The sequence below is a fragment of the Microtus ochrogaster genome, chromosome 2 (genome assembly GCF_000317375.1).
Source record: "Microtus ochrogaster isolate Prairie Vole_2 chromosome 2, MicOch1.0, whole genome shotgun sequence".
In the NCBI taxonomy this organism is placed as follows: Eukaryota; Metazoa; Chordata; class Mammalia; order Rodentia; family Cricetidae; genus Microtus; species Microtus ochrogaster.
This window is the reverse complement of record NC_022010.1, coordinates 68376297-68432077: the sequence shown is the minus strand read 5'-3', so window position 1 is coordinate 68432077 and position 55781 is coordinate 68376297. Positions and strand designations below refer to the sequence as shown.

Here is a 55781-nt window from a genome sequence, read left to right as displayed (position 1 = left end):
TGATGATGATGATGATGGTGATAATGGTGGTGGTGATGGTGATGAAGAATAGAAGAGGAGGCCTGTTCTCTCTATCTTAGTCCTAATGTTTTTGGGGGTAGGGTATTTCTTTTAAGATTTTCCTAAGCTTTTCTTGGTTTCTCTTCACCATTTTGGCAGTTTCTGCCCCAAAGACACTAAAAGCTGAGAATGCATTGATCACTTTGGCAGGCTGAAGGGGCTTAAGGGGAGAGAGGTTGTATGAGGGACGTTAGTGGGGAAGGGGAGAAGAAAGAGAAAAAGGCGATGGGAGGGATGGAGAAAGGGAAGGAGAGAAGAAGGGAGACTATGGAGGAGGGCTGGGTCAGGGAGCTTATGGGAGGGGAGCTCTGGGGGAGAGGTGAGCCTGGAGTCTGTGAGGAGCAGAGGTGAGATGGCTGGGAGCTTGCTAGGTGGCCTGTTTGGACCTCTGCTGCCTGACTCTCTGTTGACACATGAGAGCCTGGCACACAGCAAAGGGGCTGCTGTTGGTTCCTTTCCTGTTCCCTGTGGAGCTGGAGACTCTGAGGAGGTCCTGGGAGTGGCATTTTCCTCTCACTGGCTGACCCTGACTTCTGGCACTCATTCCCCAAACACTTGGCATTGCAGAGCAAGCATGCAATGTAAGCCAGGGCTTTCTTATCCTCCTTTCCCCACAACTGGGGAACGAGAACCCAACCAGGGCAAACCTGCAATGTCCTTAGGGAAATTATGATTTGAGCAGAAGATCCAAATGACCAAGGTGACACTGTGAGTTCCTCATCTCTCTATAACCCTGAGTGCCACCATGACAGCGGGCCTGACATCCTGCACTGCGCTCCACCACTGAATATCTCGAAAGAGAACGTCAAGCTGTGACAGAGACGGGTGCCAATGCCTTGTCTCACTAGAAACAGTCCATGGTCCATTACAATTTTTATTTAATACCAGTATTAAGAGTGACATAAAATAATTTCCATGTTGTAATTCTCCACACACTCTCCTTGATCTTAAAGCAAGCTTCTGTCTTTTGAAATTGGCATTAGAACTCTTCCCCCAGGAGAGGCAGGACTTATCTGCCAGCTTCTGTCTGTGCTGACGGTGCTGTTACACATGTATAGCCATCTAAACTTCTGAAACATTTACAGGGGAGCCATGGAAGTGGACTTTATGGAGAGTTACGCATTTAACACATCGCTTTAAACTCACCCCAGAGTTTCAATCAACTGGACAAACATTTAACAATTCTCATTTATAACAACCATAAAAGCCTTATCAGGCAGATTAGTATATGATGTCAAACATGTCTTAAAAAGGGAAGGAACTGAACTCTCAGCACATGAGACCTGTGCTGACGCTGAGTGTGGAGAGAACACTTATTAAAACTTCTGAGCCTGGTCTTTCTGGTTCCATGGCCTTCCCTCGCCCTGTCAGGCTCCGAAGCCTCTACTCCAGAAGCCATAATGTCTCTGGCTTTCACCCTAAATGAGGAGGGCTACCAAACTCTGTATGGTGGCACCTGGCATCCCAGAAGGAAACTGATAAGGAAGATTGCTTTTGAGTTCAAAGCCAACCCGGGCAGTATCCCCAGTGAGTTCAAGTCCAACCTGGGATTCATAGGGATCCCAAACACATCACCGAAAGGTACTCAGCAGGTACTGGGGCACCAAAGACTTGGGGATCATCACTCCAAGGCTACCCTTTCTCCTGGTGCAGAATCAAGATTTGCTTAATGGTCTCCCAGTAAGTGTTTTATGTGTTTTGTTTTTTCTTACTTGGTTTCTGTATATTCCAAAGGTCTTTGATGGGGCCCTGGTGACTCACTGGTGACCCTGTCTGGACTTTCTCCCTGCAGATAACATCTGGGTGACTCATACCCATGACACCTGGGAGCCCGGTGGAGGTACTGTTTGTTCAGGCCATAGTCACTACACCCCTGCTCTTCCTGGAATGCTGTCCAAAAACTAGTGGCAGCCATTCCTAGCTCCTCTCTGAAGCTTCAGAAATGACAAGCTGGCCTATTCAGTTAGCTGGCACATGGCTAAGATTATCTAGTCAATTCTGGGAATGAGGATGGATAGGTGAACCCAGCCTGGAGGTCAAAGCAGGCCAGAGGCAGGCATTCAGAAGGCTGGGTTGGCCCCAGGATCTTGTGCCCCTCCTTCCGCCAGCCCTCACCTTTGCTCCAGTCTCAGAAGGGAATGTTCATCTTGGTTGCAATGCCTCCTCTCACCGGTCAGGGCTCCACCTCAAACACACGAGCCTTTCAGAGAGCACAAAGGGTTCCTGTGTGGGCCACTGGCCATGAGGCAGCCAGAGCAGAAACCACCAGTAATGTGAGACTGTTGGCTGCTCTGTGACCGTGAACTTGATCATTGTTTAATTCAGAAGTTACCACTTGTCTCTGAACCCAGTTCAATACCAGGATGTTCAAGTCGTTCTGAAATAAGCAGCAGTTAAAGCCACGGCAGGGACACAACCTGCCTGAGCAGTGGTGGAATGACTGGGCCATCCTCGGTCCCTTTGTGCCCATCTGCTCAGGAACCCCGGAACCCACTGGGTACCCAGATCTTCTCATCAACAAGGAAGCGGGAACCGTCTACATCGATGATGATGATGATGATGATGGTGATACCCACTGGGTACCCAGATCTTCTCATCAACAAGGAAGCGGGAACCGTCTACATCTGAAGATACCAGGGTTCCCTAGCCTCAAGAGGATTGACCTGTGACATCAGAACTACTCCAACCAGTTCCTTCGCCTTCCTCATCCTTAGGCCTCCGTGTGTGAACAGTTCCAGAAGCACAATTCTGCAAGGACAGAGCCCAGCGGCACGAAGGAGTGAGACCCAGCCCCTCTCGCATCTCAGGTTAGGAAGGCTTATGGAAATGTCAAACAACAGCTTCCTTTAGCTAACCCTTCTGCCGCTGTGCTGGAAAGGGCTACTTTCTGCTTTTTAAAGTGACACTCACAGGGACATGTGGTGGGACTGTTGTCACTTTGAAACCAGTGTTTTAAGTACTTGCCTGTGTTGGCTTCTGGTATGGTTAAAAAAAAATGGTAGCTAGAACCACATGGACAAGAGATCCCGTGGGTTTCAATTACTACTCAAAGGAGTAGGGTGGAGAGTTAACGAGGAAGGCGGAAGGCACACATCTACCCATCTACCCACCCATGCACACCCACACACTCACATACACACACACACCTACACACATATGCACACATACGTGAAGAAGACACATTCACACACACACCCCTACTGATCCACTCACACACACTTACACACACACACACTCACATACATGCACACACAAATACATACTTGTACATACATACCTACCAACCCACCCCACATACACACCTAATGATCCCCACACACACCTATACACACAGTCACATACATGCATGCACACACCTACACACACACACCTACCAACCCACTCACCCACACCTACACACATACACTCACATACACACACACAGTCACATACATGCACACACCTACACAAACACGCACATACACACACACGCACACACACACACAGTGACCCACTCACCCACACCTACACACACACACTTACATACACACACACCTACACACACACACACATACACACACAGTGACCCACTCACCCACACCTACACACATGCACTCGCATACATGAACACACACCTATACACATATGCCCTCCACCACCACCACCACCATGTTCATACACACACTAAGGAACACTACCCCAAAGGCCAAGGCCCCCAAACTGAGTGCATGGTCCCAGGAAGCCAGCTTTGGGGGATTAAGGAAGCCAAATGGCTGCCCCCAACTCCAGACAGCAAGTCTAAGGAAAACAACTCACTTCCTCCTTCTGATTCACTCTCCTCAGCGACAAAGACTTTAGTCTGAAGCACTGATCCAGGCTGTCCTGAATGCTGGTCTTTGTGCATTCTGTGCCCTGATCGCAGAGTTGCCGTAGCTTCAGTCACCACCGCTTGCACTAAAGAAAGTCTGCTCTAGCTGTCTGGGGTCATCTAAATTCTTAGCTTTTGTTTCAAACTTTATTCTTACTCATCCTTATACACATACGCACCACCACCACCAAACCACACACACACATGCACACACTATGCACACACCACACCACACACCACACACTATATGTGTGCAGATGTACACACACCACACTAGGCACACACTCACTGCACGCACACAAAATCCCGGTATGTGGCAGGTGTAAGCAGAAGGATTGAGAGTTGGCAGCCAGCCTGGGCTACAAAGTAAGACAGACCGCATCTCAAAAACACAAAACAGATACAAAGTTCCCAAAAAGTTACAACATTCACAAGACCTCTCCTCAAAGTTACAGACACAACTTCTGGAAGGAGTTGCCCATCCACCAAGCTGTCTGCAAATCTGGAAAGGGATGGTCCATCCACCAAGCTATCTGCCAGTCCCAAAGGGAGCTCCGGGGATGCAGTGTTGATAAATCACCCCCGGCTCTGGAGTGGACTTTTCAGTGCTGCACAGCCTCGGAGTCGCCCTGTCCCTCTCACCCATCACCCTCGCTCTGGTAAGTGGCCTCAGTAGAGGCACTGGCTCGCTGAGCTGGCCTTGGGTGGATTGTTCTTTAGTCTGTCATCAGTATCCTATCTGCGGTGAGCACAAATTTTTCATTTTTTTATATTTATTTTTTTTGTATTTCATTTGTTGTATTTTATGTGTGTGAGTAGTTTGCCTGCATGTATGTATGTGTACCGTGTGCATACAGTGCCCAGGAAATCCAGAAGAGGGTGTTAGGTCACCTAGAACCATAGTCATGAAGGGTTGAGAGCCACCATACGGGTGCTGAGAATTGAACCCAGGTCCTCTGCGAGAGAACCAATGCTCTTACCATTGAACCATATTTTCAAAAATTTATTGCCGCCTCTCCAAATAACAGACTCACCCAGCTAGACTACATTTCCCAGTATTCCTTGCAGCTAAATGAAGTCATATGACAAGATCCGAACTAATTGCCTCTTAGGATTTGAAACACGCCCTTCAGAGGGATATGCCTCTGCATCTCTTCCTTGCTCAGGGATGGTTGTGGGTGTGACAATAAGCAGGGGGACTGAGTGGATAAAGGAAGGCCATTGGAGCCCCCTCAGGTCGCTGTCCCCAAGAGTCATAGAGGGAACACTGAATTCTCTCACTTTTACTGACATGTTATTTGCATGCAGTGTAGTTCTCTGTGAGGGGAAGAACACTTGCTTTTACTGTATTTTTGTTATTGTTGTTGTTTTGAGACAGTCTTACTCTGGAGTTCACATTGACCTGAAACTCATGTGATCGCTTCCTGCCTCGGCTTTCAGAGCCCTGGGGTTACAGAGCCCACTCTTCATCTCCTACTCGGTCACCCCCCACCCCGTTTCCCCCTTTTGCCGTATTTTCCTTGAATGGAAGACTTAGTCTCTAAACTAAAGGTCCTTGGAGTGACCTTTCTTCTGCCCAGAGGCTCTGTGCTGACTTGTGCACCCGAGAGGCATCCTCAGCCTCTGGTGCTGTCTCATGGGACAGAGGCCCTTGAGTCTGCACCATGAATGGGGAAGACATGGGCACACTTAGTCAGGCATTGCAGGAGCCAGCCAGGACTCAGTTTCCTAGGGTCTCTGAAACTAATGGAAACGCTGTGTTTCAGGGTAGCCTGGAGGCTTTGCTGAGACCCTGATAAGGCTGAGAAGCCAGACTGTGGCCTCTGTGGCCAGACTGTGGCACATCCTCCTTTATCTTCACAGGCAATGTCACAGAAGGAGCTAATGACCCCCGGCGGCTGTCACCCAGAGGGCGAGTCCTAGTGACATACTCTCTGGTTTACGTTAGTCATTGGGGAATGACACGCTGATCAGGGTTAAAGGTGGCTCTGCCTGAGTGGTTAGTTTGGACGTGAAAGAGACGTAAAGCTCTGGGGTGAGTGGGAGGGGGCTGCAAACAGACCTGGTTCCATTCGCTCATCCTTTAATCATTGACCAGACACAGGAGTGTCCAGAAACACCTAGAGATCCGATCCCAGGCACTGTAAAAGGTGCTGGAACACCGTGAGGAGCATGTGCTGTGGCTCTACCCGCCCTTAGCTTCTGTTTGCATATGGGGACACGATAATAAGATTAGCAGAACACTAACAAGGTGATTTTCCAAGTGGCAAACCCTGGAAAGGGCAGTAGCAGCTGGGATACTGACAGGAAGTTGAGGTCCTAACACGGCAAGGTCAGAAAAAGTTTTCCATGACACTGGATTTGAATTATGAAACATTGCCACACCTGTGGCAATGGATAGAAGGGAATTCCAAGGAACCCTACGTGCAAAGGTCCTAGGGCAAGAGCATGGGCTGTTCTAGGAACAGGCAGAGGCTGAGGTGCTGGGTATGAGCATGAGGAGGGGCAGGGATAGGTCATGGAACACCAAGAAAATTCTATTCTTTGCTTTGGATTGAGAAGAAAAAGGTGACCTCATGGGATTTGCCCATTGACCAGGTTGGTTTCGAGGTGAAGGGTGAGTCACAGGCGAGGAATCTGAAGGGGTGACCTAGCTGCTGAGTGGTTCAGGCCAGCGATGGTGATGACCAGCGAACAGCAGAGGAGGGCCTGAGAAGAAGGTTGGCCTGAGTTCTGTGATGGAAATAAATCCAAGAGGACTGACTGATGACTGGGCAGTGAGGAAAGAAGTTGGAGTGGCTCCTGGAGCATGAATATAACAGGAAGATGGCAGGTTTCAGTAACATTTACATAACCAAAAAGGCAACTTGAGGGAGGAGGGGCTTGTGTTGGCTCACAGACCGAAGGGCTCCGTGGTGGCTAGAGATATACAGGGGAGCACCTCACGTTAGTGAGGCAGAGCAGAGAGCAAGTGGGAAGCGTTCTGTAGAGTCTAGAAGCTTGCCACCAACTGCCTGATTCAGTATTTCACCTTTACACCCTGATCCTACCCCCTTTGCCTTGATAAGACCCCCAATTTCTTAGAAAGCAAAGTTCTATGACCTTCAAGAACACTCAAGCCTATGTTTACATCAAAACACTGCAGGCTGGTGTTTGGGTGGAAGCCTCACCCCAGCCCCTGGCATCCATAGACCCAAAGAGTCTGGGATGTTTGAGTTAAGGATTCACCTGAGACCCTAACATCCATATATCCAAAGAGTCTGGAATGCTCAGATGAAAGTTCCACCCCAAGCCCTGTCCTCTGGGAATTGTCTCAGTCCAAACTCTACATCCAAGAAAGCCCGCCAAACGATGACCCCTTCCCAGAGATGCTCAAGACCACTCCCGCAGGGTATTTAAAATGCCCCCCAGAGAACAAACACGTGGTTTTCAAGTCTTCCTTCCCCGTCTCCTCTCTGGGGGGCTGGAAAGCCATTTGGAAGCTTTTGTATCCATTAAACCCGGGCTTTTTCTAGTTCGGCTTGATTTGATCTGGTTTGGATTCTTGTATCTGTGGAGGGGCTTACTGAGGTGCAGAAACCTTTCAGCCGGGACTCACCCCTTTCCTGTTGTGTCACTCAGTGGTACCCACACTTTGGTCTGTCATGGGATCCCTATCTGCAGTGAGTAGTCACATATGTTGAGTCTCCCCAGGAAAAGTCTTGTGCCATGACACAATTGGCACCCAAACAGGGGCCCAACAGAACCAAAGATGAGTTCAGGAGAAGTGAGGGCATGGTCCTGGCTGAGGGGATCCAGGCACGCACCTGAGGCTGAGAATCCTGGAGGGGAGCATCCTCTGTATGGTGTGTGTTAGTGTGCCTTTTATGACAGTGGTTGCCTGCCTCTTGCTCTAGGCAGTGAGGCATGCCACAAAGGCAGAACCGTCAGGCTCAGGAGTGTCTGTGGGAGGTATCCCGGGACGGCAGTCTTCATCTGTGTGTCCCATGCCGGCTGGATGAGTGAAGTCCCCACACGATGTGGAGAGTCCCCGGAGGCAGTTAAAGGTTGAGAGGAAATGCTGCAGTTGTTGAGACGTTTGCAGAGGGGTCGAGATTGTTGGCAAGCAACAGTGGAGCTGGTGGAGCCAGAATGTAGGTTGTGCATAGTTAGAAATACAGCTGAGGCCAAGATGGCAGCCAAGCAGGAAGGTGTTTGTGTAAAGGAACAGTTACATCAAGACACGGAGATGTGGCCGCATCCTCCATGTTTACCTCTGAACTGGCAAGTAAACTAGATAGAGGAGGAGGAGATGGCAGTGTTGGCTTGCCAGGGCCAGAGGGATGCGTGAGTATGACTATATCAGTGCTCAGAATCCCTTCATGGGACCCAAGGACTTAGAACTCATGGGAAGAGTCAGAAAGTGAGGAAGAGGAGAAGATGGTAAAAGCGACAGATGTTCCAACCTTCAGTAGAAAAAGAGGGAAAATCTCTAAACCAACATGCAGATGGGGGCATTAACCTTGGTTTGGTACGAGAAACCAGCATGATCAGGAAATGCTCAGCCCTTGAATAGCTGGAATTAGGGGAGACTTTTAAGCAGGCAGTGAAAGAGCCTGTCTCAGGTGTGTGAGGCTGCGGATCATGGGAGAGCATGGGATCAGTCTGCTGTGGAAGGAAAGACAGTGATGTAACTTCTATTCTCCTTAAGGCCAGGGCTGCATGACCTGCCGCCGTGCGGGAGAAGTCAGTCCCTGAGAGACTGACTTACCAAAGCCATTAGGGACACTTGGTCAGCTCTGTTTGAGGTCCCCATGAATACCAGAGCGGGGCTGGAGGATCATGGAGGAGGGGCAGACACTATTGGGGGAACTAGGAACAAGAGAAGCTGTGTTGGAAACCCACTGGGACAGACAGAACTGTGTTCACAGAGGAGTTAAAGAAAAGGTTGACCCAGAAAGGAGCTCAAGAGTGGTATGGAGCTTTACTGATTTTGCTGAGCCCTGTGGTGGGACAAGATCATTATAAAGAAGGAAAGGTTCTGGCAGATCTCAGCAACTCGGACCAGCATGTAAAGCATGTCTGACTATTGGGAGAGCAACCTAGAGCAGATGAGGAAATGGGAAGTCCGAGAAAGTCTGTCTGGGTTCCTCAAAGATGAACGTGGTGAGATTTGTGTCGAGCTGGAGTTCCTAAGGAAAATGTGAAAACAAGCCTTAATCATAGCATACAGTTCTGCACAGCCTTAAGCCCTAAGGAGCAGTTCATAGAAGACAGGTGTGATAGAATAGTTCAAATGAGTGTGATCAAGCCTGTCCCGGCATGGTAACCATCCCCCCACACTGAGGAGGGCGTTTCCCTCTAGAAGAAAGTTATGCCAGGGGTGGAGATAGCGTGGCCAGTCAGGAACTCCCCCAACAGCCATGGTGGAGGAGAATAACAGCTACAGCTACATGCACAGTGCCTGTCTGACCTGGGGAGCCAGCAGACACAGTAGGGGAGAGCAGACCATGTTTCCCTTTGGCCCAGAGTAGGTCTGAGCAGATTAAGTCAGACCACTGAATTCATCAAGTACTCGGAAACACAGGGAGGCTCCGTGGAAGGGCTCCAGGATGTGGAAATAGAAGGCACAGAAAGGATGACTGAGAGTTACAGGGAGGTAATTAAATTAGCGCCTCTTATCCAGGCTTTGTATGCAACCAAATTTATGGAACCTTTCCGTAGACCTCGCTTATTTCCACTTTAGCAATCTTAGTTGTGAGCTTCTGGGATCACTGGCTGAGAGGGGATGGCAGCAATCTTTGTTGGCGTTGCACCAAGGTTACCTTTGTAACTTCACTATTTGTTAAGGGATAGTGGTTTGGGATGTCGCTTCATCCTCTGAACATGGTTTTGATAGATAGATGACATAATAGCAGCCCCTGAGTGTTTTTACGATCTGGAAAGACAACAGTTACATGACACTTCCACCTACCTTGCAAGCCTACTAGTGCTGGGTTAACAGAAAGGAAAAATGGGTTGTTAAGTCAACAGTTAACGAGTTTAAAACCACATGGGTGAAAAAGGATGTTCCCAGAGACTGTATGGTTATTGAATGAAAATCCCAGTGCCAGGAGTCAGCTGCCTTCCTGTGAGTTGTTGGCCAGGGAAGCCCCCCCCCCCCAAAGCCACAAAGCATAAAAGCTATCGGTACTGCTATTGGTAATTGCTATTATACTGGACCTAGATAGTGAGAACCCATTGAGACAGCATGTGTGCATGTTCTGACCGTAGGGCAGGGGAAAAGTAAGCTGGGAGCGAACCGGAAACTCCCACCCTGTTGGATGGCTTCTGTATTGTCAGAGGGGCCATGTATCCCGCTGGTGGAGAATTGTCACCATAGTCCCTGTGTGCTGAAATACTGAAATGCTAGGCAGGATCGTCCTGCTTGTGGAATAGAGGTTTGGCTGTCGTGAGTAAGATCAGCAACCTCTAATTTGAATTTAAGGCCTGCTGCACAAGAGAGAATTCACATCGGGTACTGTAAACCATAAAAGAACCCCGTGGCTAGGGAGGCCATAGGTCCCAACGGGGAAGTGACTTCTATGGTTTTGTTAGGTGGATGTGATGTGTCTGTCAAGCTGTGAGCGTGGTGTTGATGCCCATAGAGAGGCAGTTAGTAGTCAGGCTCACTGAGAGCAAACAACTGTTATTGTAGTAGGTGGGCTATCTCTTACCCTTAGGTGGTGTCTGTAGTCACCCCCTCCAAGGCGCGCTGAGGAAGAGGGGGTGGGGAAAATGTGAGAGCTGGAAGAAGGGACAGAACATTGTAAAACAGTTTCCTTCAAGATTCAAAACTTCCATCCTGAAGAGAAGCTCTTTAAACAGGAAGGTCAGAGACCTCAGAATAGCTTCAGGGAGTCCCTGAAACTGACCACATTCACTAGGAGCCTCCCTGCCAAAATAAAAAATAAAAGCTGAGTGTCCCTCTCAGACAAAGCTGGGCTGCAAAGATGGCTCTCGGAGGAGGACAGCTGCAAACGAGAAGACTCTGAGGCTAAAGCAGCTGCCTGGAAGAGGTTCAGGCCAGCTGGGACACCTGGAAGAGATGCTCTTCAACCTGGTGGGCTTCCTGCAGGCTGTGCAGTCTGCTCCAGGTTCCCAGCTCTGTGAGCTGGCACCCGTGCAGGGGTGGGCTGCGGTGATGCAGCTGCCTTTGAGTCATTTCTGCTCTTGTACGTGACCTCTCACCCGTATTCCTATAAGTAATTCCATAAAAAAAAAAAAACCCTCATTGATTCACCAAACTGAACTGTGGTAATATCTGTACTTTGGTCTGTTGTGAGACACCTATCTGGGGTGTTTAGAAGTGTGTGTTTGTGTGTGTGTGTGTGTGTGTGTGTGTGTGTGTGTGTTGCATCTTCCCAGGAAAAGCTCTGTCACACAACATTTCCACCTCTGCCATGAGCTCGTCTCTGACTTTGATCCTATGGCAGTTGTCACCAATCGTCACCTCGCTGGACTTCTGGTGCATGTCAGCCATCCTGCAGACCAACAGCTAGACTGGAAGGAACCCTGTGTGGCCCAACACAGCCTGATAACTACAGGGAGTAGCCTTGCAAGGTGGGGTGAACGCAAACCTGATGCAGAGAGGGGAACAAGGACGCCAGGCGGGGGAAAGGAGGCCTGGACTGAAGAAATGGGACAATGGCAGCAGCCTCCTCCAGAAGCCCAGGGTGAGATTCTAATGCACGAAAACATGGAATCCAAAGCAGGGGACTGTTCTGAACCCCAGACTAGACATGAGCAGTCAGCTTTCTTACAGTGACTGGACTCCATGTTAAGGGGCCCTAGAGACCCAGCTCTGAGAACCTAGAAACAGCAGAAGCTGGAAAGCCCACATGATCCCTCTGCTCTTCCTGATTTTCTTGTCCCCGACACTACTGTGGAAATTTCTGGGAAACGGAGTCACCAAACATTTTACTTGGGTAGAGGAAAGTTCACTGTGCCTCCTGCTTTTATGAACAAACTATTGATTCAAATTTGTAAGCTTTTAAGATTTTCAATGTTTCTCCCATAAGAACTGTAGAGACTGGCCATCCCCTGGGGCTGGCAGTTAGCTCTCCAGCATCTAATTGCCCCTATAGACTTAATGCTGATCAGCTGAGGAGCACTGGAGTCCTCCTCCTCCTCTTCCTCCTCCTCCTCCTCCTCCTCTTTCCTCCTCTCCTCTCTCTCTCTCTCTCTCTCTCTCTCTCTCTCGTCTCTCTCTGTCTCTCTGTTTTCTCTCTGTGTGTGTGTCTCTCTGTCTCCATCTCTCTCTGTCTCTCTCTTCTCTCTGTCTCTCTCTTCTCTCTGTCTCTCTCTTCTCTCTGTCTTTCTGTCTCTCTGTGTGTGTCTCTCTGTCTCTCTCTATGTCTCTGTCTCTGTCTCTCTCTTCTCTCTCTCTCTGTCTCTCTGTCTCTCTCTGTCTCTCTGTCTCTCTCTCTCTCTCTGTCTCTCTCTCTCTCTCTCTCTCTCTGTCTCTCTCTCTCTCTCGACAGGGTCTCACTATGTAGCACTAGCTGGCCTGGAACTCTCATGTAGATCAGTCTGGCCCTGAGTATCTACCTCAGCTTTCAGAGACAGCTGGGATTAAAGCCACAGCCCATCATGCTGGGGTGTTCCCATTTTCATGGAGATATGAAAGCACTAAGTTACTGCCTGGCTAGTCGTTTTAGGCTAATCCTTTTACCCTTTAGACCATAAACATTTGTTTTTACTCCCAACTGCCTCGGTGAGACCCTCATTTTCTTAGACAGTTTCTCACCATGACTTCCTGTGTTCTTCCCACTTTCTCTGCGTCACTTCTCACAGGAGATTTATACTAACTTCCTGGGATTGTCATAACTAATTGCACAAACCAAGCATCTTAAATGAGAGAACCCTATGGCTTCACGGTTCTCTAGGCCAGAAGTCCGGAGCCAAGGTGTCAACAAGGGCCCTGACGGCATTGATGGCCCCCAGGGAAGATCCTTCCTCACCTCTCCCAACTTCTGGTGGCCCCAGGCATCCCCTGGGTATGACTGCATCACTATAATCTCTACCGCCATCTTGAGCCGTCTCAGTGTCTTAGCTCTGCGTGTTTCTCCTAAGGATATTGTCATTAGACTCAAGGGCCATCAGAGTAGCCCAGGGTGGCTTCATCACCAGATCCCTACTGCGGAAGAAAAGTCTTTTTATCCAAATAAGGCCATACTCCTAGGCATTAGTCGCTAGATGGGCAGGGTCATCCCTCACCCCTGCAGGACAACATTTCCCATCCTTCGTGAAACGTGACTGCACATCCAACCTCACCACAGCAGGATACGAGTCTGGCGGTAGGTTATGTTTGAGGTGTTCTTGCTAGCCACGAGGCCGAGACAACTTAAACCCCAAGTTCCAGAACTTCGAGGGTCTTATAGGCTCCTGAACAATGAAAGCAAACATTGTTAGATTAGGGTTTGGGTGGCCTTAGAATCTGAAGCCCTCTGCAAAGCAAAGGGAGGTCATGTGTCCCTGAGCATGGACGACCAGCTTGTCTGTAGGAAGAGCAGGGGGCCGAAGGGCCACCGAGTCACTAATCACATTGACTAGGGTGACAGTGTCTGTTCTGACTACCATGGGGAAAGGAGTGGTGTCATGGACCACATATATCTAAAACTCCATTCTGCCTGTTCATGTGGGAGAATATTCTGGAGAAAAACCCCGAGATGGTGTTGGTGCTTCTGGGAGCTGGCTCTGGGACTCGGGGCAAGTGACTGACACTGGATATGGCCATGTCACAAAGGGCTGTGGCCATGAACAATGGAAGTATGATATAAACAATGGGCTGACGACATGGCTCAGCAGGTAAAGGCACTTGTCACCAAGCCTGACCACCTGAGTTTGACCCCTGGAACTCATGTGGTGGAAAAAGAGAAATGACTCCCACAAGTTATCCTCTGACCTCCACATGCACACCATGGTGCACACCTAAGCGTGAGTGTGCGCGCGCGCACACACACACACACACACGCATGCCCTCACACACAATAAATGTAAAAGTTAATTGGTTAATCAAAACACCATATAAATGAGAATTTTGTCATTATAGTGTTTATCAGTTAGCAAAGAATCTCAACTATAAACTTTTAATCCTTAGATTAACATATTGGTGATACTCAGAGGCAGGGCCTTGGGGAGGTTTTCGGGATTAGATGGGGTCATGAAAGTGAGACCCATGTGGAATCGGAGGCTTTATATGGAGAGAGCTGCACTGATGTGTCCTGCCTGTCGTAGCTGTGGTATCACAGCTGTGCTCTGTTGCATGAAGATTATAGTCATGTATGTACAGAGGCCATAAAGGCAGATATGACACTGTTTGAGGGAAAAAGGAAGGCGTCAAATGGGAGAGAGCATGTAAGCAGAAATTTCTGTCCTGCCTGAACAGAGCGTAGATGCCACCCGGTAGAACATGGGACTCTTAATCTCAGGGTCGTGGGTTCGAGTCCCACATTGGACGCCAATAGTGGGAGGAGAAAGAGGAGGACAACAGGATATAACAGAATGTGCTCAAGGTACCATAAGCACTTGCATGACAATGACCTTAGTAATGACACATATGTAAAGTGAATTAAAAACAAGCAAAGCCCCAAAACTCACCAAATGTCAGTGCGATGTTCTTAGATTTCCAACCCCTACGACTATGGGCTTAAAAAAAGTTTATTCTTCATGAATGACGCGGTCTCGGATGCCTTGCTGTCGCAAGAGAGCACAGACTGACTGGCATGATGCAGTGTGTCTTTTTAACTGATGGAAATTTAGGTCGGTGCTTGCCAACTGACATCTTACATCTCCATTTGAAAGGTGACAAAAAGCCATCCTGAGAATAGTTGGGGTGATTTATTCCACAGATAATTCTTAAATGCTATGCCAAGAAAGTGTTCTAAGCACCACAGAAAGGTAATGCCAAACTAGATACAATTCTGACCTTAGTGGAGTAGACAAAGAATTAACAAGGTAAAACGATGAATTAAAGGGCTAAGAAATGTAATAAAAGAACACTTCCTTAGCAGAGGCAAGGGCCCATCTCCTGCATGGCAAAACCAACAGCTTAAACTATAAAGGACATTAAATAACACTGGGGTTTAAGAAAAAACAAATAAATCTACATGTCGTAGCCAAGTAAGTTGAAAAGTGTCCCTGACTGGAAGCTCTCCAGGTTGCTTCTTAGTTTAGCTAAGGTTGAGTCGAGAGGGAACTCAGGGTGTGGAGTCTTGGAAGGAAACAGCTCAATTGGAAGTCTCCTGCCTGGCAGTTGGGGGTTGTACTGAGGCCGGTAGAACAGCCAGAGTGGGGAGAAGAAGCACTGTGAAGAGATGAGCCAAAGGGAGCCATGGAGGAGGCCCATGGACAGCCAGGTGTCGTGGCGTCCCACGGGGCTCTGGCTTTTCCTCTGAGGTGTCAGAGAGCTACTAGAAGGCTCAGCTCAGGAAGGGCTGAGCCGACATGACACAGCCCCTCTGTTAGAAGTCTCTAGAAGAATTCAAATTCACAAGTTCTTTTGGAAAGTCATTCTCTAAATGTCAAATGCTTGCTTTTTCCCCCCACTAGAGTACAGCAGGTGGTTCTTGGCAGGGAAATAGTTCATTCCTTCCGACACAAACACCAAGGGTGGGATGGAAATGAAGAACGGGAGAGGCACACTCGCTAAGTTTAGCCATCGCGCTTGCTGCTGAGAAGCACATATGCTCGGGCTCCTTGCCGGGAGAGGGCTGCCATTGTCTCTCCCGACATACAGCCCAGCTATTTTGGAGTGGCCAAGTGTCTGGAGGAGGCTCTGCTACCCCCCATTCTGCCAGGAAGGACTGGGTTTAGGGGCTGGGATGGGACATAAGGGGCTGGAGCGTGGCTCCCAATGGGTTGTCACCACGGTCTTGCTTCTTCCTCACCAACTCAGGCTAGTCCAAGAAGGGGACCGTGGTGTTAAACACCCCACACAGTTCAACCATCATCATAGACCAGCACTTCCCATGTACCTCCAAACAGACATGGGATAATTGACCACAATAAAAAGGAGAGAGAGTGAGGGAAACAGCAAAACTGCCTTTGCAGCAGGGGCCACCACCAGGCTCACTGCCGTGACTAAGGTGCTGCCTTCCTGCACCTTAGATGTCCCTCCTAGGCCTGAGCTGGGGGTCCCAGTGCAAAATGAAAAAGGATCTCTTGTTCAAAATCTGTGACTTTCAAGCAGGCAATAGCAGAGCTGGAGTCCAAAGGGGCGTTTCTTTGCCAGGAGACTGGAGGTAATTCCAGCATTCTGTGAGAATCTTCCAGCAGGCAAGGGCTGCTGGTCGTCTTTATTAAAAGCTAAGAAAGGAGGTTGGCCCTCTTCCTACTTGGACAGCAGCAAAAGTCGTATTTAATTCAGCTACACTGGGGACGGAGAGATGGCTCACTAGTTAAGAGTGCGCACTGCCCTTCCAGAGGACCCAGGTTCAGTTCCCAGCATACTATCAGGCAGCTCACAATTCCCTGTAACTCCAACTCCAAGGGTTCCAACACCCTCTTCTGGCCTCTCTGGGTATGCACATACACACAGTAAAAATAAAATACTGGCATAAGAATCACAGACGGTGGGGTTTGCACTTGAAGACAGCATGCAACTGGAGCAGAGGTAACTACGCCACGGTGGAAACTGGGCTCTGTAGCTCAGCTATTCTGGAATAGCTGATACTGAGAACATGTGTTCCAGGGCATGGGGAGTCTCACAGTCGGTGAAAAACCATTCCTCGGAGGCATCACGAGACTCTGAAGCCATCTCTTTCATCTTGAAATGGAAGACGTGAGTTCCCACTGCTCCTCAACTCCCCAGTGTGCTCAGCAGCTCTCCGTGACCACAACAGACACCCGAGCTTACCCCTTCGGCTTCAGTCTACATCAGCACATGGTTTTTGGAGGGTTGAAACTGAACTATTCCACTTTCCTAATGATTTCCTCCCATGCCTACTTAAGCCTGTTACCTTGATCTTTTGGTCTTTCATCCAGATTGTACCTTAATCCAGGCTTTGTCTCATCTCTGAGGGTATTGTCATAGACTGAACTTTCTTTAAGCATTTGCTAGTGGGTCGGACAGAATCATGACCAACTCTTAGTTTATTTGTGGTTCACTGATCCTGGTTACTCAGAGCAAATGTAGGAGTCATGTTTGATTCAGAGAAAAAAACTGAAAAATCATCTCTCTGCACAGGTCTGACTCAGAACAGACACATTTATTTAGAGATTATCAATTTTACAAATACCATGGGTCCTTATTATGAGTTCAGCTGTTCAGACATGCCTAAGGCGCACCGCCCTGCAGGTTAATATCAGAGTGGATTTTCAGAGCCGTGATGAGCTTCCAGAACAGAGCCTTATAAGGGAAACAGCTGTGAGAGGTGACAGAATGACGGACATGGGGCAGTGCCGAGGCCAGGAGTGTGGTCCAGTCCTGCAGGGAAAGCCGTCAAATGTCCCTGAGAAGGGAACCACCCCTCCGGAGGCCTCCGTTTCCTGTTTTGTAAATGTAGGCATTGACCTTATTTATTGGCTCCGTAGTTTTCCAGCTCTGAAATTCAGCATTTCAATCCCTGGTCTCTCTAACTACCCAAAGTCAAGAAAATCAAAGAAGCCATGACTCCCGTTGAAGGCACTGCTCTTGGCCCTCTTTGCTGTGAGGGTGGGAGGCATAGAGTCTCCCTAGGCAGGGAAATGGCTGTTGTTATTCCCTGCTTTCAGTCCACTGTGTGGCCACCTTTGTTCTGAGCTCAGGAAGCAAGGGACTGTGGTAGAAATTCAGACCAGAGAAGCCAAGAAACTTGCCCCCAGGGCCACAGCTGTGTAGCCAGAAGGAGGCTTGGTGAGGGTGAGCCCAGGCAATGCGGCCCAACAGCTGCCCTCAGAGGTTAGGACAGCAGGCTCTATCCCAGGAGTCTGTTCACGCCTACGGCCCTGAGAGACACAAGAGGCCTGAGACCAGCAGAAAACACGGTGGAGGGACAGCAGGAAAAGGTTTCCCCCCAGGGTTGTCCACACTGACACTGGAGAAGCTCTAGGACCCAACAGGCAATTCTTGGGAACACTTTAGGTGGGATCCCACCTCGTACAGATTCCTGGTACCTGTACAGGCCAGCACACTGGCGAGAGAGGGCTGGTTCGGGAGGCGTGGAGTTAGAAAGCGTTGGCCCGACATCAGTGGGATTTATGGCCAGGCACTTCACCCTGACACATTCCAGATCATACATGAATTGGGGCAATTCTACCTCTCCACACATTCCAGGCCTTGCCATTTGCCTCTGCTGCCCCACCCTCTGGGTTCAAAGGGTCCCCTCTGTGGGATCTTCAGTCTCTGTGTTCCTTTTCTTCTCCGAGGGGCAGGAACTCAGCCTCAGTCTTCTTTGTCCACCTCACGTTGTGTTTGCTGAGTGACTAAATGGTACACCTCACACTAAATGTTTAACTTGGAACTGGGAATTCTCCCCCCCCCCCCCGCAGATGGTGCTATTGACTAGGATCACAAGGTAAACACAAACCAGGAGGCAGAGCCTCACAGTTTCTGCAAAGGATAGCTTAGTGAGTTAACCATTTTTTATTTCATAATTACACCCAAGAGCCTAAAGAACTCTGTCTGCATGTCACTCTCTAGGTAGTTCGTATTTATGCTACTTCATATTCTGCCTCCCCTTCTGCTCAGCGAAGGGTTACGTTTGCCCTCACACTCCACCTCCACAGTCCACCTGCTCCCTCTGCTCAGGAGCCTACCAGGCTCCCATTTCCTTCTAACACCATTGACTTTTGATCTCAGAGCAGAAGGGGTGTGCTTTTATTAGATTCAATTTGCAGGAAGGCCCCAGGTTCCCTGTGAATCGAGTTATAATAGCCAATGAATAATCACAGGGCTCAGCCAGGCTTCAGTAACTAGGAAACCGCCCAAGAAGAGGAAGGGGGGAAAAGAAACAGAAAAGGTGAACGTGTATCCGTTACATCCCTAATCATGCAACTGCCCACGACTGATCAAGGCTGGGCTATGAGCTGCTTGGCCAACCTAGGTCTCCTTCCCAGGGGAGGGCAGGGGCAAGCCCAAAACAAAGATGCCTGCAGCCTCTGAGACCCACAGGTCTGCCATTGGTGCTTCTAGCTGCTATTGCTTTAGATCAGGTTTCACATCCTAAGAACTCTGAGGACTGGGGTGGCTTTAGTGAATGCCTTCCCTCCATCTCATGTATACAACAGGTTGTGCGTCCTAAAATGCTCACCAAGGAAAGATTGTCATTCTATTATTCAGAGCCTACCTCTACCAAGTTCTCAACCCTGCCAATAAATTCTAGTCCAGGTTCTCCTCAGTAACTAATGAACGTTTAATGACACAGGTGCGGTGACAGTGACAACTTCTTTTGTAGCTTTCTGCTCAGTGTTACCAAGGGCTGCCTTTCAACCCTCAGCTGGAGCAGCCACAAAAGGTCCGCCATCTTGGCTCAAGAAGGCCCTCGGTGACCAAGGAAGACCTTGAGTACTCAGCCACCAGCACCCACAGTCTATGGAGCACATCCTGCTCGGGTACCTGAGCTTAGAGAGGTCTCTCAGTGTGTGTCAAGCTTCTCAGATACGTGGTCAATGCATGGGAATAGGTGGAGGCAGGAAGACACCCTCCTTCAGCCGGAACTGAAGTCCAGACAACTCAGTACCTTCTCCTATGGTTTTAAGAAAAAAGCTAACATATGCTCCTCCATGTCTCCATGGTAATAGACTAGGGACTCTGCATCCATTTATGGAGTTCTTCCTTGACCTGAGTTCTCTGGTCCTGGCCTGAATACACACTGAGAAGCCATGAGGAAATATCAATTCCCTCTGAACACAGCTGTTTTAGCTTAGTGGAGTGGGCTTTGACTCCTGAAAAGGCAATACACCAGAGAGAAATATCAATTGCAACAGTAACTCAATTGGCCGATAACTTCAGATGGGGGTTGCCATGGAAACCAGGAACCCTGAGTACCAGAGAAGCTGGAACCTTCTGCTTCCTTCCCAGTAAGGCTGTCCTTGGAATGTACCAGTCATCAGTCCCATGGCCTTGCCAAAGCTGGACATCTACAATTTCATATCTACGCTAAACTTTTCTACTCAATACTGAACATATACCTGTGCCTACAGAGCGAACACACAGGTTTCCAACCATGGACTAGCCACTTTCCGAAAAAAAGGGGGAATTACCCTATGGCTGGTGGTTTTGATCATGCGTTTGGGAGACCCACGCTGGACTTGGCATGTAGTTGCCCTGATAGACTGGGTAAAGTAGAAGAGGAACAGCAATGCCTTAATGAATTACTGAGTGCTCAACCAAGTTAGCGCTAAGGCTTGGCTCAGCTCTAGGGGGCGCCATCCCTACCGAGGCAGTAGGAGGGGCCTCCCAGAGCCAAGCGGCAACGCCACGTTTTACCCTTCCACTCGCGACTCGGCCACCCGCCCACTTTGCGCCTCCCTAACCCCACGTAAGAGTCTTTTCATGACGGAAGGACCAGAAATAAAAATTCACACGTAGTTCCAAGCACAGGACCGGCTTCACAGCAAAAGCCCAACCACTTAACCTGAGTGCCACCAGCGCTACTAGTTAGGACCTGCGAGCAGCCCTGTGCTGGGGACGCAGGGGGACAGGGCTCTGTTCTGCCCGCCGGACCTCCAGGACACACGGCCCGAGTCGGGTCCCCAGGAGCAGAGGCCAGCAGGCAGGCGACAGCGGGCTGCAAAAGCTCAGCCAAGGCCCCGGGAGGAGCGTGGATCCGCCGATGCCCGCGCACGGGTCTCCTCCCACGCCGGCCTGTAGCTCGCTCCTCCTCCCCGCTCTCCCCGTCACCCCTGCTGTCCCCTCCCCCGGTCCCCTCTGGCCCTCCCCCAGCTCCAGAAGAGCGCGCGGCCAGGGGACCGGGCTGGTTACTTCCTCCACCGCGGAGCTGAGCACGGAGTGGACACCACCTAGCCCCACCAATCCTCGCCATCGCCCCCGGCCCCGCGCTCCCTGATCGGCCCTACGCCCTCGCCTCGCCGGGCCTCGCGCGCCGGGATCACCGCGATCTCCTCTCACAGCCGACCTCCGGCCGGCCCTGCCCGCTGCAACGCGGTAAGAGCGGCCCCGTGCGCGGCGCGACGGTCGGTCCGCGGGAGGGACTCCGCCCGGGGTGGGGTGCGGTGCGGATGGCCCCTGCTCCAGCCGGTCGGTCGGTCGATCGCTCGTCCCAGAGTCGCTCCGGCTGATTCTCACGCACCCAGTGGCCTCGGCGAGGGACCAGGGCACCGGGCAGGGCGTGGGCTGCCCGCTTTTGTTTTGGGGAAACCAGAGCTCGCCTGGTGCGATTCCTGCCTAGGGCGCGCGACTGCGTTTCTCAAAGGGGCTTGGGCCACCCTAAGAGGGTGGCCAAGGTAGCCCCAGATTCGGAGTGACTTGAGTAGGCGAGGCGCTAGGCCTGGGAAGATATGAGGGTGCCCGGCGCCTGAAACACCTGGGAAGCTATGGTTCCCCGGGAGCGTGTCACCTGCTTGGCCAGGTCTGCGCCCCCCACCCTTCCCTTCCTCTCTCGCCTTCCCCAAACCCCTCCAGAGCCCTGAGAAGCCAGCGTCCAAGTGGGGGTGTGCATGGCTGCGTTGCTTTTATTTATTTTTTTCTCCTTAAAGCATATGAATGAAGATGTAACCCGAAGCATTTGGATGTGTATTTAACCTGTTTTATTTATTCATTTATTTATTATTTAATCTCGTAAGACTTGTGCTAACCTGCCCTCAATTTCAGCAGAGCTTAAAATAGTGGTTGACTCGCTACTTATTTAGAAAGTAAAGCGGTGAGCAGTCCTTGTTGGAGACAGGAGTCGCTTAATTCACCAGTTAAGAGATAGACTCGCTCCCTGCGGTGAAAGCTCCGATGCCTTATCTGCCTGCCCACACCGCCGCCCGCCGATCGGGAGATACATCTCAGCGTTGAGCTTTTATTAAAATTCTGAGTAATCTCACAGTACAGTAAATGTGAACACCGTGCGCCCTACAGGGAAATAGTCTCTCATATCTGGAATTAGTCATTCATCTCTCTAAACTGATCACTTTCTAAGCGAAAAGAAACCAACCTTCCAAAGGGTTTGCTCTCTCCAGTTTTACCTCACTACAAACCTGTGCTCTCTTATGTAAGTGGTTACCTGTTCCTATAAGGGCACAGTTGCCGGTGAGACCCTTGCTTTAAAAGTTAGCCACTCTCAGCCATTACGTTTCTGCCGTGTGCTTCTCATCTTCCTATTCTTTTCTGAGTACCAAAGGGTCTAAACTTGAAAATTGATTTATCTAGACTCTTGACTTGTTCCAGGAGGTAGCACGCACATCCAGTAGGACAAATGAACTTAAATTTGATTAGCTGTGTGTCTGCCTGAAGCCATTTAGTAGAGCGCTTTAATTCTATAGGGTTTTTTACAAAACTCATTAAAAGCCGGGCAACAAAGGAACCCTGTTCTGCAGCTGGTAATTACAGCTCTTTATGTGGGAGTGGGAACCTCCCTTTTCTCCTCCTGTTTGTACACAAAAGGCGGGGAAGAGCTTCCTCGCCCTCCACAGCCATTCATCTCGGAAGCTAAAAGTCAGAATTAAGCCCGCAAGTGTCTACATGTTGGTCCTGCAGACCCTGGAGGGACCGTGTGGACGTTTCTGGCGCTCAGATTGGTTTTCTGCTTGAGGCTTGTGTTTAGTCAACGGTTCCAGGGCTGACTCCATCCAAGTGGGCTACAAGTAGTTCTCAGGTGGAGCAGTTCACAGGGCCGGGACAAAAAGATCTGCTTTAATCGTATTTATACCCTCTCTGCTTCGGTGGGATGTGGCAGGGAGGGCCACATTCATGGTCAGGATTTAAGGCTCTGCTCACCTGATGTGCAATCTCCATAGACACCCCAGGAGGAGGGTGGCCCCAGGCCAGTGACTCAGTATCATGGGCCTCAGTTGCCTCAGAGTAAGGAACCTAGACACAGGAGAATTGAGGTGGTGGGACTTGGGGCTTCATTCACACTCTGTCGTGTTGGCATTGTAGGGAATATTGAATCCTTTCATGAGTGTAGCTGAGGTAATATACCAAGGGAGAATCTGAGCAAGCGTGCCCACTGTGAAGACTGGGTAGCCCCTACCCTGACTTCTTCCAGAACTGTTGTTCCTTCCCTGCTCCTTCCTGGGCGGTCCTGAGCTACTTGAACTCAAATCTGCATATCTGAGCTCCCAGCAACCTTCCCCAGGGCCCCTTTCTGCCCTTGTTGCCTTTTATCAAGGTGTGCGTGTGTGCACGTGTGCACACGTGCATACCGGCACATGCACATGAGTGTGTTTAGCAGGAACCTGTTAAGACATCTGCACTGACCATAATGTTGACTATAAATAAAGAGGACACAAGAAAGAACAACGCAAGCTAAATCATTCTTCAAGACTGTGCTAGCTGCTGCCTCTAGTGAGCGCTATCAATTACACACTCGTCTTAGTGAGTGTTTAACAGGTGGGCACACATACAGGAGAGCAAGCGTGGCCCTGGGGTGGCACCAAGGCTGCTGAAGGCGTCTCTTCTGTGACCTGGAGCCTCGGGGGTGGGGAGCTGGTGGCAGGTGCTGATCGTTGGTGGGTGGAAAGGAGGTTCTGCGGCTCTGTTTACCACGCAGAGGGGATCAATGAAGAAGGCCTTCCACGCCTTCTTGGCCGACCCAGAAAAAATAATTTCAGCCCACTGCAAGTCACATTTTTGGTTTTCTCTTCAACGTGCTCAAAACCATCTTAGTAGGTCAAATTGATTTTACTATATTCAGTAAACCTAATGTATTCGGAACATTATATAAGCACAAAGTAAATATTCAAGGTACTGAGACTCTTTCCTTTTCCCTCTAGTTCTTAAGATCTCACATGTACCCTCGCTGCCAGCCGGTCTCCCTCCACAGGTGCCTTGTCCAATGCCAGTAGCCACAATGGCCATCTGGTGGTCAGTCCAGCTCTGGGATAAGCCCCTCTAATTAAAGCAAGGCCTAGCTTCTTGGGGAAATGCAAAACTATGCACATAAAACTGTGCACACAAAGCAGAACAGTTCTGAGATCACACCCTCAGAGGATCTGCGGTGACAAGGGCCATGTGACCCAGGACCACGTGCCTCTGCATGGCTCTGAGAAGAATGGTGGGGAGGAGGTGGTCTGGTTTGACACCCATGGGAGCTTCCAAGGCAGGTGACCCCCCTCCCCCCGCGTGCATGTCTCCCATTGGGTGCCCAGGTTGAACTGACTGCTCTGTGCAGACAGGAGGTGGCGTCTTGTGGCCCTGCCTAGCTTGGCCCAAGCTGTCATCTCAGCTGCCCATAGCTGTGTAGCTGGGACTCAGGGCACAGCCTCCTTGCTCAGCTAACCCAGCGTGTGGGAGCAGCCCCTGGAGTCTCGCACCTAAGTAGAACTCTGTGGAGACCCTCTCATGTTCTCTTTGAGAGCTACTTCATCTAGAGTCCTCTTGAATAATGGTTCCCCATCCAGGCGCCGGACTCCCGTCACCTGAAGCTCGATGCCGCCGCCAGCGTCACCTTTCAAGTGTGCTTCAGTGCTAACCTCTCTGACTCTTGTCTCTTTTGCTTTTATTCAAGATGAATGATTTTGCAATCAAGAACATGGACCAAGTTGCCCCTGTCGCTAACGGTTTTCGAGGGACACTCAAGGTGTGTGCGTCTTAATTAAATTTTCTTGACAATTCTGGAAGTTCCATTAATAAGAGGGAAAAACCTATGTTGAACTGTGTTCCAGAAAAAAAAAAAACAAACTGGTTCTGGCCCCAGGTTTGAAATATAAAAAAAAAAAAAAAAAAACTGGTTCTGGCCCCAGGTTTGAAATATCTTATCTGTGTGGCTCTAGGGACATGGTTTACTTTCTCCAAGCCTTAGTTTTCTGCACTGTAAAATGGGTATCATGCTGTTTGTACCTGTCCCCCAAGATATGAAAGGGGTTCATTTGCGGATGAGGTGGCCGCTACAGGCCATTCATGAGGCTCCCTTCAGATTGGGAAAACAAGGCCCACAATTCTGGAAAACAGCTGGAGAGTCTGTGTCCACCATTTTTTTATGCGCTCAGGAGTTTTTGTGACTGATCAAAAAGGCTAATTAATTTTTTAACTTGTTTACATCCATTTGCTCCCGTGTGCACATACCGTGATAAACATGTCGAGGTCAGGGGACAGTTTGTGGGAGCCAGTGCTCCCCTTCTTCCTTCCGTGTAGGCCCTGGGGAATCAAACTCCAGTCGCCAGGCCTGGCACCAAGTTCTGCCCACTTTACCCACTGATCCAGCTCTCCGTTCCCAGAAGGAATTCAGTTTACAGAGTGAAATGAAAGAGCTGTGAGGTTTCCATCAGGACGGGCTGGACCGCCAGGTTCTAGGGAGCCAGCTCTCTCTGGTACGGCGGCAGCAGGCCTGTTTATACAAACCCCAAACAGATTAAAGATGCAAGGCCTGGCTCCCCTGAGTCAACACTTTTCATGTCACGCCGATGGGACACTCGCAGCATGAGCTGGTAATTTCATGAGTGTTTTGTGTGTGCACACATGTGTGTGTGCATACACACGTATACACACGTGCACGCACGTGTAGTGAAGAAGCCAGCAATGAGTGTCTTTCTCTGTTGCCCTCCACTTTATTTTTTGAGACAGCGTCTCTCACTGAACCTGTTCCTCACCTGCTAGGCAAGACTGGCTAGCTGTCAGGCTCCAGGAGCCTCCTGTCTCCGCTCTCCTAGTGCTAGGATTACAAAACCACAGGACAGTCGCTAGTGCTGGTTCTTGCCTTCCCCTTATTTGAGGCAGGGTTCCTTGTCCTCTGCCTTGTACACAGAAGCTTCTGGTCCCGAGCTTCTGGGGACTGTCCTGTCTGCTGCCCCTCTTCTTAGCACACTTGTCCAGCCTCATGTGGGTTCTGGGGATCCCGAGTCATGTCCCCTAGCTTGCCCAGCAAATACTTTTTCTGTTGAGCCATTCCCCCAGCTCCCTAAACCTTTTTTAAGTTATGTGTCTGGTGCAGGCTCCAGGGGCAGAGCCTGGCACCCATTACAGTGAAGTCACCAAACCCTGGTGCACTTTCTTGTTTGGTTCGGTCATGTGTCTTCAGCACGGCATAAAAGGCACAAGGAAATGTGGCAGAGCTGAGGCCACATACACCCCTCAGAAAAAGCCCTTCTGTCAACGGAAAGAACTTGCTGATGTCCGGATTCGGAGAAGGCATTCGCCAGAGACTATGTTGAAATGCGTAGCAAGGCTTTGCATTGTTCTGGGACTTCCTGGTTTTAAAAAAAGAACTTCCAGAAAGATACTTCCTAGAGGCCCGGGCAATATTTGGGAGGGGGCAGTTTTTTGTTAGACATCTATTTAACATTTCACCAAAGTCAACCCCTTGTAAAGTCCCTGATAGGTCCAGTTGCCTGCCTGCCTAGGTCTTTGGCATCTTGGGGGCTTGGAGATTGAGGGCTGGGGCTGGCAGCCTGCCCTCTTGTGCAACACATCCTTCGCTCTTCTGCATTTCTGAAATGAAGGCACAGTGCTGAGCTGATTTTATTTGTAAATGTGTTACACATTTATTTGCCCATGATGCAACACACGGGTCATCGTGTTACACACGATGTGGGATTTCCAGATTATGTTGGGAAATGGAACTTTTCTTCATGTTTCCTAAACGAGCTGGGCAGGGGTGGGTCACCTTGGTTGGGTGCTTATTCGTGCCCCTCCCATGCAGGGCTGCTGTTTTTCATAAATGCTGCGTGTGTGAGATCATGTAGCCATCGATGGTTTCCAGGGCTTGTCTTTACGTGTGTATCCGATGCTTCCCGAAAGATGCTTTGGAAAGTCTCTCTGTAGTTGGTTTGAAGTTTCTTTTCTATAGTCTTTTTTTAATTTTATCATGGAAAACATTAAGGGCTTTATTATTTTTCACAGATTACTGTTATCTGAGCCACTGGAGTGCTGAAGGGCTTCCCTCATTTCACTTAAAGTGGTAGATACTTCAAAGTAACTGTCCAAAGATAAGAGCAGCTTACTATTGCTTCAGCTCCCCAGGTCCTTCCAGCCTTCCATTTTTGTTTGAAGTGTATTTGCTTTTTCTTTTCCTATACGCCCAGTCTGGCGAGCTGGGGGCTGGTCTTCTTTGAAGACCCTCTCAGTATGGTCCTAAGGTTCTGCTGCTTCTCACTGTGCTTACTTTATTATTTTAAGTTGGCTATGCCGCTGGAAGAACCTCCCAGGCCATCTGACCCTGTCCTATTAATTAAAGAATCTAGGGTGAGATAGGATTGTTTGGATTACTTTGAACTTCAGAGGAAGCGTGCTGCCAGCACCGAGAGGCCACCGGCTGGTGTTGCTTTAGAACAGCTGATGTCATTGGGACCTGTCGTAAGGTTACTGTGGATCACTAAGAAAGCGTATCATCAAATGAGTTCATGCTACATCTCTTTCTCGTCCCTGTGTTTTGCAGCGCCAGCCAGCCTTTGACACCTTTGACGGTTCTCTGTTTGCCATGTTCCCCTCTCTCAGTGAAGAGCAGACACTCCAAGAAGTGCCCACGGGCTTGGATTCTGTCTCCCATGGTAATGTGTTCCTCCTAACCTAGCGGAGAGGATGCACGGCTTCCCTCAGTAGCTGGGTTAATAAAGGCATGATCAGTTAGCAAAGACAGATCACTCTGCAGCCAGAAATGCTGATAGTTTGGGTGTAGACGGTCTGATAGAAGTCTTCTCCGAGGGCCTGGGAGAAGGCAGCTTTCCTCCTGTGTGAGTAAACCGGTCATTCCTCACACGGTGCCCCCAGTGAACTAAGGAACTCTGGGAATTCCACTTGAAGCGTTTTCAAACACTTCCTCATCTCCCTGGTGTCTTCTTCTTATAGAAGGCAGTGGACATTGAAATGTGACCCAGCTTCTAATGCTCAGTTCACCTTTCTAGTTAAGACACACACACACACACACACACACACACACACACACACACACACACACACACACACTCTTTCCCTTTGAGTTTTGGGACTACAAACTACTCTTACTCATCTTAACCCTTTGTATTCTGGTAGTAGTTCTCACTGCCGTTCTTTACTCTTCTCAAAGGGCTAGCATGTTCAATACGTCTCTACGATTACTTCATAGAGTTATTGGCTGGACGCATTCCAGACTGATGTGTCATATGAAGTGGGTGCTGGAAAACACGGCCCAGAAAGATCTGTCAAAGCGCTTGTGCTTTCGTAAGCACGGTGTCGTCTGGCCATCACTTGTCGTTCCTGAAATGTCTGAGAGCGTCAGAGAAGACTTTTTTTCAAAGATGTTAGGGGCGTGCCTGTTTCACAGTGCAGAGTGCTGTCTGAGCCCAGCTTGCCCAGTTTCCTTTGCTGTCTGCTCAGCTTGATGGACACAGCTCCCACTTCGAACACTCCCAGCCACGGAAGGCAGCCAGGGACTGTCCCACCTGCCGCATTGCCGTATGCCTTGTCTTCTTCAAAGGCCACACTCAAGAGCCATGTGAAAGTTACCAAAAAAGTAAAATCTCATGTTTTGAATACTTCTGACAGTTTTATGCCGTGTTCCTAGCTGTCCTTGACTATGTACAGGACCCAGGCTGCAAGGTTGGACACATCTGAAGCCTTCTGAACAAAATCCATACAATTTAAAGTGTTTAAATATGACTTATGTAGAGGTGGTGTCAGTGTGTCCTTGCTTTATAAAGCTTTGAAAAAAACAATACTTGATTTTTATTTTAAAAGTTTGACACACACACACACCCCAGGGACTTTGCCAGGCTGGCTCGGAACTCATTATGTATCTCAGATACTCTCATTTTCCTCCTGTGTCTGTCTCCCAAATGCTGGAATTACAGCTGTGTACCACCAAACTCATTTTTACTCTGGATTTTTCTTTTTGTAAGTGGAATTCTAAGAAACATAATTGGTTTTGGTTCTTAATGCCATTGCTTACTTTTTTAAAAGAAAAAAATACTGTGTCAAGTTATGCTTTTGGAAGCTTTTTTTATATCTCTCATTATTGTAACAGAGTATACTTTAAAAAAAATCTTTCCTTGTTGCTTTTGGAGGGTTTTTTTTGGGGGGGGGGCAATACTGGGTATGGAACTCAGGCCTCCTGCATGCTAGGTGAATGCAAGCATCGAGTTACACCTCAGCCCCACAGCTGTATGCCGTTAAGGAATTCGTTCTAGATTTGTGATCACAGTTCTCAGAAGACCGGGGCTTATCCTAAGCTTCTGTTGACATTGCCACCCTGGTCTTGACATCCCTGTGTTCTCTGTCTAGACTCAGCCACCTGCGAACTGCCTTTACTCACGCCCTGCAGCAAGGCGGTGATGAGCCAAGCCTTAAAAGCCACCTTCAATGGCTTCCACAAGGAGCAGCGGCGTCTTGGCATTCCCAAAAGTAAGTGCTGGACTTGGAGGCTGGGGAGTCCCCGGAAGACAGGGGTGGAATGGTTTGGCTGGGTCTGCCTTTAGGATGCTCTTGGTAGGAAGAATGTAGGAAGAGTGTACCTGCCCTGGCCTGTGGCCTGCTGCACCCCTATCCTGCACTCATCAAACGCCAAGCGTCACTGGTGTCTTAGAACATGCCTGGGTCGCCGCATGGTGACGTCTCATCATTTCGTGGGTTTGGAGCTGCCTCCCTGCCTCCCAGCTGTTCACCCGCATTGTCCTTTCTCACCCTCCCTGCACAGACCCCTGGCTCTGGAGCGAGCAGCAGGTGTGTCAGTGGCTACTCTGGGCCACCAATGAGTTCAGCCTGGTGAACGTGAACCTGCAACGGTTTGGCATGAATGGCCAGATGCTGTGTAACCTTGGCAAGGAGCGTTTTCTGGAGCTGGCACCCGACTTTGTGGGTGACATCCTCTGGGAACATCTGGAGCAGATGATCAAAGGTAAGGCTGGACTTGGGGAGGCGGGGACCCAGATGGAGGAAGGCGTGCCCTTCCACCTCAGGCTGCCCAGTGGTCAGAGTCCATTGCTTCAGAACACCCCCAAGAGTCAAACGGGGAGGTGCTGATGGGTCTTCATTCCACGGAGGGAAGTGTGTGTGCTGTCTGTGCCAGGTGTAGCCACGAGGCAATAGCCTGAGTCACCAAATTGCCGGTTGCTGCTAGGCTGCGCTGGTTGTGCCAGCTCAGAGCACCTTGGATATGTAGGCCAGCCAGAGAGCCGGGTGGGTGAGCTCACTGGAAGAGCCAAGAGAGACAGTGTTGACAGTGTAAGGTGGCGTACACAGGTCGTGGATTTTGTAGGAAACTTGCTGTAGTCCACTGAGGATTTTGGAGCTCACACCATAACTGATCAACTCGTAAACACACTGAAATGTTGAGAAAAAGCCCTGAACTCAGGAATCTCATCTTGTCTCAGAACTCAAAGATCACCAAACCTTCTTAAAAGATACCTGGGTTTAAATGAGGGACAGTTCTTTATTTAAAAAGCCAAAAGAGTCAGAAAATGGTTGGCGTCCTAGGTAAACACATCTGCTTTCAACGTATAAACTCAGAATCTCATTTGGGTTCTGTTGCCAGTCTGGTTTAGTTATTGCTTCCTAGAGCCGAGGAAACTGACTTTAAAGAAGCCCTGATTCTTTGGGAACATGGACTGGTCTCACCCAGCGTGTCTCTGGGCAGCCATTTATATGACAGGTCTGTTCAGCATGTGCATTTGTGTAGCGTGGCTTCACGGGATGGGGTTTGTGATGGCGTGTTCCTCGTAAGGGTACTTCCACAGAACGCGGACTGCTTGCCCTGTGGACCTCACGACACCCCAAACTAACCTACAGAGGATGTTCAGCCTCTCGGGGGTAGGCACCGAGGCCATTTCCTTCACCCACTGTTTTCCAGCCCCACAACAGATGGTTTTTTATAAACATAGGCGTGAAATGGATACACAAACTGGACCTTCCTAGACAGTGGCGTCATTGATTTTGGAAAACTTATCCCAGATTATTAGAAAAATATATTGTAATTAAAAAAAAGACACATAAGGGTGTTGAAATCAAATGAGCAAGGTCATTCCAATATCCACAAAACAGGAGCTTGGAAGTACTGCAGTTCTTGCGGAGTCTTTAAACTGGGTTTCATGTCTTCTGCGTCTGTTTTTCAGAGAACCAAGAAAAGACAGAAGACCAATATGAAGAAAACTCACACCTCAATGCGGTCCCTCATTGGATCAGCAGCAATACATTAGGTCAGTCACGTGACCTTTTCCTAAAAGCTCTGGTTTTCGCCTTTCAAGCCCCTCAGGTAGCCCAGCCCTCTTCCTGTGATGCTACACATGGATATCGCTCGACTAAGCAGCTGCAACATGGTAGATCCATGTGAAATGCGTAAAGCAATCTAAGACTCTGACTCATCTAGACTAACTCAGAGGTCGTAAAATGAAACCAAAAGTATAAACTCTTCCTTGATGAGTTAGGATACTGTTTATATATTGAGGTGACCACTGATACGCTGACCAGTTCAAGTGGAAAATTAACTTCACCTGCTTCTTGCGTTTTTCATGTGGCCACAGGAAATCTTAGCCTTGCTTAAGAGGCTCATATAATCTCTAGGAGTCAACACTGCTCAAGGCCACTTTAACCATAAAGAAGAAAAAGAAGTCAGGAGATGCTAATGTAGTATAGCAATGCAGTTGCTGTGCTCTGAATGGAGACACCTGTCTTGAAACAGGGTCTCCTGCGGGTGGCTCACAGGGTCAGGTGTGGGGCTAGCTGTCGTGATGTTGGCTTTAACAACTCTGCCATCCATCCCGTCCTTGTGTTCAGGCTTTGGCATGGAACAGGCTCCATATGGAATGCAGACACAGAACTACCCCAAAGACAGCCTCCTGGACAGCATGTGCCCACCATCGGCGACACCTGCCACTCTCGGCTCTGAGCAGGAGTTCCAGATGTTGCCCAAGTCTCGGCTCAATACCGTCAGTGTCAATTACTGCTCCATCGGCCAGGACTTCCCTGCTGGCAACTTGAATTTGCTCGCCAACAGCTCTGGTAAGAGAACGTTCTAGCGTAAGGTTGTTGTTGGTTTGTCCTGGAAGCTGTCAGTATGAGAGACGCTTGGTTAAGGGCATTCTGTCTTCTGCCACCAGAGAAGGTTAAAAGACAGGGTCATCTTCCATGTGACTTTCCAATAAAGCACAACCTGTTTGAGCCAGGTTCTGTAGGTATCCAGTGAGCAATACTGAATAGCTTAACAGCCTTAAGCTAATTTCCTCACAGTGGAGTTACTCTGTTGGGACACAGGAATGTGTCAGATTCCTGTTTAAGGGTATAGCAGACACAGTCCACACATCTCAGGGTGTCCATCTGGTTGAATTAAGACAGCTGTGTACACCTGTGTTACAGCCATCTGCGTGGAGATAGAAGCTTCACGCGGATGGGCCCCTGCTAGCTGATTTCTTCGGGGTTTGTCTTTTACCAGCCATTGTGACTTAGCTTTTTTTCATGGCTATATAGTGTTCTATATTTTATCCATGCTTCTGTTGGAGGAAGGTGTCCTAAGAAGTTAGCACCTTTGTTGAAGAGTGCTTGGAAGGGTCTGGGTGATGTGGTACCTGGTGTGTATATCGTTCTGGGGCTCGCTGACCGTGTTTGCATGGATTGGTACCCAGATGCACCTGAATTGGTGATCCAGGGGCCCAGGCCTCTCGCGTCTCAGAGGAGGTCTCAGCATGTGTTTGGTTGCTGTCACCAGGGAAAGCCAAGGACCATGACTCCACGGAGAACGGTGCGGACAGCTTCGAGAGCTCCGACTCACTGCTGCGCTCCTGGAACAGCCAGTCGTCTCTACTGGATGTGCAGCGGGTACCGTCCTTCGAGAGCTTTGAGGAGGACTGTAGCCAGCCACTGTGCCTCAGCAAACCAACCATGTCCTTCAAAGATTACATCCAAGAGAGGAGTGACCCCGTCGAGCAAGGCAAACCAGTTATTCCTGCGGCAGTGCTGGCTGGCTTCACCGGTGAGTGTGCACTCAGGGTCCCAGCCAGCTCCTGTGTGGCTGCGGTGGCTGCCGCGTTGCCGTGACAATCTTCCGCACTCAGAGGCTCCCTGTATCCAAGTCCCACGAGACCAGGCTTGCAGGAGTTTTCATGATCGGGTCTCGGGGTGGGAGAAGATACCAGGTCACACCCTCTCCCTGGAACAGGAGGTGGAGGGGTAGGAGAGGGGACAGACGGACAGACTGGTCCTGGCTCTGACTCACACTCTGGATCTCTAGGAATGTAAACTGGCCTGGGGAAGGGCGGGAGCTGGCTCACGGCTTACCGGCACTATTTACCTCTCCCTTGGCCTCCAAAACCATCCCAGAGAAGGGGAGAGCTCTTCTAGACAGAGAAAGAGTCTTAAAGCTGTTTTTAGAACCAGACAGTTTCAAAACTGGGGCAAAAATACCAAGAATGTTCATTTTTCACCACTTCAGAGGCCTTTAAATAGACCTCTCTTCATATCTTTTCATATGCTGGCCATAAGGAGCCACCGTGGATTTAAAAAACTTTAATTTTAAAACTATAAGATGAAAGTGAGAATGTGTGGATTTTTTTTTTCATTGCCAAATGGCTATGTATATGTATAAAGACTCACAAAGGGGTTTGACCCTAAGGCCTGTCCTAAGGGAACCCGAGGACAGCTAAGGAAACTGCACAGCATTAGGAGTGTCTGCCTGGATGGCAATGGTAGAGGACTGTGTGTCGTCTAGCCCAGCCTGTGGCCAGAGGTGTTACCGTGGGTAGTGTGGTAACCCAAGTGGAGAGTCAGTTCAGAGGTGGCCCGAGTGGCCGTTGAAGTGAGTAGGCTCAGTCTGGTTCCGTCCGAGGTCTTTCCGAGCTTCCCAAAAGCCTTTTCCTGTTTGCAGGCAAGGTGACCTCAGCTTCCCTAGACTGTGATGGGGACCCAGGAAAAGTGGCTGTCCTGAGTACATCCTTAAGAAAGACAGCGCTGCAGCCAGCGTCTCTCTCAAGGGGTGCTTTTGAGTTCCCGCGGAGCAGAGATAGATGGTTGCCAGTATAGGTCACCCCATGGGTGTGTTTGTGTACCCCACGAAAGTTTGCTGTGGTCCTGAGAGCCATGCTTGTCATGAAATGATCCTTGAGTGTCCACCCCAGCCCTGCTGGGTGTTTATAGAAATAAACGTCTAAGGTTCTTTACTAGAAAGCATTAAACAGCAGGAGGATTGGTGCTGATGGTGATTGCTAGCCCTGAATCCTCCTCCTGGGGGAACAATCACAGCAGCCTAGGAAGAGCCATGCCTCAGCCATCCTGCTGGAGGAAGGGGAGGCCACTGTGGCTTCTGCACGTTAAAGTATTTCCCTGAGGCCCCAGCTGCTCATCACAACAATGCCCGGTGGGGTCCATGTTCTCAAGATAGCCTGGTCACCGGGAGGGTCAGTAACCTGCCTCTCTTTGTCCCCAGGAAGTGGACCAATCCAGCTGTGGCAGTTTCTTCTGGAGCTGCTCTCTGATAAGTCCTGTCAATCATTCATCAGTTGGACAGGAGACGGATGGGAGTTCAAGCTTGCTGACCCTGATGAGGTATGGCCACTTGCACACTCAACCCCAGTCCATCACCTTGGGCTCTAAAGGCGACCCTGGGCACAAAGGAAGTCAGTCAACAGAGCCAGTGAGAACGCTCCCCTGACCACAAGTTCCCTGGCTGTGGGGATAGCTGAACTGAAGCCACGGCCTTGTTGATGCACGGGCCTGGTGTCCTTTGGGCAGCGCCCTCCCTCTGTGGACACTGTCTGTTGGAGGCTGGTTACCTTCAGTAAGTTCTGGAGGGAGTTCCCCTTTGTCCCAAGTTGGACAGGGCACATAGCAGCCAGGCAGCCTTCAGGGCTGGCCTGGGGCCCTCTGCGGGAGATAGCTTTGGTAGGCATGATGCCAGCGATATAGGTAATGTAATCTGTCGCCCTCTCCGCGTCTAGGGAAATAAGCATGTCTCACGGGCCAGGATAGGTGCATCAGCCGTCATATGACTTCAAATGTGTCTCAGTTGGCAGAGTGGCTGCCTAGCTTGCTCACAGCCGTGGCTTCCATCCCCAGCCCCACATAAACCAGGTGTGATGGCTCATGCCTGTCTGTTGTCAGAGCGTGGAAGTGGAGGCTGGAGGGTGAGTGGCCAGTCTGGGATATGCGAGCCTCTGGCGTTTTAAAGGGGGGTGGGTGTTGGAATAAGAGTTATGGAGGGTGACTGACAGCACTTGTCCCTGTGTGAGGGACCCCTGGTTCCAAATGGCTGGCCCAGGAGGCTTTGCTGAACTGGGGCTGGGGGCAGAGACAGCGTCATCACTGACCCCTGTCCGGTGAAGCGTCTGCGCACATTTAAAGCGACCCGGACAAGTCCCTGTGACCTAAGGTCTCTAGGGTGAGCATCCATGGCCAGGGCAGCCAGTCACGGCTCAAGAGTGGACCCCGATGACTCTGACCTTTCTGTCTTCCCAAAGGTGGCTCGCCGGTGGGGAAAGAGGAAAAACAAACCAAAGATGAACTACGAGAAGCTGAGCCGGGGCCTGCGCTACTACTATGACAAAAACATCATCCACAAGACGTCAGGGAAACGTTACGTGTACCGCTTCGTATGTGACCTGCAGAACTTGCTGGGGTTCACCCCCGAGGAACTGCATGCCATCCTGGGTGTCCAGCCCGATACAGAAGACTGAAGTCCCTGGGACGACCCTGAGCTGGCCCCGGGGCCCGGGGACTGAGTGGGAAGTCCGTCCTGACCCACTGCTCCAAAGACCCATGGGAGGGCAGGATGGGACCCCTCTGGGAGTCGCCAAGCAACAGTGGCCTTCTTTCATCCCTTGCCTCTTCCACAAGGCCAACTCCCCAGTGGTGGAGGGGGCATGGCCTCTCTGTCCTTAGCGAGACCTGGAAGGGAAGACGTTCTGGGGAGCCACCGGAGCACCCAGGCTGTGTGTTTATCACAATCCTCGCGGCTGTTTGAGGTGCTCCAGGGAGCCAGCGTGTGGTGGACGCAGAGACATTGAAAAACATTGTTTTTCCTTTGGCCTTTTGCCACCAGGAGTAGCAAATGCAAGAGCCACCTCCTCTTGAGAGCGGGCTAGGCGGGTGGTGGAGCGCAGTGATTGCTCCGGTTCAGAAGTCAGTTTGTACATATTCTTGTATCTTATATAATGTCGAATCCGCCAACAGTTCTATTTAACAGAAATTGTATATTGTATTTAAAGTAATTATCACTGTTTGAAAGAATGTGATACCTGCTAGGTTATCTTTCTTTTTTTTTTTTTCCACTAGCACATAGATAGGAATATTCTTTTACAGAGATTTAGTCTCTCAGGGGCCGACTGAGAGAATTGTGATAAACTGTTTTCATTTGATTTTCCAACAGGAATGGGGTCCGAGGAATGACCCCTGATTTTTATTTTTGTTGTTTTTTGTTGTCGTTGTTGTTTTGGTTCTGACTTGCTCATTATCTGGCCAGAACTTTGTATATTGGGATTTTTTTTTATAAGAAATCTAATGTTATTATTTGAGGGTGCCTCAGGCCTCTCCACTTCCTCCTGGGCTGTAAAGTAAGAGCTGAAAAGCAGTATTTTTCTTGACAAATGGCACATGTTTTCCACTTCTCTGCATGCCTTAAGACGGTTTATACACAAATGTATTTTATTTTTTGGCGTAACGGTGTTTTCCAGGCATCTCCCCCTCCCCCCAGCCAGCCGTTTCCTTCCTTCGCCCCAGGGTATTCTGTGTGGCTCCAATAAGAAGCCTATTTTTGGAAATATATGACTCCTTTTCAGAGATCAGAAGGGATTTATGTAGCAGCTATTTTTACTGCAAAAGTAACTCACTGGAAAAAAAATGTAATTTGTACGAAAGCTTTATTTTTATCTTAGCTCATGTAAAGGGAACTGTGCCGGGCAGTGCTGAGGGCACCCGGAGGGGATCTTCCATGGCCTTGACCTTAAATGAAGCATGGCGCTCCCTGTCTCGCTGGCCTGCCATGTGTCTTACCATCTGGGTTGCATGTTCTTCTTCCTGCTCTGTGTCCTCAGAGAGTTTGCTCCTCTTGTTTCCTTGGCCATGGATACCCAGAAGCCCAGACAGGGCAAGCAAGATGGGAAAAGGTGTGGAGCCGTTTCTGTGATGTTCTTATCTGGTGAGGAGCTCACCATGACGCTGCACACCTTCCTCCAGGCTTCGCCACTTGCCAGCAGAGTGGCCTCGGGGCCAGCAGGTGATACTGATAGAGAGACCTCGCAATGGACACAAGACCATCTGGGTACCTGCTGTGCCAGTCCTGGGAGTCCTAGCCTGCAAGCCCAGAAATAAGCAAAGGATGCCTTTCAAAGGGGCCTGTGTGTCCCTGGGACATGTGTCTATAATATGAACAGACGTGGGTCTGGGGACATGCTTTTGTAAAAGCTTAGCCATCACTCAGTTTATATGCAGTTGAGCCACGTGAAATTGCCAAGTTTAGCCTGAGTTTTGTCAGCCAAGATGGCGGCTTTACATGGTTGAACCTAACAGTTATGGAAGTCCTTGGAAGACTTTGACGTGGTCTTAAGTATAAAGGTTTTGTAATCTGGCCTTTTCTTCCTCAAATAATAAAGTATTTGGTTTAGCCAATGCCTCCTTGTAATGTTGGCTCCTTGGAATATTTTTCCTTCTCAGTCCCGACACAGAGGAGGTACATGAGAATTTGAACCCATTCTGGACCCTCATCTGTGTGGCCTCCAAGTCCAGTCTACAGCTCATTGACCTGGAAACAAGATAGGACCCATTGAGGCCCTCCCCAAGGAATTAGAATACAAATGTTTCATGTGAAAACTTACCTAGGAAAGGATTGGGATAGAAAGGTTGGCCTTGGCTTCATCAGAAGTTTAGAGAGGGAAGAGGACGCTTGTGTGAAATGTTAGAATATGAGGTTGAGGCATCGTTGTTGTTTGAGATCCACAGCTTCATTCTCCTCACTAGGATTCTGATAGTGGTAAGACAACAAGATGGCTCATGGTCACAGAATACATGCCCCAGAATATTTCCACACTCCAGAATCCACAAGTATATACGAAAAAGCAGACCACACCCGGGTCTCACAATTGTAAGTTTCCTATGATTGCACATCTCTTCGATGCTTGGGCTCTTGTGTCTTGTTAGTCAGGCCTAACAGATTCATAACCAAATTAAGGAGGAGCATTCAATGACTGTGTCAGATATTGTGGATGCTTTCTATGATAATGCAACAAACACGTGTGTGGTAACAAGAGGAGAGGTGAGCTGTGATTGGGTGTAACCGTACAATATGCTTCCAGTTACATCAGTCTATTCTGGATCCCTGCCCATAAGTAATTTTGTAGCCTGCATTGGTTATTTGGAAAAACCCTTCAGATGATAACACAGTTTAGTGGACACTGTCAAAGGGTTACTGGACTTAATGCCGCTGCCCGCTGCCCGACTTTACAGAAAAGCTCCAGGAGGCTTATCGGGCTCACAGTGACATATACAGAGTCTTAAACATTGGGAGTTGGGCCGGGCGATGGTGACGCACACCTTTAATCCCAGCACTCGGGAGGCAGAGGCAGGCGGATTTCTGTGAGTTCGAGACCAGCCTGGTCTACAGAGCTAGTTCCAGGACAGGCTCTAAAACCACAAAGAAACCCTGTCTCGGAAACAAACAAACAAAAAAACAAAAAAACAAACATTGGGAGTTGAACCTTTTATCATAAACAACCATCCTTTCCTAAATCGTTTGCTTTGAAGTATCGAGCTTGTCTCATTTAATTTTGAGAAACAACCAGCCACATATCCATGGTAAGATATAGTTTGCCAATTATTTCATGCAAAGATCTTATTTGGATGAAGTGGTTAGTTTAGCTGGCAACTCTAACATGGCTGCATTCCCTTGGGTGCAGTCGCCATATTTATTCAGAATGCAGCAGGCTTCTATTACAGATCATATGGAAACTTACTACTATAGATGTTTCCTAAAAGAGATACATATATGAGGGGAATTTAAATGTAGTCACTATATAACGGGTGAGATAATGCCCCACTGGACATCTTATACTACCAAGTAAAATCTCCAGTGTCGGGAATAGAATACATCTTTGTGTGTCACTGAACAAAGGGAATTCTTAGACAGCCCCTCCCCCAAAGAAAACACACAGGCTATTGGAAAACCTATTGGTTGTTCTCTACAACATGATGGTAAGGCCTTATTGCTGAAGACACAACTTACTATGTCATCAAACATGGAGACATCGAGCTGGTGCCCTATTAGAAGCTTCACCCTGACTGACTAGCATCATGGTACTGGAAGGTATACCCTGCCAAAGGAGAAAGTGATCACCGATTTTGCCCAGCTACAAACCCTTCAACCCACTGCAATAACTTGCCTGTCAGACACATTGCTGCAACAGTGGCATGAATGCTATGGAAACAACCAAACAGGTTTTTGTTTTTTTAATCAGATTTAATGCCCACTCCATCGGATGGAACTCATACATGAGATTGCTAAAGTGGTCAAGAGTCTTGGGCTAAATAGATCATGGACCTAGGGAAAAACCAGTTACTGTTATTCTTCTAAAGGACCTCAGCAATAAAATGTAGCCTAATGATGTATGTCCAAAGCCTTAGATCAGAGCAATTACCAGCCTGAATCAGAGACGCTTCTTGCAGTAGGTAGGAATTAACACAGGGACCACAGCTGAACAACGTGCAGCAAAAGAGATGTCTTTAGACCTGCTGGGCACGGCTAGGGGATGTACATGGAAGCAGAGGTGGAAAGATCCTGAGAGCCAGAGGCCGTGGGTGATTCCAAGGAAACAGTGTCTCCCAGACACAACAGATTGACACAAATAAACTCACAGAGACTGCTACAACAGGCCCAAGACCTGTACAGGTCCAAACCAGACAAAATCCCAGCATGGAGACTGTTCCCAATGGATACCTTCTGAAAAAGGAGAATCAGTGGTCTTCACTAGAGTGTCCGGGGTATATGAACACTCAGGACTAGTTGGCAACACACAGCAGCCTGGTGCTGGAGAATTGCTTGTATTCTGTCAATCATGTTATAAATAAACGTTGGAGGGGGTTGGCAGTGGGGGGTGGAGGGTGGCAGCACACGTTTTGTTTCTTTGGATACTTTTGTCCAAATGGGCTCGTGTGTGTGTGTGTGTGTGTGTGTGTGTGTGTGTGTGTGTGTGTATGTATGTGTGTTTGATTTTTCAGGTTTTGGATTTTGTTTTTGCTCTGTGAGAGAGAAAGAACAAGAAAACATGAAGTTGTATAGTTAGGGAAGCAGGGAAGAGTTTAGGCGAGGGGAAGGAATCTGATCAAAATATATTATATAGAAGGTGTTTCTTTAAATTAAAACAATTATTATTTTTTAAAAGGGATTATCAATACTGCCCCCCCCCCAGACTCCACACGGGGCCTTTTTCAGGCTCCTGGTTTTTCCACTCACAGCTCTTGGTTTGCATTTTAAATTATCCGTGACCTCAGAATCTCTTTATTTGTGCCAGATGCTGGCCTGCCTGTCAGTTCCGTAAGAGCAGAACAGAAGGATGAGACCCAAAGCTTAGCAGGGGAAGCCCCTGGTTGCGAAAGCATTTTGTAACTCCTGGGTGGAGGCGATCATGTGAGCCCTGCCTGAAATCCGACACTTGGGAAAGACCATTTTTGGGCATAGCTGGAGCCGATGACACCTTGGCGACTGGAACCAACATGATTTCTGTTCCAGGCGCTGTGAGTAACTGTCCCCTCCCCGCCTCCCAAAGCCGTGTTCAGGTGGCACATGATTTAGGATTGCCAAATCCAGTTCCCACCAGCTGTTTCCACGAACGTAGAACGAGGCCTCATCACGTGATCACGTGGTACAGCAGCCCCAGAGCATGGACTTATGAGGTCCAGCGGACCAGACAGGGTGCGGAGGTGGCAGGTTACACCAACAGCACGGAGCTCTGGAGAGAGAAGGTTCGAGAGTCACCTGCCGCCACTTCCATGTGAAACTGGCACGAAGAAATACCTTCCGGTTCACTGATGTCTGCAGCAGTGCCGTTTTCAAAGCTCACTTTCCTCTGCCATCCCATGCACACCTCATGCTTTCCGAGGTTGGCTTTACTATGCCCATTTTGCAGATGTGGGGATTGAGGATTAGAAAAATCAAAGTCCTGCATCGGAAGGACTGGATCCTGATCCATCAGTGGCTCCTGACTTGACTTGTCATGCCTGAAGGATCTAGGCGCCCTGGAGCCCAGAGGTGCTGCCTCTTCTGAGTGTGTGGACCTCTCCCCATGGCCGCAGCAGAATTTTTTCAGCACCACCACACTGTCAAGATGAAAGCACCTCACATCTGAACACCAACATCTTGCCTTGATGCTCAGACCCTCAGTCACCAAATCTGTGTTTTGGCTTAGATTGTAGGATGCCGGGCTCCCTCTTCCTAAGCCATCCTCGGATCCCTGGACAGAGTATGAGGCTTGCTTACACCTTTAACGTCTGTTCACTGTTTCGGCATTCACCCAGCCACGGGTGCATTTATGAGCAATAACGTTAGCCACAGAGACTCTGAAGATGACAAAAGCCAGGCCCTCCTTCACTCTGCAGTGGAGAAACAGAGGAGGAGCAGAGGCAGTAGGAAGCAGGTACCCCAGGACTGGGAGGCTTGGGACCCAGCACTCCAGTTGGGCCTCTGGGTAGGGTCCTGGACAGTATGTTTTAGGGACAGCTCAGGGGTCAGTCTTGCTAAAAGCTAAAAGACTGAGCATCCATGGTTGTGCGGAGGTGTCTCCCTCAGCCCTGCATTGGGAGCTAAGGCTTCAGTTTCTGCTCCTCTTAGAAACCTCCCATGTCTTGAAAGCACTGACTCCCTAGCCTGGCATCAAGGGCTGAATGCACACACAGCAATGTTTATTTATCGTGGCTCTTCTGGCCGGAGTACACCATGAAGAAAGATGGCAGCAATTTGGGTCCTTTTGAGTCAGGAAGGATCATCTGTCCCCAGCTCTTCTTCTGGTGTGCAGAGGGCTGCCTACTTGGTCTGGCTCCTCAGTTCATCCTCCATTCACAGGAATACCTGTGCCTATATTCTCCTGTCCGTAAGAAAGGAGAGACCTAATCCTAATCTGGGTGCCTCTATGAAGCGGCTGCCACCAAATCCAGGCTCACCTTGAGGCTTCTTCCGTACGTGACTCTGAGAGAATTCAGTTCAACTCATATCCCCCAACACCAAGCAGGTTAGTCCCTGCTTCAGCTTCAGTCCCTGGTCCGTATCTGTACTCTCAAATCTTTCTTAAACATATATTGCAGACTCAGAGGGGCTCTGATGATAAAAAATCCACAAGAATTATGTTCACATTGCCAAGTGCAGGAACAAAATACAATCAGATCTAATGCTCAGCTGAAGCTGGAGAGAAAAGAGGATTGGAAATGCAGCTTACGGGTAGAGAGAGCACTCACCTAAGTTTGAGCAAGCCTCTGATTGCAAACTAGAGAAGCGGGGAGGGGTGGGGGGAATGGGAGCAGAAAAGAGAGGAAAGGAAGGGAAGAATAGCCAGGGAAGGGAAAAGGGGGAGAGGGGAGAGGAAGGAAAGGGAGAGAAAAAAACTGGAGGGGACTGGAAAGCAGGGAGAGGAAGGGAAGGAAGGAGATAGGAGGAAAGGGCATGGTGGCACGCGCCTTTAATCCCAGCACTTGGGAGGCAGCAGCAGACAGATCTCTATGAGTTCGAGGCCAGCCTGGTCTACAGAGCAAGTTCCACGACAAAGAAACACTGCCTCAAAAAACAAAACAAAACAAATAAACAAAACAAAACAAAACAGAAAAGAAGATCAGGGTTTGTTTTTTAAGGTTTATTTTTATTTTATTTTATATGCATGGGTGTTTTACCAGTCTGCATGTATGTACACCATGTGTATGGTTAGCGCCCAGGGAAGAAGAAGACATTAGATCCCTTGGAGCTGGAGTTAAAAATGTGAGGTACCATGTGGGTACCGGAAACTGAACCCAGGTTCCCTGCAAGGGCAGTGCACGGTCCTAACTGCTGAGCCATCACTCCAGCCCCGACAGTGGAAGATGGCTTTTTGTAAAGGACATGGACAATTGGTAAACAGGACAGTACAGCAGCTATTAACTCAAATACATCAAAGCATTAAGTAAACACCAAAGGGGCTCTAAGTAGCCATTCCTGTGGCCTTTGTAGGCAGGGAACCTGTGATCAGAAGGGGCTGCAGTCAGAATGAACCTCACTCTGTTTTGCTAGCCTTAGGTGAGCAGAAACGGACCCAAGAGCCCTGCTATGAGATGCTAGACTTGGGAGGCTGGTGCCTGGGAGTGGGGCACTTCACTTGCTGTGAGCTGTTCCCATGTTCCCAGTACACCCCATGAATCATGCTGTTCTTCACTGTGTACTGAAAAACCTGGCTGGCCTCTGTCCTCCAGCCCAAGAGAGGCTGGTCCCAGTAGCTAGGTAGTTTGCCTTGGAGATGGGTTCTGAGCAGGTGGCTGGTGGCTGGCCTGGTGATACAGGGTAAGGAAGCAGAGGCATGAGGTCCTCCCCTGTGTCCCTAAAGTGACTGTGAACGATCCTACTGATGATTATGGGCCAGGGTGGGACTGAGATCCTCAGAGGTTGAACAGCTGTGGTAGCCTTGCCACTGAAGAGACCACACACGTCAGGAGGAGGAGGGAGGGAGCTGAGCAAGGATTGCCCTGCCCTCCAGAGTGTCCACAGAAATGATCACTAGAATGCAGAAGGAAGGGCAGGAGCCCGGGAAGCTGCAAGCCAGCCTCGACTGCAACAGTACGCTGGCGTCCTTTAAACACCTGAGAGCCCTTCCTGCAGGACTGTGCAGGCTTTCTGGGAAGACAGCAGTGAAGCACTCCAGCCTCCTCAACTTTCCCAACTGACGTTGCAAAATACGTCTCAAAAGCATCAAAGAGCGAGGGGGAAATAATGGGTGGTTGGGTAAAAATAGCATGCCGACAGAGCCTAGACACACTGCTCAAACAAGAGCACACAAGAAGGAAAACTCACAAGTAAAGGATCAGAGGGGACTCGGAGGGAGCTGCACACACCAGATTCCCACATCTGCAGGAAGGAGGCCAAGAAGGGTATCTCCGCCATGAGGGAAAGCTAGGGAGGGCTGGTACCCTCTTTGTCTTGGTAACTTTCCTGTTGCTCCAACAAAAGGGAAAAGGGGGTTATCCTGGATATATATCGGTCAAGGATATAGGCCATCATGGTGGGAAAATCTACGTAGTAAGAGCTTGAATGAGCTCACATTCAAGAAGCAGGTTCATGCTGTTCCTCGGCTCTCATTCTGTTTCTTTAAGCCAGCACTCCCCCTTAGAAAAAGATCTGGTCCACAATTAAGATGCATCTTCCCAAATCAGTAAACACAATCAAGATTATCCCACAGGCATATGCAGGGACTCATCTCCCAGGGAATCTAGATCCCATCAGAGTGACAATTAACACTCCCAGTCACAGTGTCCCCACAGTGGCAAGGGAGGACATCTGGCTCAGGCTCCAGGTTCCGAAGACCCTCAAACATAACTTGTTCCCAGACTTTTGCTCCTGTCTCTTCTGGGAAACCAACAGATGTCTGGAAGAGCCACAGTCTGAAGCATTCTGAAGACTCTGGTGTCCGTCCCAGTAGCCTACAAGCTTGAGTCACCCTTCCCAGTAGGGGCCCAGACACCCACAGACCATCTGCCTTACCCTGGGTTAACTCTTTCTGTTTAGCCGCCATTGCTGTTGACAGAGGCCATTGTTTTCTCTAACTGGTGTACTCATCAGTTTCCACAAACATCAGAAACTCGGGAGGCAGCAACAGGGGGGTGTTCTTGCCATGAGGGAAGTGGAAGTGGTCTTATCTGAACCCAAGGAGGTGACAATTGTCCACACCCTTATTCCTGTCCTCCCACTGGCTACCAATGCTTGGGCAGCCATTGGCTGGTTGTCCTGGCCACACAGACCCGAGGAGCCTCATGGGCACAAGCATGCCAGCAAAGGTGCATTAGAATGCGGGGCGCATGGCACTGGGCTATCCTGATGACAATCTCCATTGTTTCCCTCAATCTGTTGAATAAACTCACTGAGCTCCCTCCAGGACTTCTGCTCTGTTCCTAAGAAAAGGGTGAAGCAATAGAGAGAACATCTCTGGAGGCCTGAGGACCCCAGAATGGATGACAGTCTATCAACGTGAGGTCACCAGGGGCAGATAGGCACTGGCCATTGTGCTCTGAAGACATTCCAACAGACTGAGGAAGGATGGGGACAACTGGAGAATACCCAGGTAGTGACAAGCAAGCCAGGGTCTAAAGACCAGAGGCAGGCAGCCTGGGGTGGTCAGGGGGCCTTCGTACGGCTGGCCGTTTCTTCTGAATGGAAACATTCCCTCCAGGAAGGAAGGGGAGGCTCCATCTACAAAATTGCTCAGTGATCTCTTCTACTATTCCAGAAGAAGAAAAAACAAAAACAAACAAACAAAAACCTAAATCCCAAAGCACTGGATGTAATGTTTCAAGTGGTATATGCACATAAGGCTTTTAATTTTGGTTCATGCATTCATCAAAGAACCAAGATTTTGATATACAGCAACAGACAGACAGACAGATAGACAGACAGACAAAGTTCTAGCTTGTAAGAGCCTCCCTTGACTGAGAAGCAAATAGGAACCAAGGCTGTGGACTGTGAAGGTTCCCTATGGTGTGGGGGTGGGGAGTTGCTTTATGCACAGTGTGGTTAGGGCTCTCTAATTACAGAGGTGATCAGAAGAGATTACAGAGGTGATCAAAGGAATCACAGAGCACAGGGCTGGCTCACTAGGAGCAAGCTGACCTAGCAGGCACAAGGCCCTGGGTTCTACCCAGCACCTCAAAACCAAAGGCAAGGCCTCATGCCAGGCATTTAGGATGCTGGAGACAGTGCCTTAGGATCCCCCATGACCTTTCTCTTCTGCTTATGATTTTATCTGTCACATGCTCTCTCTGCTACATGCCACTTCACTGTGGGGCCATAGCAACAAGGCTGGATAGTGGATAGTATCTTCTCACTGTGGGGCCATAGCAACAAGGCCGGATGGTGGATAGTATCATCTCACTGTGGGGCCATAGCAACAAGGCTGGATGGTGGGTAGTATCATCTCACCGTGGGGCCATAGCAACAAGGCTGGATGGTGCGTGATGGAGCCGGATGGTGGATAGAACCCCCTGAAGAAACTGCGATCCTAACAAGGCTTTCTTCTCCTAAGTTAGTCATCTCAGCACACTGGCTACCTTTGTCACTGCTGTCACCAAACACCTGGCACAAGTCTCTTAAGGATTTATCCGCACTCACAGTTTGAGGACACAGACTGCAAGAGCAACAGGAGGTAGCTGGTCACGTTGCACCCCCAGTTGGGAAGCCGAAGGATAGGAATTTGCTGCTCAGTTCTCTTTCCTTTTGATTCAGTCCTGGGAATTTCAGCCCAGGGAAAGCGCAGTCCACATTTAGGGGGAGCTTCTCACTTCAGTTGACCCAATACAGAGGCAGGTACACTCACAGGCACACTCAGGGATTTGTCCCCTCACTGATACTAGAGCCTGTCAAACTGCAAGTCAGGACTAACCCTCACATTCATGGATTCTGCTCCAGTGATGGGAAGTTAACTGACCCAAGTTCTTAAAAATCTACTTGTAAAAGAAATTTGTGCCAGGCGCTCACCTTTAGTCCCAACACTCAGGAGGCAGAGGCAGGTCGATCTCTGAGTGTGAAGCCAGCCTGGTCTACAGAGCCAGTTCCAGGACAGTCAAGGCTACACTAAGAAAACCCTGTGTCGAAAAAAAAACAACAAAAAAAATGTTTATTTAAAGGAAACACAGTATGAATAGAAGTTTGGTTTTGTTTTTTTTTTAGGGTAGAGGGGGAGGGGACACAGCTCAATGACAGTTTCCAGTAAGACATCCAGCCTGCCCTAATAGGACCCATGTACTGCTGCTGAGTCTAAACAGAGGCCCTGCTGTGTGCAGGAGGTGGCTTTGCTACCCTTTTCTTCCTAAAGACTGAGCCCTCATGGCTTAAATCTGGGTATTTAAAGTGTTCATATATATATATGTATGTATGTATATATATATGTATATATATAAGTGTGTGTGTACATCCTACATATTACATACACAAACATACACACATGTACGCTGTTGCTCACTATAATACACTCTTGGCTCAGGGACCCAGTGGCATTTTTCTAACTACTTTGTATCCCCATAACTGTGATTGAAGGAATGTGTCCCAGGTCCCAAGCCTTTTTATGGCATCAGCAAAGACTAACGAGACCTTTTCTTTCTGAATTTTCTTCATTTCAAGAGTTTTCTAATCAATCCAAATAAGTGTTTCAAAATAAGACAGATGAATGAATAGCCCAGAGGTGTCTGAACAAGGCCTGGAGTCAGTAGCCCTCAGAGAAATGTAGATCAAACCGCGAAAGAAGTTTCCCACCAGTTAGAACTGCAGTTTTCAAAAGACGAATGATGGCAAACGCAGGCAAGTGTATGGAAAAAGCAGACCCTTCACAGTGCTGGTGGAAAACGTGGGAAACAGTGTGGCGCTTCCTCAAATTGCTACAAATATAACCGCCATCTGCGTGATCCAGCAATCCCACCTGCATTGCCTGTGTTCAGTAATTGGGGGGAAAATTCTTGCTGCCAGCTGGAAATCAGGCAGAAATAAAAACATGTTTCATGTTTTTCCCCATCCACGTTTATTCTTGGGCCTTGAACTTCCCTGGGTGAGCTCCTATCCCGGAATAGCAGGATCATGGGACTGGAGGAACACACATCTTGTCCTGGTGTGAACCACATGGAAAGATCTAGATGCCTCTGAATAATTCCACTTTGTTTTCTCCCTGCAGCTCTCCGAAGAAGCAGCATTCTGTGGCGAGCTTCTCAGAGCAGGCAATTTTCTCCCATGAGCTCTCTTTATTTGCCTGTATATTAAGTTCAGAGCCCTCTGGAGTGTGGAACATCTCTCAGGACCGTGAAACCAAAATGGATCTGAGAACTTGTGTGCCCAGTGGCAGTCTGGCGGAGCAGCTGTTGAAACAGGCTTGTCCGTCCTTTGTTGGAGTTATTTACAAAACATCTTCAGCTTTCAGAGTTCTATGAGAAGAGGTCTTTGCAGACTTTCCTTCTCCCAAATGTCTTTTCCCAAGTGTTTCCACTAGTTACCAGGCCCAGCCTGTTCCAGCTGCCTGGAGAACGCATTCTCCCTGGAAGCCGCTTTCCCAGCACTCGGTGTGATATTACTGGCCTCCATCTCCAGCCCCACTTCCTATCTGTGGTACCCTCCAATGGTCTCCATGCCCCAGCCCCCACATTGAGTGAGATACCCCAGCTGGTACAGGTTCTGCCTCAGAAATAGCCAACAAGAACTTGAAGTCTAGCACCCAAGGCCTTTCTATCCCTTTTGACTACCTTGGTTAAGAACTGAGCTGTTACCAGCCAGAAAACAGAAGGCCAGAGTTCCAATGGCTCTCCTAACCATGGATCCGACTGTTCCTGAAGCCCCATGTTTTGGTTTATGAATTTTCCAAACCAATGAGCTCCTTGGAAGCTTATGACAATTTTCTCTGCATGTTTCCCTTTAATTGTGGCTTATATTGGCATAGCTTGTATTCACTCAACAGTGAGAAAAGTCTGTCATAAGTATGATTCTCTGTCCAGAGTTACAGACCCCTTCAGAGAAAACACACGAGAAGGCTACAGGGAACTCCATCTTCCATGTCCAGAGGCAACAGTACCCTCCCTCTGGGCCCCAGCTGCCAGGCCCCTCCCTCTGGGGTCACCTGTTGTCCTCTGTGCACCTTGGCCTTTGTTCCTTGGGGCCATTCTGGATTGGGAGTATCATTGCTCAGTTTTCAGACCTTCCCAGGGAACAGAACTGGACAAATGGAAAACTATGCTTTCCAATCTTCCCTCTGCCTAGAGCAGATGCCTTTGCCCCAGCTCCTGAAAACTGGAATGAGAGGGACAGAACAGAGCCACAGGTATAAAGGTGGATTAATTGCTTTCTATTGCTGTATTAGAACACCATGACCATGGCAGTTTAAAGAAGAGTTTGCTTGGGCTTAAAGTCCCAGAGAGTTTAAGAGTCCATCATGGCAGCAAGTAGCAGGCATGGGGCCAGGAGCAGAACCTGAGAACTCAATCTTGAACCACAAGCAGGAAGCAGATAGTGAACTCAAGGTGCCACAAGTCCTTAAACTCTCGCCTTCCACCCCCATGGTCATACTTCCTCCAACAAGGCCACACCTCCAACTATCCCAAACAGTGCCACCAACCACGAACCAATTATTAAGATGCCAGAAACTATGGGGGACATTTCATTCAAACCCCAGTACATGGATTCCTTGGAGTTCCTTGGGCATCAAGACACCAGGCACAGTGGCAGTGGTCCAGATAGGGACCCATCTTCAGACACAGCAAGGGTGACTGGGCTCCTGAGCTCACATGAGGCTGAGCTACATCTTTGCTTCTCCTCCCGGTACCTGACCTCTGACCTCCACAAACACTGCTGAGATCCTATTAGCTCAAAGAAAGACCAATCTGAAACTGGTTTTATATTTGAATGTTCTTTCCTGTTACCTCTGCTGATGAAATTTCAAGTCTGAATCATAAGATGGGACTGAACAAAAGCTGCTAGATTAGAGTAATGGTAAAATTGATGTGCGAAGAAAATACTTCTCTCTGCCCCTGCCTCACTTCTAACGTCAGGTACCAGGCACAGTCCTTCAAAGAAAATGAAGTCTGGGGGTAAAGACGTGAGTCAGCTGGCCCCGGCTGTCAGGACCCACAGAAAGCAGTTTTCACAGAGGCCCGGTATGGCTTCCTAAATGAAACCTCACTCAAGACCCTCTCTTGAGCTTCCTAAACACATAATCCCGGAGGTTCAGCTGTGGTTGTCAGAACCCCCACCTGTAATGCTTGCCTTTCATGAAGACCACCCCAGAAAGGCATGTGCTGCTGCAGCTGAACCTGCCCAGTGGCCCTGCACCTTCCTGCTCCTCCTTGGGACTCAGCTGGCGTTCCCTCCTTGAAGTGAAGCCCTTCCTTTTCTAACACCTCACTGGACACCAAACTACAGGGAAGAGAACAGGTTTTCCAGTCACCTGTAGCCCCTCTGTGTGAGATGGATTGACTCTAAAATAACCTAGAACCACGTGGGATGCGTAGGACCATGTGGGAAGTTGCAAGAGTATCATGAATACTGGAGATGGAATCACCATGGCAACCAGTTCTCCATCCCTCTCTCTCTGTTGCCTGGCCCAGACTTTCTCCCTCTAGAACATGTGGCCTGAGTCTTTTCCACACCCTGCAGCAGGACCTCGCAGGTCTCTGCTGACTTACAGAACTGGGCAAAATGAGCATTCGATGAAGTGTTTAGTCCCTGTGCTAAGCAAGGAACCCAAGGCCACAACCTTTCCAAGGCCTCGGGGTCAACACTATTTGAAGAGGTTTTTGTTTCGCTTTGTTTTTTGTTTTACGGAAGTAATTAGTTAGGATAAAGTCATAATGGATGAAGGTGTGCACTGCAGGCAAGGACTCCTTATAAGTGAGAAGTGAAGTCAGGGAGATCCACAAGGATCAGCATGAGGAGACAAAGGGACAGGCAGAGGCTGGAGCAGGGGAGCCACAGAGCAGCGACAGGGACAGGGACAGGGACAGGGACAGGGACAGTCAGCGTGGAACCAGACAGGGGCTAGGAGAGACTCTCCAGCGTACCTGGGCTGGATTTCACACTCCGGGAGCCAGAGTCATGTGTGGGAAGGCCTTGTCAGCAGTACTGTGCTCCTGTCGTCACAGGAGGCTCATACAGTACCACAGGGGATGGCTTTGTTTGACTCTGAGCATATGTATCAGCCACACTGCTCACTCAAAGCAGCCAGCAATCTGTTCCATCTGTTAAAGTCTGCTTTAATATGATAGTTCTAGAGTCGCGAAGCAGGCTGATGTTGACCAATAGGTGATAGCAAAGGAGTAGGGGACTTGATGCTCGGTGTAGAATTCTTGTTTCCCTAAAGTTCATTTCTTTTGAATAAAAAATCTTAAATTAAAATGAATCACCCACGATGGCGGACATTTGGAAATGTTGTTGACGTATCTTCCATGTTTACAGGTGTTTGTGTTAGTGTAGTTGTACCTATTTGTGGAGCACAGTGTGGTAATTTGATCTATGTATAAACACAATGACAAACTCTCGGCGATGCGCATTGCCATTTCCTTGGACTTTTACTATTTAGTGTTGGGAGCTATTGAGTACTTTATCCGGTTCTTTATAAAATATACAATAACATCCAAGTCACTGTTGTTTTAACACTTGCCCCTCCCCCTCACCTTTCAGCGACTCTCGTGATGTCTACTCTGCTCTTAGTGTGACGTCATCTTCTCTGGCTTCCACACGTAAACAAGAACATAACATGTGCTTTCCTGTGTCAGGTTTGGTTTACTTAACATATTCTCCTCCGTGATTAGATGTATGCACAGATGCACTCCCCACCACCACTCAGCCTTACTCAGACATCAGCTGAGTTTACGGCTCCAAGAAGACTGCTCATCAGTTTCCAGTCCTTTGCCGAAATCGGTGAATATACCGAGATTTTTTTCCATTGCAGATTGCTGCCATCGTGAGGGGTTTACCACTCTGTGGGAAACCCTGCTTGCTTCCTTCATCTTGGCTCTCGCACTCCCATTTGCTTGTGTATTGGCAAATATTTCCAAGTGGAGAGTCACTTAGAAACACAGGAAAGTCGTTCTCAGCCCAGAAGGGGGTTTCGCCAGTCTTGCCTCTGTTTATCTTTATGCAGCTAGTGACATCATATCTTTTTAAAAAGGACTTTCAGGGATGGTGCCTCGGTCTATGTCGTGTTCCTTGCGCCTCTCGCTCTTGCTGCCTGCTATTTTGTGAGGAGCCTGCTATTTCCAAACACTGGAAGTTTGGATAAACAGTGTTCTTCTGAGTAATTAGTATCCAATTAGGCCACAGTTTCATGTCTGCGTGAGTCAAGCCTCTTACCCAACTCCTGGGAAGAATTAAATAGGTCAGGCCTCTGTTTACAGAGCAGAGCCACGCTGACTGCTGCAGGCGGTGTTCAAGTTATCCCTAGCAGCGAGAGGAAGGCTGTCCATGTTCTCATGGTGGCCATTGTGAAAGGGGCTGGACCAATGGCCAGTTGATTGAGCTCCTTCTTCTCTGACATGGACTGTGGGAGGTTCTCCAGTTCACCAGTCTTGGGCCACTACCAACTTATGCAGACCATGAAGGAAAGCTGACCCTACCCTGTAAGTGACAAGGTCACTGTCCCTGTAGGCAGACTTACTGTAAAGGACACCTGTGATGAGTCTCTCTGCTGACTAATATCTAAGCTGCCTTGTTATTCCCAACTGTGTATTAAATTTTTTAAAGTGTATGTCTGTGCACACATATGTTTACATAGTTGTAGCGTCAGTAGGCAACATCCAGTATTGTTCCTGCAAGGTGGGCTGACGTGTAAGTGTATCTTTTTATGATTATTATCTGATTTTTTTAAGCTTAAAAATTTTCACTCTTGTCTACTTCCTATTTATTGTTTCCTTATTCCTATTTTTGGGTTTAATATTTTATGTCTTAACATGAAAGGTTAGCTCTTTTCTTAGCTGTTCCCACCAACTCTAATGTGCTGTGTTGTTGTTCTCATTTAGTTCAAGCTAGTATTAATCCTTCTTATGACTTCTTCTTTGACCCATGAGCTATTTAGAAGTATTTTGTTTAACTTCCAAATATTTGGGGATTTTCCAGGTTCTTCTGTTGTTGACATATTAAATTCTGCTGTGGGCAGAATATAAACTTTGTATGATTTCAGTCCTTTTGAATCTGCTGAGCCGTGTTCTCGGGTTCAGCAGATGACCAGTCTGGGGGTATGAACAAGAATATGTGTCCTGTGCTTGTCACAGTTGATATGGTTACATCCGATAGTCATCTTTGCAAGTTTCACTTTTCAGACCTTGCAAGCCCTACCAAGTTTCTGTTTGCTCAAATTTTTATGTAATCATGTGTGTGTATGTGTGTGTGCATGTGTGTATGTGCGTGTGTGTGGGTGTAGGTGGGTGTGTGCATGCGTGCATGATGTGTGTCAGTGTGTGCATACCACTGTGCACATGTGGTGGTCAAGGGACAACTCTGGGGAGTCAGCTTTCCCCTTCCACTTCTATGTGGGTTCTAGGAATTGAACTCAGAACACCAGGTTTGTGCAGCAAGCTCCTCACCCACTGAGCCTTCCCCAGTCCATATTTTCTCATCCTACAAGATATGCCAATTTACCAAATTGAATTGGGAAAACGGAATGGGCTCTATCTGATTTTGTTTACATTTTTGTGTGCACTGGGTGTGTTGCTTCTCTGTGAGGATCAGACACTATCAGAAAGAGATGTCCCTCATCCCTGTCACCTTTCTGATGCTATCAGAGTTAGGCCTAATCAATCTTGATTATTTATTCTGTTGCCCCTCTCTGACCCTTTGCTGTTGCCTGTCTTTATTGACACGTATCAAACATTGGTTTTATGTAGGTCACCCATGCCCATCTTTTGTGGGTTTTTTTTTACCCTCATAAGCTCAGTCTTTTGATGAGAATGCTAGTCAGCTGTGCATCATTCAATTACAGGATAGATAGGTGTGAGTCTACCATCTTGCTGTTTTCCCTGTGTCCCATAGATCCCTTTTATTTCTTTTCTTCCCATTCTAACTTATTTTCAGGTAGATGCATATTTTTACTGTTCTATTTTATACAGACTGTTTATACTGAGAGATATAGAGCTGTATACATATAGCTGATGTGGGATTCCCCTCTGGATGCTGTGAATATGTTTTATTACCATTGGGTAATAAAGAAGCTCCTTCAGCCTATGACACGGCAGAATAAAGCCAGGAGAGAAATCTGAACAGAGATAGATAAAGAGAGTAGGCAGAGTCAGGGAGATGCCATGTAGCTATCGAGAAAAAAGGGCACACTAGAACCTTACCAGTAGGCCACAGCCTTGTGGTGATACACAGATTAATAGAAATGGGTTAATTTAAGATGTAAGAGCTAGTTAATAAAAAGCCTGAGCTAATAAGCCAAGCAGTATTATAATTAATATAGTTTGTGTGATTATTTGGGTCTGGGCAAGTGAGAAACAAAAGAGCAGTCTCTGTTTACATATAACCTGTTTAAAATAGAACAGTATACATTCACACACACACACACACACACACATATATATATATATTCACAGGTAACATAGCATCCTTAGAATCTGACATTTGTATCTGTTGTGCTGTTTATTTTTTATATAATTTTAATTCGAAAATATGGTTTTGTATTTTGCCTTAAATTTTAAGTACTTTTCTTAAAGACAGGGTCTCACTGTGTAGCCCCAGCAGGCTTGGGACTCACTGTGTTGACTAGGATAACCTCTAATTCAGAAATCTACTTCCTGTAGAGGTGGGTCAATGTGAACAGGAGAATTCTGGGAAGGAGGAAGCCCATTCCTCCCCAGTCCTGTCCAGATATGGAAGAAGGAACTTGTGACTGCCCCGCTGAAAAAGGTACTGAGCCATGTGGCTAACATAGATCAGAAAATGGGTTAATATAAGTTATAAGAGCTAATAAGATGCCTAAGCTAATGTGTCAATTAGTTTATAATCTTATGGAGACCTCTGTGTGATTTTCTTTGGGGCTTACCGGCTGTAGAAACTGGGCAGGACAGAAACCCCAACAAGCAGGCCCTCATGTTACATAGGTCTCTTATTCCTGAGGCTTGGGGGACTTAATTTAAAGTCACTGTCATAAAATTTACAGTGGGTCCCCTGGAAGTGATTTCTTGGAGCTGGTATTTGTTGGGAAATTATTTTGTTTCCGTTGCCAAATTACTATTTTCCACGCATATACAATTACAGGCTAATAGGGCTTGTTTACAGTCTGCCAATCTGTTTAACACATCTTGTTTTTCTCTTTGGCGCTATATGGTTTTGATGGGAAGTTTGTAGCCACTCTTGGTCTCTGTGCACATACATTCAATTTTCTCTCTCTGCTCACAAGAATTTTCCTATCCCTGTCTTAAGCTATTTTATTACGATATTTTATCATGGATCATAAGCACCTGTGATATGTACATGTATGCATGCGTGTGCATGTGCATAAGCATGCCTGCACTTGTGACCTGTAATAGGCTTGTTGGGCTCCTTGGGTGCCTGGCTATATGATTTTCTTCAAATTTGGAAACATTCTGGCCATTATTCCATCAGGGTTTTCTTCCTCTCCTCTTTGATGTCTTCAAGGATCATTGTACTACAGAACTTCATGCTTGTCTGAATATCACTGAAGCTCAACCCCAGCTGGGTCTCAGGTTTTGAGTCTCTCTGTGCTTCTAACAGACTTGCATTGCATGCTGACTAGTGTGGGGACCCAAAAATGTGAACCTAGTCCACCTTGTCTGAAGGTCAGAGAGTTTGAGCTTATTTTTGTTCTTGCAAAGTTGTTGATAACAGGTATAGCTACAAAACAAGATATCCTGACCTAGCGTGTGGTTACTTGGTGTTTTGAAGATTAAGATGGCCCATAGAGGTAGATCCTCTCCACCCTGATCAAAGGTCAAAGAATTCAGGACATACTCCTAGGCTCTTTCATTTAACATAGGAGGTTTGACTTAGAGAGTGGCTGCCTACAGGATACTTGGTCTAGGGTGTGTTCACTGCCCCAAATTCAAATGCTTTGCTCAGGAATTAATGGCTTGATGCCTCAGGTATTGGAGCAAGTAACTGTTCTGGTGTTCCTTTGTTTCATGTTAAAGCAGTCGTTTGCCTTCTTCCCCCATTTTGTATTGGGGTATAAAAGTGTATGGAAA

At 48.5% G+C, this 55781-nt stretch overlaps 1 protein-coding gene across 1 annotated transcript; it reads left to right on the top strand.

Annotated features, from left to right (window-relative positions):
* The first annotated feature begins 20801 nt into the window (after positions 1–20801).
* On the top strand, positions 20802–37511 carry Ets2 (ETS proto-oncogene 2, transcription factor). The gene is made up of 10 exons (XM_005345150.3): positions 20802–21014; positions 24523–24594; positions 27388–27499; positions 29208–29327; positions 29620–29820; positions 31034–31117; positions 31695–31919; positions 32623–32886; positions 34336–34454; positions 35366–37511. The coding sequence occupies exons 2-10, from the start codon at positions 24523–24525 to the stop codon at positions 35579–35581; spliced, it is 1413 nt and encodes a 470-aa protein (XP_005345207.1). The 5' UTR covers positions 20802–21014; the 3' UTR covers positions 35582–37511.
* Positions 37512–55781: the final 18270 nt, after the last annotated feature.

Coding starts and splice junctions, on each gene's coding strand:
- Ets2 (XM_005345150.3), top strand. CDS start 24,523: ATGAATGATTTTGCAATCAAGAACATGGACCAAGTTGCCCCTGTCGCT. Junction 29,821..31,033: donor TCTGGAGCAGATGATCAAAG/GTAAGGCTGGAC, acceptor TCTGTTTTTCAG/AGAACCAAGAAAAGACAGAA. Junction 34,455..35,365: donor AGCTTGCTGACCCTGATGAG/GTATGGCCACTT, acceptor GTCTTCCCAAAG/GTGGCTCGCCGGTGGGGAAA.